The 71,138-nt window shown below is 46.7% G+C and overlaps 1 protein-coding gene across 4 annotated transcripts; it reads left to right on the forward strand.

Annotated features, from left to right (window-relative positions):
- Nucleotides 1–4,875: 4,875 nt before the first annotated feature.
- On the forward strand, nucleotides 4,876–38,843 carry srrm2 (serine/arginine repetitive matrix 2). 4 transcript variants are annotated; one of them, XM_072271879.1, is made up of 17 exons: nucleotides 4,876–5,059; nucleotides 11,856–11,966; nucleotides 19,584–19,849; nucleotides 20,441–20,542; nucleotides 21,163–21,330; nucleotides 21,917–21,994; nucleotides 23,401–23,463; nucleotides 24,124–24,180; nucleotides 26,757–26,792; nucleotides 27,290–27,340; nucleotides 28,041–28,142; nucleotides 28,760–28,943; nucleotides 29,309–31,815; nucleotides 36,707–36,937; nucleotides 37,039–37,152; nucleotides 37,764–37,862; nucleotides 38,751–38,843. In XM_072271879.1, exons 3-17 carry the CDS (start codon nucleotides 19,611–19,613, stop codon nucleotides 38,758–38,760), a joined length of 4,041 nt encoding a protein of 1,346 aa, XP_072127980.1. In that variant the 5' UTR covers nucleotides 4,876–5,059; nucleotides 11,856–11,966; nucleotides 19,584–19,610; the 3' UTR covers nucleotides 38,761–38,843. The 4 variants fall into 4 exon arrangements, with proteins under 4 accessions (XP_072127980.1, XP_072127979.1, XP_072127981.1 ...); XM_072271878.1 differs by lacking the exon at nucleotides 11,856–11,966; XM_072271880.1 differs by lacking the exons at nucleotides 11,856–11,966; nucleotides 24,124–24,180.
- The last annotated feature ends 32,295 nt before the right edge of the window (nucleotides 38,844–71,138 follow it).

A 71,138-nucleotide genomic window follows, 5' to 3' on the forward strand; every position in this document is an offset into this window, starting at 1 on the left:
TCCTGCTTTCTTCCTGTAACTGTTCATGCCCTTACTAATCTAGCAGCTATCAACCTCTGCTTTAAATATACCCAAAGATTTGCCCTCCACAACCTCCTGTGGCAATGAATTCCACATATTCACCACCCTCTGGCTGAAGATCTCTGTTCTAAAGAAATGTCTGAGGCTCTGCCTTCTGGTCCTAGATTCACTCACTATTGGAAAAATCCTCCTCACATCAACTCTATCTAGTCCTTTCAATATTCAATAGATTTCAATGAGATCTCCCCTCATTCTTCTAAACTCTAGTGAGTACAGGCCCAGAGCTATCAAATGCTCCTCATAAATCAATCGTTTTATTTCTGGGATCATTCTTGTAAACCTCTGGACCATCTTCAATGCCAGCCCATCTTTTCTTAGATATGTGATCATTGAATACTAACAAATTTCTACAGATGTAGTTCTGGAAGTATCCTCACTGGTTGGCTCATGGTCTGGTATGGCAACTCAAATGCACAGGAGCTTAAAAAGCTTCAGATTGCAGTGGACTCATCCCAGTACATCATTGGCACATCCCTCCCCACCATCAGTAGTTTCTACAGGAGTCACCGGCCACCGAAGATCCCACCATCCATGCCATGCCATCTTCTCATAATTCCATCAGGCGTAAGAGAAGCCTCCTACATCACCAGGTTCAGGAACAATGAATTCCCTTCAGCCAACCTACACAACCCTAATCACCATAGTTTAACAAGCTATGAGCGCTCTTGACCACATTGCCCTCGAGCGGATATTTTATTTGTTCTAATAATTGTCTTTCTTGTAAAAATCCTGAATAATTAGTTTTTCTTGTGAATGCTGCTGCAAGCAGGTTTTTCAGTGCTTCTGTGCATACATGTACCCGTGTATATGACAATAAGCCACTTTGACCATGATAGTGATTAGGATTGTAAAGGTTGTTTCAAGAATCGAATGGTTGAAGGAAGTAGCTGTTCCTGAACCTGGTGGTGTGGGACTTCGGGCTGCTGTACCTTTTACCTCGGGGAGCTGAGAGAAGGTGGCATGGTTCAGATGGTGGGTACCACATACAATCAAAGTCCCCATATATTAACTTGATATTTGCTTGTAGACATTTACAGGATAAAGGAAATACAATAAAATTTTGTGGAAAAACTATACATAAAGAGATACAGACTGACAAAAGAAGGCAAACTAAATAAAAATAATGAGAACAGGAATTGTAAAGAGTCATTGTAAGTCTGTAGATCAGATTCAAGTTTATTATCACTGATGTATGTGAAATTTGTTTGCGGCAGTAGTACCGTGCAATACATAAAGTATAAGAAATATGAGATTTATATAAAAATTAGTGAAAAAAGAGAGCAGGAGTAGTGATTTACCTGCTCAGGTAGCTGATGACGGAGGAGAAGAAGCCTTTCCTAAAATGTTGAGCGTATGTCTTCAGGCTCCTGAGAAGGGGACATGTCCTGAGTGGTGGGGTGGGGGTGGTGGTCTTTGTTGATGGATGCTGCCTTTTTGAGGCACTGCCTTTTGCAGATGTCCTTGATGGTGGGAGACTGGTGCCCATGATGGAGCTGGCTGAGTTTACAACACTGCAACTTTTTCTGATCCTGTGCAGTGGCTCTTCCATACCAAACAGTGATGAAGCCAATTACAATGCCCTCCGCAGTATATCTGTAGAAATTTACTAGAGTCTACTACCAAATCTCCGCAAACTAATGAAATGCAGCTACTGACTTGTTCCCTTTGTAATTGTATCAATATGTTGGGCCCAGTTTCGATCTTCAGAGATGCTGATACCAAGAAACTTGAAACTGCTCCACCCTCTCCACTGCTGATCTCTCAGTGAGGACTGGTGTGTGTTTCATCGACTTTGCCTTCATGAAGTCCACAATCAATTCCTCAGTCTTACTGACATCGAGTACAAAGTTGTTGTTGTGATACCACTCAACCAGCTGATCTCTCTCGCTCCTGTATGCCTCACCACCAACTGAGATTCTGCTGACAACAATTGTGTCATCAGCAAATTTATAGAAGGCATTTGTGCAGTGCCTTGCGGCACAGTCATGGATATAGAGAGAATAGAGCAGTGGGCTAAGCATGCATTCTTGAGGTGCACTGGTGTTGATGTCAGTGAGGAGAAGATGTTATTTTTGTCATGGAGCCAGTTCAGAGTAGTGATGAATGAAGTTATCCACATAAGTTCAGGAGCCTGTGTAATAACTGTTTACTGAACCTGGTGGTATGGGATCTCCTTCCGGATGATAGTGAGAAGAGGGCTTGACATGAATGATGGGGATCTTTGATGGTAGGTGCTGCTTTCAGATCATGGGGAGGGTTTTCCCTGTGTTGAACTGGACTGTATCCACCACCTTTCCATTCCTAGACATTGGTGTTTCCAAACCAGACCATGATGCAACCAGATAGGATACTCGCCAATGTGCATCTATAGAAGTTGTCAAAAAATTTTGATGACATGCCAAATCTATGCAAACACTTAAGAAAGTAGAGGCACTGTTGTGCTACCTTTGTAATGACACATATGTGTCATGACTGTGATGAAAGGTGGTGTCCTTTTGAGTCACTGCTGCCGATGGTGGGCAGGGGGAATATGCCTGTATTATATTGGGCTGAGTCCACTACCCTCTGCAGCTTGTTACATTCCTGCAGTTTCAATTTGCTGTACCAGGCTGATGCACTTCAGCCATACATCTGTAAAAGTTAGGGTTCAGTAATATGCTGGAACCTCTTCTATGTCCTATGAAAGTAAAGATATTGGTGTGTCTTCCTTGGGATTACATCCATGTGCTAGGAATCTAATGTGTTAACGCCCTTCCAGTTCTAGACATCGACAGCCTAGGGTGAAGGGGGAAAGTGGAGACGTTGTTCTGGCGGGACTGGAGGGCTTGAGTTACAAGGAGAGACCGTAGAGGGCTGCGACATTTTCTCTGAAGTGAAAGCGGGTGAGGGGTGATCTGTCAGAGGCCACAATGGACATAGATAACGTTGGTTGTCACTGTCTTTCTCCCCAGGGGAGGGGTATTTAAAAACTAGTGGCCACAGGTTTAAGGTGAGAGCAAGGGAGTTTTACAGTTTATTTATTTATTTAAAGATATCACACCAACAATTTACAATGACCAATTAACCTACTACACAGCATGTCTTTGGGCTGTGGGAGAAAATCAGAGCACCCAGTGGAAACCCACGTGTACAATGTACAAACACCATGCCAGGATTGAATTTGATTCTGACGTCACACTAACTGCTGCACTACTGTGGCGCCAAGGGACTGAGTTTTTTTATACTGAGTGTGGTTGATATCTCGAACAAACGGCCAGAGGATAGAAACATAGAAAGCCTACAGCACAATACAAGCCCTTCAGCCCACAATGCTGTGCTGAAACATGTACTTACTTTAGAAATTACCAAGGGTTACCCAATAGCCCTCTATTTATCTAAGCTCCATGTACCTATCCAAGAGTCTCTTAAAAGACCCTACCGTATCCACCTCCGCCACCGTCACCAACAGCCCATTCCACGCACTCACCACTCTCTGCGTAAAAGACTTATCCCTGACATCTCCTTCTGTACCTACTTCCAAGCACCTAAAAACTGTGCCCTCTTCTGTTAGCCATTTCAGCCCTGGGGAAAAAGAATGTGGCAGAATCAGATACAATTCCTGTATTTAAATGCCACTCAAGCAGGCAAGGCATAGAAGGATGGAACTTTAATCCAGGTAAATGGGATTGGTAGAATACTATAGTGTGGATGTCGTGCCATACAGCTGTGACATTGCTTTCCTCGAGACTAGAACTAGCAAATGGGTTAAGGGTGAAAGGTGAAATATTTCAGGGGAACCTGATGGGCAATTTCTTTACTCATAGGGTGGTGCAAGTGTGGAACGAGATCTGCAAAAGTGGTGGACACAGGTTCAATTGTAACATTTAAGAGAAGTTTGGATGGGAGGAATATGGTTCAGGTGCAGGTAGATAGAAGACCAGGTTACTATAAATTAGATGGGCTGAAGAGCCCCTTTCTGTGGTGTAGTACTCTATGACTCTAATAGAGATGGTTGAATGCCCTCCCTGCGGGGAAGCCCACAGGATCCAGGGAGAACATACAAAACACACACACAGTGCCAGAGGTCAGATTGGACCCCATTCATAGACCTGAAGTAACAGTTCTTCATACTGAGTCACACCTGTCGCCCTTGACTGTGTTTCGACTGTGTGACAGCTCTCTGTAAGATGGAAGTCTGGACAACTACCCAATTCAATTGCCCTTAACTCAGGCTCCAGCTCGTCAACTCGAGGGCAAAATTAATCATGTCCCGTGCACTATATTTGCATTCGTCCAATGCTGTATCCGTCTTATTTTATGTACGTTTGATAACACCACTAAGACAAGACGCATTTTTCGCTCAGTTTTTTTTTCGGGGTGGGGGGGATTGCCAACTGCCGCCGGGATTCGAAATAAGCGTGGAACTACATTTTCCGTCAGCATGCTCTAGCCGCTACACCATGCCTTCGGGAGTTGTAGTATCAATCGAAGTGGAAGATTCCTTATGATGATTGGAAAGAGTGGACTACATTTCCCGGCAGGCCTTGCAGGTCCGTTTTCGACGAACGACGATGCGCAAGCGCCACCGGCGGTCCTCCTGAGCTGCCGTTGACCATCCTATTAGCATCTAGATGTCTGACGGGAAATGTAGTTCAGTACGCCATCTCACCATTCCGGTCAAGTGGCAGGCCGCGCAGGCGTCTCCACCAACATAGCCCCGCAGTGGCTGATGGGAGTTGTAGTCTCTTTTTTCGCCGTCGAAACGTGGTAGAAGAGGCGGACGGGATGTTTTAACTACAATTCCCGGCAGGCCGCGAAGCTCAGGCCAGAGAATCGAGGGAGAAGGAAGGGGGGCGGGTGGGCGTCCTCCATGTTGGTGTCGCAGTGAGGAGCTGGGAGCGGGAGGAAAAAGAAGCGGTGCCGACCTGCTCCCCCCCTTCCAGCACCACCTCTTAGACCCCCGTCCCTCACCACCTGCCGAACGGGCAACGGCGAGCAGGTTAGTGCCGAGCGGAAGCCGCGGCGGTGCTGGTGTCCCCGGCCGCTAGGCCGCGGGCAGAACCTCGGCCTCGATTTAGGAAGGGGCTGTGGGGAGTCGTGGAGGCTAGTGGCCCTCTGGAATGAACGGGTTTTATTAAATTAGCAGCTTCATACGCAAGGACACTGGAGCTGAAGCTTTGGGCATATTGATTCAAACAGTAAAGTTGTTTTACTTAACACTCGAAACATCCATGGGAATAGTCAGACATTATTAAAGCTATATTCCTGAATTTTAACCTCGGATTTATTAGATCTGCGATTAATAATTCAAACAGTGAAGTTAAAATTCTTAACCATTTCTCAATCAAGTGCATACTGTACATCTAATCTTTGGGAATAATCATATATTCTTAAAGGACTGCACTTTTATAGCCCAGCGGCGGCGGTTGGTGCAGTATGGGCAAGACAAGACAAAGTTCTGGATTTATACAGAGGTAGCAAACTTTTAGTCTCAGATTTATTGAATCAGGAGTTTAATAATTGAAATAAAAAAGTTGAAATACATAGCACTCAACTACCTTCTGAGCACCGAAACACCTGGTATTACTGACCACATACAAAGAAATACCAGAATTTTGGCAGTATGTGTATTAAATCAGGGGTTTATTGTCTTAGTGATCATTTGCATTGGACCCTGGAAAGGTTGATGTGGGGAAAGGATGGTAGGGTGAAAGTCTGTGATTGATAAAGAGAGGTGGAACATTTAGTCAAGAGGAATAAGGAACACTTAAGGTTAGGAAGCGGAAAGGCAGAGCTCTGGAAGGTAGCCAGGAAGAAACTTAAGAATAGGCTTAGGAGAGCTAGAAGAGGAGGTGAAAAGGGCACACATTGGTGAAGAACAGGAGGATAACTAGAATAGGGATAAAGGAGGAAGCAAGGCTGCAGACTGAGGAGGTCCTTTATGTCAGTATTCATTAATGAAAGGGGCCTTGAATGTAACAACAGCGTAAAACAGACTGATATGCTAAAACATATCAATGTTAGGAACGGGGTTGTGCGGGGACGTTTGAAAAATAGTAGGATAGTTAAGTTCTTGGGGCCAGACGGGACACATCCCAGGTTACTGCAGGAAGCGAGGGAAGAGACTACTGCAGCTTTAGTGATGTTCTTTATGTCCGCATTGGCCACAGGAGTAGTACTCAGGTGGGTGGCAAATGTTATTCCTTTGTTCAAGGAAAGTAATAGAGATAGCCCTGGGAATTATACACCAGTGAGTTGTATGCCAGTAGTGAGCAAACTATTGGAGAGGACTATTGGACTATTTTGAAACAGGATTTGAGCATTTGGAGAATATATTCTGATTAAGGATAGCCAATGTGGCTTTGTGAGGAGCAGGTCATGCCTCATGAGCCTGACTGAATTATTTGAGGAAGAGAAAAAAAAAGTATTGATGAAGGCAAAGCAGTAGATGTGCTGCATATGGATTTTAGTGAGATATTTGACAAGGTTCCCCATGATAGGCTCATTCAGAAAGTCAGGAGGCATGGGAACTGACTGTGTGGATTCAGAATTGGCTTGCTCACAGAAGGCAGGGATTGAGTGTATTCAGCCTGGAGTCGGTGACCAGTGGAGTTCCGCAGGAATTTATTCTGGGACCTCTACTCTTTGTGATTTTTTTTAACATAAATGACCATTGAGGAGGTGGAAAGGTGGTGGTGTTGTGGATAATGTAGAATGTTGTTAAAGTTCGGAGTGCATCATTGATAGGATGCAGAGCTGGTCTGAGGAGTGTCGTGGCAAAGTGTGAAGGGCAAACTTGAAGGCAAAGTACAGGGTTGATGGCAGGATTCAACAATATGGAGGAAGAGCGGATCTTGGGATCCATGTCCAAAGATCTCACAACATTGCCACGCTTTTAAAGGGTTGTTAAGGCATATGTGTGTTGGCTTTTATTAGTCAGGGGATTGAGATCAAGAGCCGTGAAGTAATGTTGCAGTTCTGGAAAACCCTGGTTAGACCACAGTTGTGTTCAGTTCTAATCCCCCCCACTACAGGAAGGACGTGGAAGCTTTAGAAAGGTTTCAGAGGAGATGTACCAGGATGCTGCCTGGATTAGAAAGCATGTCTTGTGAGGAATGATTGAGCAAGCTTCTCTCTTTGGAGCAAAGGAATAAGAGAGCTAACTTAATAGAGGTGCGTAAGAGGCAGAGACTTTTCTCAGAGCGGAAATGGCTAATATGAGGGGCATAACTTTAATGAAACACCCCAGTTTCCTTGGCTGCATAAGTCCAGGGAAGACAGCCTCCGGTCCCACCAAACTTTAGAGATTGAGGCGCACTGGATCCCACCCCAAAGCTCAGTTTGTATGGATGCTGTGTCATTTGCTACATTGTTACAAATTAATGCCACGAAATAAGTCAGTACACTGCATACAATTAAATTAATTACATTTATAAAGAATAACAGAAAGAAATGGGTCCATTCTAATTAAACAAGTCAATTGTGCACAAGTTGGAGCTCATCTCAAACTTCTCTGTCACTCACGCGCTGGGTCCTAGGTCAACGTGAAAGCACACACCACCTTCCGAACGTTGCTTGCAATCCATCGCGAACAAACGGGTCTCCCACTAGATCGTATGCTACAACCGGTTCTCCCCAGCGTCTTCTCTCTTCATCTCCTCTCGAACAAAAGCCCAAGATCAACCTTATTGTTCCTCACCAAGAAAACCTCCTGCTAATTGGATGACACACATTCCACATCATCCCTTATCCAAACAATAACCCAAACAGGCTGAAAGCAGAACAAACAGCTCTTACAGAGCTGCACAAAATGAAATATATACAGCGTAAGAGTAAAAAATATGAACCAGTTCATTACATAAGGTGATTGGAGGATAGTATAGGGGGAAAGTTGGAGGTAGGTTTTTTTTTAAAGAGAGTGGTGGGTGCATCGAACACACTGACAGGAATAGTGGTTGAGGCAGATGCACTAGGTACATTTAAGAAACTCTTAGATAGGCACGTGGATGATAGAAAAATAGAAGACTGTGGGAGAGAAGGGTTAGATTGATCTAATGTAGGTTAAAAGGTCGATACAAGATCATGGGCAAAAGGGTCTGTAGTGTGCTGTAATGTTCTACGTTCTATCAAGTCTTTGTGAGTTTATTAAAGCTCTTAGTTTATACAAGGAAATATTGGATGTTTAACTCTCAGTTATAGTAAAACAGGTTTGACGATTCAAAGAATGAAGTTAAAATATTCAAAACTCAAATGCATGAGAAATATCAAATGTTGCTTGCTGATGCAATCTCACTGGCTGTCCACTCGGCCTTGGATCACCTGGAAAACAGCAATACCTACATCAGGCTGCTGTTTATTAATTACAGCGCAGCATTCAATACCATCATCCCTTCAGTTCTAATCAATAAGCTTCAAAACCTGGGCCTCTGTACCTCCCTCTACAGCTAGACCTTTGTCTCCCTCATCGGCAGATGGCAATCAGTGCAAATCGGAAATAACCTCCCCTCTTCGCTGACGATCAACACCAGTGCCCCTCAAGGATGTGTGCTTATTCCCCTGCCCTGCTCTACTCTCTCTAAATCAGAGGTTCCCAACCTTTTTTATGCCATAGGCCCCAGGTTGGGAAACGCTTCTCTAAACCTATGTCTGTGTGGTTAGGCACTGCTTAGATACCATCTATAAATTTGCAAATGGTGAAAGGGAGGCATACGGGACTCACCTTGTACTCAAAGTCAATAAGACCAAGGAATTGATTGAGGACTTAAGGAAGGAAAAGTCGAGGGAACGTACACCAGTCCTCATTGAGAGATCTGCAGTGGAAAATGTGGCAGTTTCAAATTCCTGGGTGTCAAACATCTCCGAAGATCTATCCTGACCCCAGTATATTGATGCAATATCAAAGAAGGCATGACAGCAGCTATATTTCACAAGGAATCTGAGATGTCACCAAAGACTAGCAGATTTCTACAGATGTTCTGTGGAGAGCATTCCAACTGGTTGCATCTCCATCTGGTATGGAGGGGCCACTGTGCAGGATTGGAGAAAGTTGAAAACTCAGCCAACTCCCATCAAGGGCACTAGACTCCCCAGCATTGAGGACATCTTCAAAAGGAGATGCCTCAAAAAGGTGGCATTCTCCATTAAGGACACCCTCCTCCATCACCCAGGACATGCCCTCTTCTCATTGCTACCAGTAGAGAGGAGGCACAGGAACCTGAAGGTACACACACTCAACACCTTCTTCCCCTCCATCATCAGAGTTCACACAATGATCCAACCTATTTACCCTTCTTATTTTTTTTACTGTTTTTAATGGAGGTCGGGATTGAGGACGTGATTTTAAGTTTTTTAACTCTGGTTTCAAGTTAGCCCATTGCTTTGCTTTGCTTTTAGTTAGTTGCACGGTGGGGTTTTTTTTGGGGTTTTTTTTTCCTTTTCTCTATTGATATATATATAAAAATTAGTATACTATTATGTTATCTTGGTACATTATGTTTAAATTACATTGTTTGTATCATTTTTTTTGTATTAATATCTCCTGTAATTTTATTATATTCTAACAGTGTATTAGTGTCTATATGGCTTACCTTTTTGTATACTTATTCAATAAAAAGATTTAAAAAGAAAAAAGAACCAACCTATGAGCACTACATCACCATTTTTTGCACTCCTTTCGATGACTTCAGACCAGTTGCACCCATCTCCTTAGCCACCAAATGCCTGGCAAGACTGGTGATGTCCCACATTAGGAACACTGTCCCTCTATCCTTAGACCAGCACCAGTTTGCCTACAAGGCAAACAGATCAACCGAGGATGCCACCTCCGCTCTCCACTTCATACTAGAGCATAAGGATACTTACGCCAGAGTGCTTTCTGTCGACTGCAGTTCAGCCTTCAACACCATACTTCCCAACAAGTTGACCATTAAACCTGAAACGTATCAATTTGGAACTGGATTCTGGACTTCCTTAACAATCGCACCCAGACAGACCAGGCTCCGTGACCCTGAACCCCGCAGGGATGGGTACTGAGCTCACTCCTTTACACTCTCTTCACCCATGACTGTGCCCCTGCCTATGCCACCAACCCCAGCATCGAATTTGCAGAAGACAACACAGTGACTGGATTAATTAACAATGGAACACCATGCAGAGAGGAGATGGAGAAACTGTCTGAATGGTGCAATGGCCATTCAAGATCAAAAAGACCAAAGAAATGATTATCAATGTCAGAGGAAATCAAAAAGTTATGAACAAGCTCCACTGCTTATAAACGGTGAAGCAGTGGAAAAGGTCTCCAGCTTTAAGTTATTGGGAGTGAATATCACAAGGCGAGCTCTCTTGGACCACCTATACCTCCTTGATAGTAGGGAAGGCTCAGCTTTCTTAGTTTAGAGAGAGCAAATCTGTTCTAAAAGCTGCTAGCAAACCTTTCTCGATGTGTAATTGGGAGCATTCTGACGTCCTGCATGACAGTATGGTACTCTAGTTACAACAAGGTCGACCAAAAAGCACTTCCACAAGTGATCAGGACAACACCAACATCATTGGGACACAACTACCAGATATGGAAACCATCTCCAACTCTCAACGTCTGCAGCAGGTTCTCAAAATTGTGATGGACTCATCTCACCCCAGTTAAAAAAAAATTCAGACATTATTTTAAATGTAGTCATTGTGTTTTTAGTAATTGAATTGGCAGTAGGCTATTTTGCATGGAATTATGATGATTATGAAGACACGCAGTCCTCTTTTATTGTCATTTAGTAATGCATGCATTAAGAAATGATACATTACTTCCTCCGGTGTGATATCATAAAACACAGGACAAACCAAGACTGAAAAAACTGACAAAACCACATAATTATAACATATAGTTACAAACTGTGTAACAATACCATAACTTGATGAAGTCCGTGAGCACAGTAAAGTTCAAAGTTTCTCAAATGTCCCACATCTCACGCAGACGGGAGAAGGAAGAAAAACTCTCCCTGCCATGCCGACCACAATCGGACTCTGAGTCATCCGAAAACTTCGAGCTCTGATCAGCTGTCCGACGCCGAGAACTGAGCACCATCTCTGTCCGAGCAATTCGACCTCCTTCTCGGTCGCCAAAAGCAGGCAAGGCCGGGGATTTTGAGGCCTACCCGCCGAAAGATTTGCGACCACACAGTAACAACAGCAGCGAACGGGCGTTTCAAAAATTTCTGCAGATTTTCCTCTGTGCTTTCACGTCCATTCTCCACCAAATCAGAATTGTCCACGGCCCCTATTTAACAGATACGATATCATTTTAGCACTGCAATCTCATTGTCCACAGTAATGACAATAAAGTTTTAACGAATTAACTAACTCGTTATTTTATTTATGTGTGTGTATATCACACACACATAATGGATTTCAGTTAATTGGGCTGTCGGTTAATCGGGGCAGCTGCTTTTTTGGGACAATTCTTAAGAACAAGAACAAATCGAGAACATAGTTGGGATTAGTTTCGTTTATTTGGGGCACTGTGCCAGTTAATTGGGACAGGAGATGGTCAGTCATGTGTACTGGAGTGTCCATTGGATGCTAGAGCAAACAGTTGTGTTCGTTGTTTGCTTGTGTTACGTTGTCCATTTTGGCTGACGACGATTCAAAAAGGCGTGAGTTTTGATAAATTTTGTTTTTTTTTTATTTTGACTTTAAAAAAAAATTTTGAGACCCTTGCCACGAAAAGATTTGATGCTAACCGAAAAAAAATTAGCCTACTGGACCAAATTAAAAGCTATCCGCCTAACATCACTCATCATCAGCTGCAGAGATAACTGGCATGCCGAAATCTACAATTGCACATTTGATACATCAGCAAGAATGGGCATTATGCGAGGGACAACAGGGAACATCCCAAACACATAAGCGTGAAGGTAAGGATCCAGATGTTGAAGAGGCCCTCAATCAGTTGTTTTCCATTGTAACTGCACAAGATGTATGTGTGTGTGTGTGGGAGTGGACCACTGTTAACAAACAAATCAAAGGAGCTAGCGAAGAAGGTGGGACATGAAGGTTTTAAAGCAAAATATGATTGGTTGTCTTGGGAAATGTAGGCACTTTAAAATTCAAGAAAGCACACAGCGAGAAAGGTAGTGCTGATGCTTTAAGTGCAGAGACTTGAAGATCTAGAAAACTGCCCGACTTGTTTCAAAATTTTTGTGCAGATTACATCTACAATGCCAATGAAACAGGCCTTTTTTTATCATGTCAAGCCAAATGGTTTCCTTTGCTGTGAATATGTAAGACTATCAGGTTCAAAGGAAGCAATGGATCACATAACTGTTGTGTTAAAAAATGTCAGGAACTGATAAAAAGAAACTGTTGGTTAATGAGAAAAGCATTAAACCTACATGTTTTAAGGGGCTAAGAATGGATATTTTACCAGTTGAGTCCTATGCCAGTACACTTGATTAATTTCTCCGTTGGTAACCATTTAGAACTAATACAGAGCTTTATAGTACTATAGTAATATTGGTAGTGTTTTTTGTTCTGTAGTTTGTCCTTTTTATACTTTTTTAACTATTTCCATGAAACTTCAGATAATTGAGGCAGCCTCTTAATTAGGCCAAAACAGGCTTGTCCCAATGTGTCCCAATTAACCAGAATTCACTCTGTGTGTGTGTGGACACATACATAAACACGCACACGCACACGCACGCGCACACACACACACACACACACACTCTCACACATTTTATATATATTTATATATAGTATATCGTGTAATTTAAGGTTTTTATAATGTATTATAATGTACCGCTGCCACAAAATAATAACGAATTTCACGACATATATCAGTGGTATTAAACCTGATTCTTCTAATTCTGATTATTGATGCTTTGGATATATACAGGGAACTATCTAACCTTTAACCTTAGATATAAATAATTAGGGTTTTATGATTCAAATAATGAAGTTAAAATATGTTAACAGCCAGTTCCCAATCTTCAAATATCTGGGAATGATCAGATTTGATGAAAGGACTGGTTTTACACAGTAAATTACCAAATGTACTGAATCAGATGTTGAATGGTTCAGATAGTTAAGTTAAAAAATTTAACACCCAGTTCTTCTTCAAATGTATTCCGAACATCGAATCACCAAGATTGATCAGATATTATTGAAGCCCTGGGAGATTTTAAAAAACATTCAACAGCTGATGTATTAAGTTTTCAAACTTATAAATGCACCAGATAAACCATGCAATATTTCACATCGATTCCCAATTAAGTGCTTTCTAAGTATCTAATTTAACAGCAGCTTTATCATGATGTTTAAAGTGTGAACTTCCCAAAGTTTTATCTTTAATATCAATCATGCTTCGTGTTTTAAATGGCATTTCTTCAAGAGCAGGATATAATCACATCTGCAGTGTCAAATTAAAAATCCACTTATTAGTACTGAAGTTTATAATGTTGAAGCATTAAAGTCCAGTTTATAATATCAGCATGTTGCAGTTGGTTTTATAGGGTTAATTCAGCTTGTCAGGGTTTAAAGCTGGGTCCAAGGTGTGGGTTAAAGTTGGGTTTGGGACATTGAGGATTAAAGTTAGGTTTTACGATATTGGAGGTTAAAAGTTTGCATATGGCCATATACGTGCAGGTGCAATGAAAATTTTCCAGCATCCTCAAAGGCACAGAGCATCACAAAAACAGCATTCACAATAAAAGAATAAAAATGAATTATATACAATGTTCAAAATCAGGTTTATTATCACTCAGATATATCACAAAATTTGTTCTGTAGGAGTAGTACAGTGTAAGTTGTAAAATTAGCATGAGTAGCAAAATTTAATAAGGAAATAAATGTAAGAGCTAGTGTAGGTGAGTGCTTCAAATCTAATGGTGCAGGAGGGGAGCATTAAAGTCAGGTTTACAATATCGGAGCATTAAAGCTGGGTTCACAATCTCAGAGTGTTAAAGTTGCATTCACAATATTGCAATAACGTTATAACTTCAACAAGCTTTTATAGATATGTAAAAAGGAAAAGACTGGTAAAGACAAATGTAGGTCCCCTACAGACAGAAACAGGTGAATTGATTATGGGGAGCAAGGACATGGCAGACCAATTGAATAATTACTTTGGTTCTGTCTTCACTAAGGAGGACATAAATAATCTTCCAGAAATAGTAGGGGACAGAGGGTCCAGTGAGATGGAGGAACTGAGCGAAATAAATGTTAGTAGGGAAGTGGTGTTAAGTAAATTGAAGGGATTGAAGGCAGATAAATCCCCAGGGCCAGATGGTCTGCATCCTAGAGTGCTTAAGGAAGTAGCCCAAGAAATAGTGGATGCATTAGTGATAATTTTTCAAAACTCGTTAGATTCTGGACTAGTTCCTGAGGATTGGAGGGTGGCTAATGTAACCCCACTTTTTAAAAAAGGAGGGAGAGAGAAACCGAGGAATTATAGACCGGTTAGCCTAACGTCGGTGGTGGGGAAACTGCTGGAGTCAGTTATCAAAGATGTGATAATAGCACATTTGGAAAGTGGTGAAATCATCGGACAAAGTCAGCATGGATTTGTGAAAGGAAAATCATGTCTGACGAATCTCATAGAATTTTTTGAGGATGTAACTAGTAGAGTGGATAAGGGAGAACCAGTGGATGTGGTATATTTGGATTTTCAAAAGGCTTTTGACAAGGTCCCACACAGGAGATTAGTGTGCAAACTTAAAGCACACGGTATTGGGGGTAAGGTATTGATGTGGATGGAGAATTGGTTAGCAGACAGGAAGCAAAGAGTGGGAATAAACAGGACCTTTTCAGAATGGCAGGCGGTGACTAGTGGGGTACCGCAAGGCTCAGTGCTGGGACCCCAGTTGTTTACAATATATACTAATGACTTGGATGAGGGAATTAAATGCAGCATCTCCAAGTTTGCGGATGACATGAAGCTGGGTGGCAGTGTTAGCTGTGAGGAGGATGCTAAAAGGATGCAGAGTGACTTGGATAGGTTGGGTGAGTGGGCAAATTCATGGCAGATGCAATTTAATGTGGATAAATGTGAAGTTATCCACTTTGGTGGCAAAAATAGGAAAACAGATTATTATCTGAATGGTGGCCGATTAGGAAAAGGGGAGGTGCAACGAGACCTGGGTGTCATTATACACCAGTCATTGAAAGTGGGCATGCAGGTACAGCAGGCGGTGAAAAAGGCGAATGGTATGCTGGCATTTATAGCGAGAGGATTCGAGTACAGGAGCAAGGAGGTACTACTGCAGTTGTACAAGGCCTTGGTGAGACCACACCTGGAGTATTGTGTGCAGTTTTGGTCCCCTAATCTGAGGAAAGACATCCTTGCCATAGAGGGAGTACAAAGAAGGTTCACCAGATTGATTCCTGGGATGGCAGGACTTTCATATGAAGAAAGACTGGATGAACTAGGCTTGTACTCGTTGGAATTTAGAAGATTGAGGGGGGATCTTATTGAAACGTATAAAATCCTAAAGGGATTGGACAGGCTAGATGCAAGAAGATTGTTCCCGCTGTTGGGGATGTCCAGAACAAGGGGTCACAGTTTGAGGATAAAGGGGAAGCCTTTTAGGACCGAGATTAGGAAAAACTTCTTCACACAGAGAGTGGTGAATCTGTGGAATTCTCTGCCACAGGAAACAGTTGAGGCCAGTTCATTGGCTATATTTAAGAGGGAGTTAGATATGGCCCTTGTGGCTACGGGGATCAGGGGGTATGGAGGGAGGGCTGGGGCGGGGTTCTGAGTTGGATGATCAGCCATGATCATAATAAATGGCGGTGCAGGCTCGAAGGGCCGAATGGCCTACTCCTGCACCTATTTTCTATGTTTCTATGTAACACTGTAATTATTAGGCCATAATGACTTTAACCATGGCAGTTATATCTGTATAGTTGGGCAAATAGTGGTCACGACCCCGGAGACAGTGATTTAGGGTGAACGAAACAAAAGGGAGGAAGAACCAGCAAATGGTTTGGAAAAGGACTGTGCTCCTGGAGACAATTGACACATTTTCAGATACTCCAATGAGAAAAGAGCTTACTGCAGCTCTCAAAGGGGAAAACAGAGGAGTATATGACTTTTCAACAGATCTAGCACAGATTTGACTGGTGGAATGGCCTCCTTACCTGCTGTAGTTTCTCTGTGAATGGTTTTCAGGGAAACAATCAATGATCTCGAGTTACAGAAAGTTGTGTTGTTCCTCGAAAACAGCAAACTTGGGTTGCTGTCTCTAGAGCATTGGAGGGTGAGGGGAGACCTGATAGAGGTTTATAAGATTTCAAGAGGTACAGATAGAGTAGACGGTCGGTATCTTTCTTCCCCAGGGTTCTGATGTCTAATGTTAGAGAATATGCAGTTAAGCTGAGAGGGATCTTCTTCAAAGGAGATGTGTGAGGCAAATTTTTTCACACGAAGTGGTGGGTGACTGAAATGCATTGTGACGGGTGGTGATAGGGTCAAATATGATAGACGTCTTTAAGAGACTCTCAGACAGGCACAGGGAATGGAGGGGTATGGACACTGTAGAAGGAATTAGTTTTGTTAAGCATTTAATCTCTAATTTGTTTGACATGATACATGGGCTGAAGGGCCTGTTCCTGCCTTGTAATGTTCTGTTTTCTTTAAAATTATCATCTTTAAAGTTTTAGTTCCATTTATAAATAGATATCCCAAGAAAGATTACCTGCAAAAGGATTGTATTGTTGGTGAAAGGGGGATGGTTTTGCTTAGGCTGTGAAGTTCTCTGTAATTTCAGTGATTCGGAATGAAACTCGCTGATGGAAATCTCTCTGTTTCCCTTTATTTCCAACTATCAAATACTACTTGGGATCAAATACCCATTTTAGCCCGGGGACTGCAAGTATTGAAGCCAGGAAGTCATGCTGCATCTCCCTGACAGATGTTAGCATGGTACCCAGGGTGCACAGAAGACATGCTAGTCTTCTTCATTGGTCGAGGCATTGAGCATAAACGTTAGGAAGTCATATGGAGCTGTATAAAACTTTGGTCGTGCCACACTTGGAGTATTGTGTGCAGTTCTGGTCCCCCTCCACAGGAAGGGTGTGGAGCAGCTTTAGAGAGGGTGCAGAAGAGGTTTACCGAGATGCTGCCTGGATTGGAGAGCATGTGCTACAAGGAGAAGTTGGGGAAACTTGGGTTGTTTTCTGTGGAGCGGCAAAGGCTGAGGGGAGATCTGATAGAGGTTTACAACGTTAATCTTCCTTGACAAACCTATTACAATTTTTTGAGGAAATTACCAGTAGGCTAGACAAGGGAGATGCAGTGGATGTTATATATTTGGATTTTCAGAAGGCCTTTGACAAGGTGCCACACATGAGGCTACTTAACAAGATAAGAGCCCATGGAATTAGGAGAAAGTTACATACGTGGATAGAGAGTTGGCTGATTGGCAGGAAACAGAGAGTGGGAATAAAGGGATCCTATTCTGGTTGGCTGCCGGTTACCAGTGGTGTTCCGCAGTGATCAGTGTTGGGGCCGCTTCTTTTTACATTGTACATCAACGATTTAGATTATGGAATAGATAGCTTTGTGGCTAAGTTTGCTGACGATACGAAGATAGCTGGAGGGGCCGGTAGTGCTGAGGAAATGGAGAGTCTGCAGAGAGACTTGGATAGATTGGAAGAATGGGCAGAGAAGTGGCAAATGAAGTACAATGTTGGAAAGTGTATGGTTATGCACTTTGGCAGAAAAAATAAACGGGCAGACTATTATTTAAATAGGGAAAGAATTCAAAGTTCTGAGATGCAACGGGACTTGGGAGCCGTCGTACAGGATACCCTTAAAGTTAACCTCCAGGTTGAGTCAGTAGTGAAGAAGGCGAATGTAATGTTGGCATTCATTTCTAGAGGAATAGAGTATAGGAGCAGGGATGTGATGTTGAGGCTGTATAAGGTGCTGGTGAGACTTCACTTGGAGTACTGTGGGCAGTTTTGGTCTCCTTATTTAAGAAAGGATGTGCTGACGTTGGAGAGTGTACAGAGAAGATTCACTAGAATGATTCCGGGAATTAGAGGGTTAACATATGAGGAACGTTTGTCCGCTCTTGGACTGTATTCCTTGGAATTTAGAAGAATGAGGGGAGACCTCGAAGAAACATTTCGAATGTTAAAAGGCATGGACAGAGTGGATGTGGCAAAGTTGTTTCCCATGATGGGGGAGTCTAGTACGAGAAGGCATGACTTAAGGATTGAAGGGCGCCCTTTCAGAACAGAAATACGAAGAAATTTTTTTAGTCAGAGGGTGGTGAATCTATGGAATTTGTTGCCACGGGCAGCAGTGGAGGCCAAGGCATTGGGTGTATTTAAGGCAGAGATTGATAGGTATCTGAGTAGCCAGGGCATCAAAGGTTATGGTGAGAAGGCAGGGGAGTGGGACTAAATAGGAGAAAATGGATCAGCTCATGATAAAATGGCGGAGCAGACTCGATGGGCCGAATGAACTACTTCTGTTACTTTGTCTTATGGTCTTATGGTTATGAGAGACATGGAACACGGGTACAGGCGCTTCAGCCCCAAAATGTCTGCTGAGCTGGTAATCTCTTCTGCCTACACATGTCCACATCCCTCTGCTCCCTGTGCATATGCATGTGCCTATTTAAGACCCACTTAAACACCTCTATCACACGTGCTTCCATCATCACCCTGGTGGCACATTCCAGGCATCCATTGCCCTCTGGGGAAAAAAACTTGTTCTGTATGTCTCGGGTGAACTTACCCCCTCTCACTTTAAATACATGTCCTCTGGGAGAAGACAGTTAAACCCTGGATGGTGGGTGAGGGGGGGGGGAGAGAAGACAGTTAAACCCTGGGGTAGGTGGAGAGATACCGGCTGTCTACTCTATCTGTGCCTCTCATGATCTTATACCCCTCTATCAGGCCTATCACAATTCAGCCTCTACACTCCAGAGAAAATAATGCATGTTTGTCCAGCCTCTCCCTATAGCTCATGCCCTCTAATCCAGGCGGCATCCCGGTGAATTTCTTCTGCACCCTCTCCAAAGCCCTCCACGACCTTCCTGTAACAGGGTGACGAGATGCAGTACTTTAGATTCAGCCCAAGCGTGGTCTTATAAACATGGATGTGAGAGCATGTAGAGTGAATAGTCCTTTTCCCCGGGGTAGAAAGTTTAAATTGAACTAGGAAAATATTCGGAGGAGATGTGCGGGGCAAGATTTTTTATATAGCGAGTGCTAGGTGCCTGAAATGTGTAGCCAGGGATGGTGGTAGAGGCAGATACAGTAGAGGCACTTAAGAGACTGTGAGAAAGCAACGGGCAGGGATTGGAGGAATATGGATCACGTACAGGGAGATAGGTTGAGCTGAATTGGCATTGTAGTTGGCTCAGACAAGATGGGCTGAAGGGGCAGTAAGACTGCTGAAATGATTAACTGAGCTCTCTTACCCCCTTTGCGCTCTCTCTCCTCTTTCTCCCCCTTCTCTCTCCCCCTCCCCCTTCCTCATCCTGCTCTCCCTCCTTCCCTCCCCATGGCTGGAACAGTGACTGGCAAAACCCCCAGCAGCCACCATGTACAACGGGATCGGACTGCCCACCCCGCGGGGCAGTGGCACCAATGGCTATGTGCAGCGGAACCTGTCGGCGGTGCGTCAGCGGCGGGAGAAGGCGGACCACCGCTCACCGGAGGAGCTGCAGCGACTGGAGAACAGCCTTGTCCGCAAGCCCAACCAGGACATCCTCGACCATGAGCGCAAGCGCCGTGTGGAGCTCCGCTGTATAGAGCTCGAGGACATGATGGAGGAGCAGGGGTAGGAATCTGACAGGATTCCTGGGCTGTGGGAGGCAACAGGGAGAGGTGGGGCCCCAATGGAGTGTGGAGAGTGGGAGTGAGTGGGAAAGGAAGGGGTCCCTTTGGGATTGTGGACAGTTGAGTGAATGGGAAAGGAAGGGGTCCCTTTGGAAGTGTGGATGTTGGGTGTGAATGGGAAAGGAAGGGGTCCCATAGGAAGTGTGGACTGTTGAGTGAATGGGAAAGGAAGGGGTCCCATTGGGAGTGTGGACAGTTGAGTGAATGGGAAAGGAAGGGGTCCCATTGGAAGTGTGGATGTTGGATGTGAATGGGAAAGGAAGGGGTCCCATTGGAAGTGTAGATGTTGGGTGTGAATGGGAAAGGAAGGGGTCCCTTTGGGAGTGTGGATGGTGGGAGTGAATGGCAAAGGAAGGGGTCGCATTGGAAATGTGGATGGTGGGTGTGAATGGGAAGGGGTGGTGTCATTAGGAATGAATGAGAAAGGGTGGTGTCCGTCATGAATGAACAGAAGGGCGTGGAGTTCATCAGGAATGAACGGGAATGGGTAATCATCTCTCCTCACAACTCTCCCTGTGCTGTGCTGTTTCAGGTATTCCCTTGAGGAAATCCAGCAAAAAGTGGCCACGTTTCGGCAGATGCTGGTAGAGAAAGATTGTGGTCAGGGGAAGGAGGACCCGAAACAGCGGACAACGTGAGTGGGTTTTCCTGTCCTGTACCTACCCTCCTTGCTGAGATCCCCCACCTTCCTCGTGCTCCTCCACTCCATCGCACCCCCTGTCACTTACCGAGCTACCTTGTTGTCCCACAGACAGGCCAGTCATGGAGCAGTACAGCACAGGAATGGGCCCGTCTGATCTTCTGCCTTGTCCCATTTACCTGCACAAAGGCCATAGCGTTTCTCAACACTGGAACATATCCCTCAAAACATTCGTGTCTTACACTGAACCAGACTTCTCAAATGTTATCAAGCCAACATTCACCACTTGCACCGGCAACTGGTTCCACACTTGCACCACCCTCTGAATGCAAAAGTTCCCCCTCAAATTCCACTTAAATATGTCAGCATTCATCTTCTTTATACCCCTCAGTTTTGTATACCCTTCTCCCTGCCCCCCACCCCACAGAATGAGCAACCCACCATCAAATTCCCCCCCCCCCGCCTCCACCCACAGAGCAAGTGACCTACCACCTGATCCCCCTCTTCCCCACCCACAGGGTGAGTGTCCTACATCTGATCCCGCTCTCCCCACGCCCACAGGGTGAGTGACCCACCAGCTGATACCTCTCTCCCTCCCTGACCCCCACTCACAGGGTGAATGAAACACACCAGCTGGCCGAGGCAAACGAGAAGAAGAATGAGAGGCTCCGGGCCGCCTTTGGCATCAGCGACGCCTACGTAGATGGAAGCTCCTTTGACCCCCGGCGTCGAGGCCAGGGTACCGAGGCTCCCCCTGACTCTCAGCAACAGAAGCAACATGGGTAGGTGAGGTTGAGATTGGGTGGGTGGGAGGATTGGGACCTCCGACTCTGGTCAGTCCCTCTCCTCTCAGCCACGGGCTTTGGGTTGTTGGCTTCAGGCAACTCTGAGTTAAGTTCTTGTTGACTGCAACCTCAAGGGTGTGTCTAGGAGCTGGGTATGGCTGTAAACCCCAAGCACAGCCAGGGCTCTGGGTAGGGCTCGCCTGAGGGACCAGGCCCAGTGACAGATCCTGAAAACTCTTCGTCCCACTTCCCTAGGCTCTGTGCCCAGGAAAGAGCTCGAACCTCTGGATCTGGCTTCTCCTGCCCCCCCCCACCACCACCACCTGAGGTCCCATCCAGCAATGTGATGGTGCAGGCAGGATGCCCTCCTTAGCTTACAGTTCTGGTGACGATGAGGTCCTGGAACAACTCCCCCCACCCCCCCAATCCATCTCACCAACCTAAGGGAGGCTACACACTGCATGGGTTGTAATCCAGAGTTTGCCCTGTTTACTGTGACTGTTTTTTCCCTTTTATCCCTCACCCTCTCTCCCCCCATTCTCCCTCCCCCTCCCTCTCTCACTGTCTCCCCCATCCTCTGCAGCTTCATCCGGGACCCCAGCCGGTCCCGTTCCCCCTCCCCCAAGCGGAAAAAGCGAAAGAAGGGAGGAAGCCGTGGACGGTGAGTCTGAACCAGCGCGGTCGCACCCATCCCCCCATCCCTTCCTTCATCCCATGCCGCCAGCCCTTCGTCCCGTGATCGAAGCCCCCACCACTTGTGTCCGCCAGCCCATCCGTCACTCCATTTGCCATTCCTCAGCCCCCCTTATCCCTTGTGGGCAAAAGGAATAGGTGGTATTAGCTATGTTATGTTATGTTGTACCAGTCTGTGTTAATCCAGGCATCATCCTGGTGAACCACATCTGTACCGTCTCCAAAGCCTACACACCCATTCTGTAATGCAGTGGTCCCCAACCACTGGGCCACAAGGAAACGATATTATTTGGCGATATGAAACGATATGAGTCAGCTGCACCTTTCTTCATTCCCTGTCATGCACTGTTGAACTTGAAATAACCTACCAAATCATACCAAATAACACATAAAACCTAAAATAACACTAACACATAGTGAAAGCAGGAAAGATATGATAAATACAGAGCCTATATAAAGTAGAAATAATGTATGTACAGTGTAGTTTCATTTAATAGAATCAGGAAGATTAAGCCAAAACCAATTTGTAGGAAAAAAATCGGCACGTACACGCATGCGCACACAGGTGCCCGCGCAAAGCTTTATGGTCATGGTAGTCTTTCTCGGGGGTAAACACAAGTGTCCCGTTTTTGACTGCTACTTTTGTCCCTTATTTGGGAGTGAGAAAGCTGGCAATCCTACTTGAACCCCCCCCGCCGGTCGGCTGGTCCGCAAGAATGTTGTCAATATTAAACTGGTACGCAGTGCAGTAAAGGTTGGGGACCCCTGCTGTAATGGGGTGACCAGAATAGAATGCAGTACCTCAGTTTTATGGAGTTGCAATGTGTCTTCCTGACATTACTGTCTCTCTCTATCTCTCTCTTTCTCTTTCAGACATCCCGCATTCTTTGTTTTAAAAAAACTTGTCCTGCACATCTCCTTTGAACTTACACCCTCTCACCTTGAATGCTTGCTTTCTTGCATTTGACATTTCAACCCTGAAGGGAAAATATACCGCCTGTCTACTCTATCTGTGCCTGTCATAATCTTATAAACCTTTATCAGATCTCCCCTCAGCTTCCGCCACTCCAGGGAAAGCAACCCAAGTTTGTCCAACCTCTCTGTATAGCTCATGCCCTCTAATCCAGGCAGCATCCTGTTGAATCTCTTCTGCACCCTCTCCAAAACCCCTACACCCTTCCTGTGACAGGATGACCAGAACTGCACATGATACTCCCCAGTGCAGTCTGACCAAATCAGGGATTCTCTCCCCATTGTTTCCCAACCAAATTCGATCCCCATCCACCCTCTCCCATGCTGATCCCACTCCCTGCATGCGAGGGTTCACGGGGGTCTGCTGATGTAACCAGGTTGATGTATGTTTTTGGGGCCCAGGTCTTCCAGCGTGACCACACGGTCCAAGGAAAAGAAGAAGAAAAGCTCAAAGAAGAAGAGCAGGTATATCAGAATCTGTTGCCCCCACACACGCACACCGCACTCCCCTCAGCACAACCCCCAACCCATCCCCACATCAGGCATCCCCCTCAGTCTGCAGGATATTGCAGCGTGGCTGGGGGGGGATGAGGAGAGTGTGACGGACATCACAGTGTGTACTGGGGAAGTATTCCTGCTCCTTTTTCCTTGGTTTCTGTCACCCCATCCCACTGGGCAGATGGGCAAACAGGGAAGCTGCTGAGGAATGCAGCTGCACAGAGAAACCCCATGAGTTATGTCCCAGGGCTGCTGCTCAGTGCTGAATCCTCCTTGGAGACACATGATAAAATAGACTGAAATTGACATGGTTTCCTAAAGGGGAAATCTTGCCTGACAGATCTGTTGGCATTCTTTAAGTAAATAACAGGCAGGATAGACAAAGGAGAGTCAGTGGATGTTGTTTATTTGGATTTTCAGAAGGCCTTTGATAAGGGCCTGCTTAGCAAGATAAAAGCCCATGTTACAGTGGCATGCAAAAGTTTGGGCACCCCGGTCAAAATTTTTGTTACTGTGAATAGCTAAGCGAGTAAAAGATGAACTGATTTCCAAAAGGCATAAAGTTAAAGATGATACATTTCTTTAATATTTTAAGCAAGATTACTTTTTTATTTCCATCTTTTACAGTTTCAAAATAACAAAAAAAGAAAAGGGTCCGAAGCAAAAGTTTGGGCACCCTGCATGGTCAGTACTTAGTAACACCCCCTTTGGCAAGTATCACAGCTTGTAAATGCTTTCTGTAGCCAGCTAAGAGTCTTTCAATTTTTGTTTGGGGGATTTTTGCCCATTTTTCCTTGCAAAAGGCTTCTAGTTCTGTGAGATTCTTGGGCTGTTTTGCATGCACTGCTTTTTTGAGGTCTATCCACAGATTTTCAATGATGTTTAGGTTGGGGGGCTGTGAGGGCCATGGCAAAACCTTCAGCTTGCGCCCCTTCAGGTAGTCCATTGTGGATTTTGAGGTGTGTTTAGGATCATTATCCTATTGTAGAAGCCATCCTCTTTTCATCTTCAGCTTTTTTACAGACGGCATGATGTTTGCTTCCAGAATTTGCTGGTATTTAATTGAATGTATTCTTCCCTCTACCAGTGAAATGTTCCCTGTGCCACTGGCTGCAACACAAACCCAAAGCATGATCGATCCACCCCTGTGCTTAACAGTCGGAGAGGAGTTCTTTTCATGAAATTCTGCGCCTTTTTTTCTCCAAACATACCTTTGCTCATTGCAGCCAAAAAGTTCTATTTTAACTTCCATCAGTCCACAGGACTTGTTTTCAGAAGGCATCAGGCTTGTTTAGATGTTCCTTTGCAAACTTCTGATGCTGAAATTTGTGGTGAGGATGCAGGAAAAGTTTTCTTCTGATGACTCTTCCATGAAGATCATATTTGTTTAGTGTCGCTGCACAGTAGGACAGTACACCACCACTCCAGAGTCTGCTAAATCTTCCTGAAGGTCTTTTGCAGTCAAACGGGGGTTTTGATTTTCCTTTCTAGCAATCCTACGAGCAGTTCTCTTGGAAGGTTTTCTTGGTCTTCCAGACCTCAACTTGACCTCCACCATTCTTGTTAACTGCCATTTCGTAGTTACATTATGAACTGAGGAAACGGCTACCTGAAAACGGTTTGCTATCTTCTTATAGCCTTCTCCTGCTTTGTGGGCATCATTTATCTTAATTTTCAGAGTGCTCAGCAGCTGCTTAGAGGAGCCCATGGCAGCTTATTGTTGGGACGAGGTTTGAGGAGTCAGGGTATTTATAGAGCTTTGAAATTTGCATCACTTGACCTTTCCTAACGATGACTGTGAACAAGCCATAGCCCTAACAAGCTAATTAAGGTCTGAGACCTTGGTAAAAGTTATCTGAGAGTTCAAATCTCTTGGGGTGGCCAAACTTTTGCATGGTGCTCTTTTCCTTTTTTTCCACTCTAAAATTGTACGAAACAAAAATAATACACTAATCTTGCTTAAAATGTTGAAAAGAATGTTTCATCTTTAACTTTATGACTTTTGCAGATCAGTTCATCTTCTACTCACTTAACTATTCACAGTAACAGAAATTTTGACCAGTGGTGTATTACTGGAAAGATACATGGGTTGAAGATTGGCTGACTGGCAGGAGGGAAAGAGTGGGAACAAAGGAGCCTTTTTTGGTTGTCTACCAGTGACTAATGGTGTTCTGCAAGGTGTTGGGACTACTTCTTTTCACCTTGTATGTCAGTGATTTGGATGATAGGTGGAGGAGGAAGCAGGGAGTCTGCAGAAGGAATTGGACATACTGTTAGGAGAGTGGACAAAGAAGTGGCAGATGGAATACATTGTACGAAAGCCTGTGGCTATGCACTTTGGTAGAAGGAATAAAGACATAAACCATTTTCTAAACAGGGAGCAAATTCAAAAATCAGAGGTGCAAAGGGACTTGGTTTTCTTGCTGGATTCCCTAAAGGTTAACTTGCAAGTTGAGCCGGGGTATGGAAGGCAGTTTTGAGAGGACTACAACAGTGGTCCTCAACCTCCGGGCTGCGGACTAATACTGATCCGCGAAGAATGCAGCGTTACAGCAGTAGCCGGGACGCACCCAGCACATCTTTAAGGAAAAAGCCGAAATAAACAAGCTAATTAATTAGGTGCCACCCGGCGCGTAAATGTCGGCCCAGATCAGGGGCGACGCAATCAGCAACCTGGAGGTTGGGGACCACTGGACTACAATATAAAAACAAGGATGGAATATTGAGATTTTAGTCAGACCGCATGGAGTATTGTGAGCAATATTGTGAGTATTGTTAGCCCCTTACCTAAGAAAGGATATGCTGGCATTAGAGAGGGTCCAGAGAAGGTTCACAAAAATTATCCTGGGAATGAAAAGGGTTAAGTTATGAGGAGCGTTTGATGGTCTGGGACTGTATTCACTAGGGTTTAGAAGGAGAAGGAGGTGATCTCACAGAAACCTGTCAAATATAGAGTGGAGAGAGAGAGAATGTTTCTTACAGTGGGGGAGTCTGGGACCGGGGGAACACCTCAGAATACAAGGATGTCCCTTTAGAACAGAGATGAGGAGGAATTTCTTCAGCCAGAGGGTGGTGAATCTGTGGAATTCTTTGTCACAGACAGCTGGAGGCCAAGTCATTGGGTATATTTAAAGCAGAGTTTGATAGACTAGCAAGCGTGCCAAAGGTTATGGGGAGAAGCAGGAGAATGGGGTTGAGAGGGTCAGTAAACCAGCCATGATTTCTACTCCTATGTCTTACGGTCTTTCTTCTCTCCCCAGGTCACAGTCGAAGTCGAAAAGTAAGAAGAAGCACAGGTGAGAGTTGCCTCTCAGAGGGACATGGCAAGGGAGCTCAGCTGTCTGTCCCTGTGTGTGTGTGTGCCTGTGTCGCTACATCCATGAGTCTGTGTGTGTCTCTGTTTGCGTGTGTGTTTGTGTGTCCCTTCACACATGTCTCTGTATACCTACGTGGAGTTTGCACATTCTGCCTGTGACCCTGTGGGATTCCTCTGGGTGCTCCGCAGTTCCCTCCTGCATCCCAGGTTCAGTGTGGGGCAGGGGAGGGAGGTGAGTGGGAAGGAGTGGATCATTGAGCTAGAACAGCCTGAGATGGGCCGGATGGCTAAGTGAGAAACAGAGGAAAAAGAGCCTACCAGCCTCAAATTTTCTCTGTGTGAGTGTGAACCTGCTGGGAATATTCTTGGGAATTCCTGAAATACTTGACAGTGAAGATGGAGTCAGGGTGAAGAGCAATAGATCACCCTGCTCTTACCCTGCCTCACTGCTCGAAACCCTCTCCTTCTGCTCCACAGGTCCAGCAGCCCCAAGAGCAAGCGAGGGGCAAAGGAGAAGAGGAGAAAGAGGTGAGGTCCCAGCACCTCACACCCTTGTCCCGCACAGATATTGCAGACCAAGATTACAACCCCACTCAGCCTCCATCCCAGCCCGAAGTTGCACACCCCTTACCTTCTGTCCCAGACCAACAATACAACCATGTACCCCTACCCCATCCCAAACCGACGTTACACCCCCACACCCTCCGTCACCGACCGATGTTACACACCCCTCACCCTCCGTCACGGACCGACGTTACACCCCCACACTGACCAATGTTACACCCCCACACCCTCCGTCACAGATGGATGTTACACACCCCTCACCCTCCATCCCAGACCAGCCACCCTCCACCCTTGGTCCCAGACCAGCGTTGCACCCTACCTCACCCTCTGACTCAAGCCAGTGTTACACACCCTCACCCTCCGTCCCAGACTGATGTTATACACTCTAAGTTGCAGACCAACGTTACACCACCTAACTCCCATCCCAGACCGACATTACACCCCTTACCCTCTCCCCAGACTGACTTTTCATCTCCCTTCGTACTCCATCCCAGACCAGATTACAACCACTCACCCTCTGTTCCAGACTGAAGTTACCCACCCTACACCCCTATTCATCTCTGTTTCGGTCTTTCATGCTCCCTCTTGCCGTGTTTGAACTCAGTGCCTGCCCCTGTCGGCTCCCCATCAGCGTTCTCCTGTCTTCTCCCCCACACCTCCACAGGAGCAAGCCTCGTTCCCCACCCCGCAAGCAGCCCAGAGCAGGAAGCCGCTCCTCCTCACGTGGCTCTTCGTCGTCTCGGAGCTCCTCTCTGTCAGTGAGCAGGTAAGCAAGTCTCTACTCCTTCCCATATCTCCTCAGCATCCTCATGTCCCTCTCCTCCCTCCCACACCCACTCTTCTGCTCTCCCTCCCCCTGTTTCTCCTCCATCTGCCCTGCTCCATGTTCTCACTCTGAGGAGACAGGCTGAAGGGTTATGGAGGATTTCACTCAAGACCTGCCAAGTGTTTCTCCACTGAGTGGGTATGCTCCTACGGGCTTTCAACAATCCACTAAGCTGGTTGGGGGCGGGGGGGGGGTTGCTGGAGCAAAATGCAGGAAAAGTTCCAGTGAAATGTTCAGTGTCATGCATTCTTTTGACCTGTTTCCTGACTGCTCGCTCGTTCTCCCCGCTTAGCAGACTGCCCAAACTCCTCAGGATCATACTGTCTCCCAGTTTCCCTAACTGCTTCACCCCCAGGGCACACCTTGTATGTGACCTTCTCTGCAGAGTTGGAGTATCCTTCATTCCTTCCCTGGGATGGGGTGCAATGTTCCACCTGGGCTTGGGGGAGTGGGGGTGGGTGGGATGGGAAGTGAGACTAGGCATGCTGAAAGGATATTCCCCCTAACAGTGTTCTGACTTGTGTTCCTTTTTATTGAACCCCCCCCCCCCCTTCCAGGTCCCGAAGCCCCCGAAAGGAAGCCAGAGCTGCTGGGGGCAGCTCCTCACCCTGGGCAGCCCCCGGACCAGGTGGGGACTCACGGGGAGCCGAAACAGCAAGGAGGGGAGAGCGGGAGGCCACAATGAGAGGGAGAAGGAACGGGAGCCGCAGCCCCAGTAACCGGACAGCCAGGGGCAAGCAGGTGGGTACCATGGAACTGGGGTGTAGGGAGAGTCGGTGAGGGAAAGTGGATGGTGGGAAGGCAGAGTCGGTGCTGTGGGAAGGGGTTAGGGAACTTAGTCAGGGGACAGTTGGTGATGGTGCGAGTGTCCATGGGCTGTGGCATGGGGTTCTGTGGGGGGGTAGAGGAAGGTTTCCAGGGAGTTTCACGGGAAGTTTCTGTGAGGGGATTCAGTACGAGGATAGAGTCGGTGATGGGTGAGAGTGTCTGTGAGGGGTAGGAGAGGATTCAGTTGATCACAGATGTGACGGCGTAGGGCTGAGAGGAGGTGATTTGGGGGTTCAGTGACGTACCCTTCAAACTCCCTACCCCATTCTGTCTTCCAGAAGCCAGCAGACCTCTCGCCTGCCAGGAGATCACAGCCCCCATCCCCCTCTCCCTCTCCCTCCCCGGCTAGGAGAGGGGATGTTTCCTCCTCCCGTTGGGCTGACTCCCGGGGCTCCCCCTCCCCCGTGAGGGGCCGGAGGAGCTGCCCCCCACGCGGGGCACACTCCTCCCCTACGGCTGACGGGGTGGCGACCAGCCGGGAGAGGTCATCGCCGAGCGCTGCCGGGTCGCTTGCCAGGGTTCCTGCCCAGAGGAGCCAGTCACCACGACGGCACAGCCCCAGCCCGGCCCCCAGGAGCAACGGGTCGTCGCGGCGGCGGGAGAGGTCATCGCCGAGGAGGAGCATCTCACCGCCCCTGCGCAGGAGATCGTCATCAAGGCTAACTAGCAGGTCGCCACGGCGACTGAGGTCATCACCAAGGAAGTCTCGGGTGTCACCAAGGAGGGAGAGATCATCACCACGACGCAAAAACTTGTCACCGAGGCGCAGACGGTCATCATCCAGGCCAACTAAAGCGTCTCCAAGACGTGAGAGATCATCGCCGAGACGTGAAAATTCATCGCCAAGGCGGTCTAAAGCATCACCAAGGCGCAAGAGGTCATCACCAAGGCCCGAGAGGTCACCACCAAGGCAGTCTAAGGAATCACCAAGGCGACTAAAGTCATCGCCAAGGCACAATAAGTCATCACCAAGACGTGAGAAGTCATCTCCAAGACAATCTAAAGCATCACCAAGGCACGAGAGGTCATCGTCAAGGCAGTCCAAGGCATCACCAAGGCGAGTAAGGTCATCGCCAAGGCGCGAGAGGTTGTCGCCAAGACAATCTAAGGCATCACCAAAACGAGTGAAGTCATCACCGAGGCGTGAGAGGTCGTTGCCAAGACAGAGCAAGTCGCCAAGGCGTGAGAGGTCATCACCACGGCAATCTAAAGCCTCACTGAGACATAGTGAGTCCCCGAGGAGCAGGAGCCCCTCTCTGAGGCGAGAGAGCAAGTCCCCAAGACGCAAGAGCCCATCTCCCAGACGCCAGGGCCCCTGCCCCAGACACAGTCTATCTCCCAGACGCAAGAAGTCTCCCAGGCAGAGCATAGATGCCAGACGCAAGAGGCCACCTAGGCGCAAGAGCTCATCTCCCAGACGCAAGAACCTATCTCCCAGACGCAGCAGATCCCCCAGATGCAGCAGCCCATCACCTAGACGTCAGTGCCTGTCTTCCAGACGGAGCAAGTCCCCAACACATCGGAGCCCATCTCCCAGATTCCAGGGCCACTCTCCCAGGCAGAGCAGATCTCCACGATGCTGGGTCCCCTCTCCCCGGCGCCGGAGTCTTTCACCCAGACCGAACAGATCCCCAAGACACTGGGTCCCTTCTTCCAGACGCCAGAGCCCTTCTCCCAGGCGCCAAAGCCCTTCTCCCAGGCGCCGTAGCCCTTCTCCCAGGCGCCGTAGCCCTTCTCCCAGACGCCGTAGCCCTTCTCCCAGACGCCGTAGCCCTTCTCTCAGGCGCAGGAGCCCTTCTCCCAGATGCCAGAGCCCTTCTCCCAGACGCCATAGCCCTTCTCCCAGACGCCAGAGCCCTTCTCCCAGACGCCAGAGCCCCTCTCCCAGACGCCAGACTCCTTCTCCCAGACGCCAGACTCCTTCTCCCAGACGCCAGACCCCTTCTCCCAGACACCAGAGCCCCTCTCCCAGGCGCCGGACCCCTTCTCCCAGGTGCCAGAGCCCCTCTCCCAGGCGCCAGAGCCCCTCTCCCAGGCGCCGAACCCCTTCTCCCAGGCGCCGAACCCCTTCTCCCAGGCGCCACAGCCCCTCTCCCAGGCGCCAGAGCCCCTCTCCCAGAAGCCACAGCCCCTCTCCCGGGCGCCAGAGCCCCTCTCCTGGGCGCCAGACCCCTTCTCCCGGGCGTCAAGACCCCTCTCCCGGGCGTCAGGGCCCCTCTCCCAGGCGTCAAAGCCCCTCCCCCAAGCACCAGACCCCCTCCCCCAGGCAAAGCAGGTCCCCGAGACGATGGGTCCCATCTCCCAGACGACAGACCACTTCTCCCAGACAACCCAGAGAGCTGGGGGGCTGGAGCCAGCCGGCAGACATTCCCTGGTCTCTGACAGTTTGTCCAGACTCCCGGAGGGAGAGTCCAGCTGTCAGAAGCCCCCCTCCTGTATTGCCGGGGACAGTTGGAGGAAGGGACCCATCCCCGTCCGCTCCCCATGGCCCTCCACCTGCTGTCTCCCCAACAGGGCGGGGAAGAGGGCAGGAAGGCACCCCAAGCAGAGAGAGCCCCTCCCAGGGTCTGCCTTCCTCACCTCCAAACTCCAGACCTCAGGTGACTGCCTCCAAAAGGAAGCGCCGAGGATCTTCCTCCTCGTCCTCGACCACCTCCTCTACTTCCTCCTCATCCTCCTCCTCTTCTTCCTCCTCTTCCTCCTCCTCCAGCTCCCCTGCCTCGGGGAGCAGCCGCTCACCTTCAGCTGCCAGGAGGGACCGAGATCACAACAGACACAGGAAGCGGTAAGTTGGGTGGACGGGGGAGTTCATGGGGCAGGGGAAAAGAGGGCGTGTCATTCAGCCCAATTCATTCCTCAATTAGGTGCGAGCTTGCCAGCATTTATCATCTATCCCTAATTATCAAGAGTTAGGGTATCCTGGAAGATTTCTTAAATCTATATGTGAGCCGTATAATGAGAGGAGGGTCCATCCATGAACCTGGCCTGGTGACTGACCTTTCAGTGAGTGAACTGTTAGGGAACACTGACCATAACTGTTTGCCTTTTAAGATAGATGTAGATGGGGATAGGTATGGTCCTTGTGGAAGAGTTTTAAATTGGAGTAGAGCGAATTACAAGGGCATTAGGCAGGTACTTAAAAGTTGTGATAGCCGGGGGTGATAAAGGGGACAAGCTCCCACTACCAGTTAAATGCTCCCAATGGTGTGCACCTCAAATAACCTCTGACAACCCAAGTCCAGCTCCTGGTCTTCACATGTAGCTTAGCCACTAAGCCCAGCAGAACCGTTTCTACTGACAGGAGAAGGAGCAAAGGCGGGTTACTGGCACCTTAAAACTAGTCACCTCGGGCAGATGGGGCTTGTCAGCCATGGTTGGTTGCTCACTTAGGAGAAGGAAAACTCTGATCTCAAACCTCCGCTGCCTTGCAGCTATACCCACTCACGGGGAAGGCTTTGGGAGTAAACCCCAAGGGAAAATTCCAGAGCTGGAGTCCCTAAGGCAGTCCAACATTGAGTTTGATGCTGACTGGCAACTCCTGTGATGCTGCTGGTACCAAACTGTATCGGCCTCTGCCGTTTCTTTGGGTTCGTCAGATGTGTGGAGAGGGGGAGCCTGCCACACGGGCAGCAGCTTGCTCTCCATATCGTACTGCCCAGTCTTGCGTATCTAGACAGCTAGGATGCGATATCCATGGTCAACTTTGACTGACAGAGGTCTCAGACCAAAGGCAGGAACTAAGAAGCGTGAATTGGGAACACCTTTTCTCTGGCAAGTCCACATCAGATATGTGGAGGGTGTTTAAAGATCAATTGCACAGAGTGCAGAAAAGGTATGTTCCTGTTAGAAGGAAAGACAGGGATGGAAAAATAAGAGAACCTTGGATGTCCAGAGAGGTGATGAATTTCGTCAGGAGAAAAAGGAATAGTGTCTAAAGCTTCGGAAGGTAGGATCAGACGAGCCACGTGAGTATAAAGAAGCCAGAAAAGAACTAAAGAAAGGAATTAGAAAAACCAGGAGGGGCCATGAAAAGTCCTTGGCAAGTAGAATTAAGGTGAATCCCAAGGCATTCTATACATACATCAAGAGCAAGAGGCTAACTAGGGAGATGGTGGGACCACTCAAGGATAAAGGGAGAAACAGTTGCTTGGATGCAGAGAATGTGAGTGAGGTACTTAAAGAGTACTTTGCCTCAGTATTTAACAAGGAAAAGTTATGGAGGAGGTTTACAAGATTATAAGAAGCGTAGATAGGGTGGATAAAAGAGTATCTGTTTCCCAGGGTTGAAATGTCAGAGGGCATGCATTGAAGGTGAGAGGGGGTAGGTTCAGGGGGGGTGTGAGGGGTGTTTTTTTACTCAGAGAGTTGTGGTTTCCTGAAATGCACTGCCTGGTATGGTGGTAGAGGCAAAATACATTAGGCTTTTAAGAGATGTTTGGATAGGCACATGGATGCAAAGAAGATGGAGGGATATGGACATTGTGTAGGTAGGAGGAATTAGTGTCTGCATGTTTTAGATTTATCTTTGAGCTGGTTCAGCACAACATTGTGGGCCAAATGGCCTGTTCCTATGCTGTACTTTTCTGTGTCATCGCCCATCTCTAATCACCCTAGAGAAGGTGGGGAACTTCCCAGCATTTATTACCCATCCCTAATTGCCCCTTCAAGAAGGCAGGAGGTCTTGCCGGCATTTATCATCCACTCCCAACCTCCCCTTGAGAAAATGGGAAACTTGCCAGCATTTTTCACACATCCCTTGTCGCCCTTCGAGAAGGTGGAAATGAGCCCCCTCCTCAAATCTATCCCTTCTGGTGTTGGGCTCCCATGGCACCATTGAGGGGGGAATTACCTGCATGAGGCCATTCAGCATTTCACAACCAGTGCCAGCTCCCAGTACTGCAATCTCATCACTCCCAGTTCCCCACTGCACTTCTCTTCTGGGCTGACAGTGATATTTAGGGCAAGCAATCAGGCCCTTGTCCCTGTGCCTGTGCCAACCTCAACATCGATGTATCTGAACCCGTCTCCCTACACAATGTCCCCATCCTGCATTCTCTGCACATCCACGTGCCTATCTAACCCTCTTAAACACCTCTATCGTAGCTCATTCTGCCACCACCATCACTGGCAACACTTTTCAGCACCCAGTCTATGTAAAAACAAACACTACTGGCCCCGCACATCTCCTTTACCTTCTCTTATCATTAATGTGAGGAAAAGATCTATGCCTCTCATAAACTTAAAAACTTCTATCAGATTCTCTCTGAGCCTTGGCCACTCCTGAGAAAACAGACTGCTGCCAACCTCTCCTTGTAGCTCATAAACACTAATCCAGGCAGCAACCTGGTGAACCTCTCATGTACCCTCTTCAAAGCCCCCACAGCATCCTGTAATGGGACCACCAGACTATGTACAGAGTGACTTAAGGTTTTATACAGCTGCAGCTTGACTTCCAGACCCATGGTCAACGTACTGACTGATGAAAGCAAGCATTTTTCACACCTTCTTCACCACTCTTACCTACTTGTGCAGGAAGCTGTGGACTTGCACCCCAAGATCCTTCTGTACATCAATGCTGTTAAGAGTCCTTCTGTAGATTGTATACTTTCTCCTTGCATTCAACCTCCCATTTCCACCAATTAAACGTCATCTGCCATTCCTGTACCCTGATTTACAACTGTTCCATGTTCTGCTGTATCCTCTTGACGGCCTTCCTCACAATCCACAACTCCACCAATCTTGGTGTTGCCAACTTCCTAATCAGTCTACCAGCATTTTCATCCAAATCATTTCCATATGGGACGTCCCGTTAGAAGTGGGTGGGATTGCACTTGGAGTACTGTCTACAGTTCTGGATTCCCAACTATGGAAACATGGGATTAAGTTGGAACGATTCACAGCAATGTTAGCATGCAGATCATTTCACTCTATCAGTACATTGAGGTAGTACAGGGGAAAAGCAATGATAAAATGCAGAATAATGTGTCACATTTACACAGAAAATGCAATGCAGGCAGACAAGATGCATGGGCTATGACGAGGTAAATAGTAAGGTCAGGAGTCTGTCTTATTGCACTAGGGAAATAGAAGTTGTCCTTCAACCTGATAGAATGTTCTTTCGGGCTTCTGTATGTTCTGCCTTTCCAAGAGGGGAAAACAGAAAATATCTAGGGTGGATGGGGTCTTTGATTATGTTGGCTGCATTTGGTGAGACAGTGTAGACAGATCTACCACTCCAGAGAAAACAACCCAACTTTGTCCGACCTCACCTCTGATCCAGGAAGCATCTTCTGTACCCTCTCCAAAGCCCCCACATTTTTCCTGTAATGGGCGGCCAGGTGAAGCCTGCTCAGAGTGTCATAGTAGGCTTACCGAATGTTGGGCTCAGTGCCTTGACGGATGAAGGCAAGCGTGCCAGATGCACGCTGAGCAAAGTTTTATAAACCTGCAACATTCTAACTCTTGAACTCAGTTCCTCAACTAATAAAGGCAAGGCCTTCTTTACTACCCTATTGACCTGTGCAGCCACTTTCAGGGGCTTGCGGTCTTGAACCCCAAGATCCCACTATACACACTGTTAAGGGTCCTGCCATTAATGGTGTACTGTCCCTTTAAACTTCACCCCCCAAAGTGCAGAACTGCATACTTGCCCAGATTAAAATGTCTGCCATTTCTCCTCCCATATCTACTGTACGTGTGATCTATATCCCGCTGTGTCCTTAGGCAATCTTCCGCACTACCCACAACACCACCAATCTTTGTATTGTCTGCAAACTTACTAACCCCCCCCCCCATCCACATCTTCATCTGGGTCGTTTATATATAACACTGTTATAACTACTCTGTGTTCATCTTGTTAACCACTTCAGGGCCCTTTCCAGAGCCTCAAAGGTCTAATATAGATAAAGCTCCAAAACAGAAAGGTGTCATTTTGGTGGGGTTATTACCATCGATTTCCTAATAACTAGTGAGAGAAGAGAGGAACAGTTATGCAGACAGATTATGGGAAAGTATACAAGTTACAGAGTTGTCCTTGTGGGTGATCTTAACTTCCTCAATATTGAACCAGGCCTTCTTAGTGCAAGAGACTTGGGCAGTGTGGAATTTCATGGATTCAAGCGAGTTTCTTGCAACAGTAATGTATGTTGTCCAACCCAGAGGAGGGAACAAACCTGGCCTGGCTTAGTGGGGAAATGAGCCCGGAAGATTTACTGCCTTTTCAATAGGGGGAGCATTCTGGGAATAGCAGTCACAACTCAAGTCAATTCATGGACTATGTTTTCAGGAGGGAAGGTAGCTATGATGGGCTTCCCTGCAGTCTAACAGCAGGTTTCTATCTCCCTCACCCTTCCCCACCCCACCCATAGGTGTCTGGCCTTCAATATGGGAGGGGCATTTGGGAATTGCAGTCATAACCCAAGATAACTCATGAGCTGGGTGCAGCGGTCAACTCCACTATAGGCTGGCAGTAGGTCTCTGTCTACACCCTCCGTTCCCACCCACAGACGACTGGTCTGTCAGTGGGGGGATATTTTGGGAATGGTGATCACAGTTCAAGTTAACTCGAGTTCCGGCAGGGGTGGGGGGGGGGGGGAGGCACTTGGCAGTTGACTTCCCCGTGATCTTCACAATGTGTTTCTCTCCCTCCCCCCCCCCCCCCACCACCACATCCACAGGGGACCCAGCTCGCCGCAGGACAGAGGGAGGCAAAGATCAAGCAGCGGGACCAGGAGAGGGGGAGCGGCTGGCACGGCCCAGGGTCGGGCTGGATCCCGGCACTCCCGCAGCAGGAACCCCAGGCAACACCGCACTGGCAGCACATCCTCCTCCAGCTCCTCCTCCCTCTCGCGGACGCGGCGGAGGCGCAGGGAGCGGCCCAGGAGAACGCCCTCCCCTCCTCGAGGACGGTGAGTGGTAGGGAGAGAGGGAAGGAGTGGATGGGTCTGCCCCTAGGACATGCTCACATCCATACTGATTTAAATGGAAACATATTCTCTCCCCACCACAGGCGGTCACGCAGCCCGAGGAAGCCCATCGACTCACTGAGGGACTCCCGGTCGCTCAGTTACTCACCAGTGGAGCGGAGGCGAGCCCAGGCATCCAGGGAATCCCATCGGCAGCGGTATGGTTCCCTGGTGGGAGCTGGGATTGGGTGGGATATTGGACAGCATAATATGTTCGGATTGGGTGGAATAGCAGAGGTGCACGTCGGGTGTGGATGTTGGAAAGTGCAGGGTGGAATATTGGGTGTGGGATATCAGAGGGTGTAGGATATCTGGGGTGTGGGATATTGGGTGCAGGGAATTCCTTATTTGAGGGTCTAAGTGTGTGGAGATGGGATATCGGAGGGTGTGGGTGGGATATTGGAGGATGTAGGATATCTGGGGTGTGGGATATTTGGAGTGGAGATGGGAATCAGACTGGATAGGGTAGTGGAGGACATGGGATTTTGGAGGTGTATTGTATGCTGTATTATATTGGACGGTGTTAGGAGTGGGTTATCGAATGATGCGGGGAAGGGATGATCAGACTAAATGGGGTATCGAAGCTGGAGGCAGAATGCAGAAGGTAAGGGTGGGGATTGAGGGCAGGATGGGAGCCGAGGGTCAAGGTTGTGAGGGTAGGGCGTTTGAGAGTTGGGGGGGGGGTTCTGAGGGCTGAGGATGGGACAGTTAAGTTCATAGGTAGCTGTGGGTGCCCCTCTAGATTGCACCTTTCCCTCTCCCCCCACAGGGAGCGGGAGCGTCGCCACAGGCGGTCGGGCAGCCAGTCACCAGCCAGGAAGAGGCATCACGATTTCCCGAGTCCTCGGGATCGGCGGAGGTACCGGAGGTAAGTAATGGTCTGGGTCCCAGCAAGTCCCCACCCTCCCCTCTCCACTCACTCCCAGTGGTATCCTGCCCCTTCCCATTGTCTCCCACCATCTACATCCCCAGTGGGATCCCACTGTCCACACTCGCCATACAGCCAACCATCTATTACTGAAGGGTCAGAGATTCCCCAGCCGTTCTCACTGACCTCCAGAGTGTGCCATAGAGGGGCGGACTGCCCTGGTTACTCCCCCTACGCAAATTCAAAATCAGCCATGGACGCCTTTTTCTGAATGTATTTCACAAATAATGAATTAATAATGTTATGAATGCAGCACCTAGACACTCAGCACCCCTCCTGATTAAGGGCTACACATTTTCCACTTGTGTAGCCACCTGGACCCCATGTTTCCTCTGTACCTTGATGCTTATAAGGGGCCTTCCATTGTTTGTGTACTTTCTCCTTTCATTTGAGCTCCGTGCCCGGTACCAAGGGAACCTAATACCGTGGTCCTTTGCCCAGCCCCAGCACATCCCACAGCGTGCTCTCGTTAGCCTGGAATATGCATCAGTCAGCAGCGTTCCTTAATGGCCACCTTGCTGTGTGCAGAGACCCACAAGAGAGGTGTCTCTCTGAGTTGATTTCTTGCAAGCAGCTTCTGAAGCTTGCCTCGGTGTGTTTGAGTGTGCATCTGTGTACAAGATTGTATTCACCACACAAAGACACGGCAAGAGAATATCACAGAGAGAAAGCATCACAGTGAACGAGAGTGTGTGTGAGTGGCCACCCATAGAACAGAGATTCTTCCATTAACAAAGCTGCCGGGGATGCATGGAGACGGGACCCGCTTCCCCACACGCCCTCCAATCATATCACCCTTCTGATTCCTCTCCCTGTCATCTCTCCCAGGTCTCCTTAGACCAGGAAATGGCTCCAGTCGCTCCTCTGTGTTTTCAGCAATGGAGATCGTCGCCCCGAGGTGCTGGCGGACTGCTGAAAGACTATTTGCCCTTCCAGACTGTGAAAAGTAAATCCTGTATCGTTAACTTCTTTCCCCCGTTGTTTATTTTTTATAAGATATCCTTTTCCTGTCTTCTTAAATGCCGGCCTCTATGCAGGGAGACCCTGAGAAATTCAAGAGGTTCTGTGGACAATGACAGGCCTGGCCAGGTGGTGTGGAGGGAATAGTCAAGACTCAACCATCCCCCTCCCCAAACATGGTGGGTACTGGAGGGCAGGATTTCAACAGACACCACTGGCCTCACAGGGAGCTTCAATAACCAAGCTCCAGTCTTGCTTAGATTTTGTATGATCCACAGTTTGTTGTTTACCCCTTCCTGTTACACTGAAACACCCCCTTCACCACACAAAGACAAATAAAAGTTAAAGGTTGAACAATGCTTTCATAAACAAGTGTCTGTTGGTGGTGTCAAGTCATTGAATTATTGTCTGTGTGTTTCATTCCTCTCCTCCTCTCTCCTCCTCTCTCCTCCCCTCTCTTAATATCTGTACAGTGACCATTGTCTCTCAGGGAAGATCTGTACACTTACCAAGTGTCTCTCGGGGGGGATCTGTACAGTGACCGGTGTCTCTCAGGGGAGATCTGTACACTGACCTAGTGTTTCTCGGGGAGAATCTGTACAATGATCGGTGCCTCTCGGGGAAGATCTGTACACTTACCAAGTGTCTCTCGGGGGAAATCTGTACAGTGACCGGTCTCTCTCGGGGGAATCTGTACAATGATCGTCTGTGGGGCAGATCTGTACAGTGACCGGTGTCTCCCGGCGGAGATCTGTACACTAACCTAGTGTCCCTTGGGGGAGATCTGTACAGTGACCAGTGTCTCTCGGCGGAGATCTGTACACTAACCTAGTGTCCCTTGGGGGAGATCTGTACAGTGACCAGTGTCTCTCGGCTGAGATCTGTACACTTGACCTAGTGTCTCTCGGGGGAGATCTGTACACTTGACCTAGTGTCTCTCGGGGGAGATCTGTGCACTGACCTGTGTCTCTCGGAGCAGCGCACACTAAATGCTGGAGGAGCACAGCAGGTCAGGTTACATCTATGGAGAGGAATGCACAGATAATGTTGGTTCTGGACTGGAACGGAAGAGGGGAAAAAGTCACAAGCAAGATGAAGCAATCACTGCCTGTCAGTGTTACCAAGTAGCTTCAGGAATCTATAATCAGCCAGCGGATATCAAGATGTACCAGAGCCTTGCCCCTCACGAACTGTTAAAATGGAAATATTTTAAAATTAATTCCTTGTTCTTCTCTGATTTAGCAGCAAGACGTACCCACAAACAAACTCTGTACATGCGCTAAAGGTTACAGGGACTACTTTATTAGAGTTATTTTAAAGAGTAAATACAGAAGGATGCAAAATAATTCTCATCCAATTAATGGGCCAATGTATTTAATGAACAGAGGGAACTTCAGGTTTCCGAGAGCCTTTCCCGCCATCTTCTCTCTGTCTCAGCACCAGTCACGGCCCACTCTAAGGGATGATGCCTGTTTGCACCAATATGATGCGCTTTTATATCCTTCAAAAGCTACTCTTAGCCCGTGCTTTTCCGTCCCCTTAGTGGTACCAGAAGTCCTGGTTATCCAACCACTGACGCCAAACAGACGATCTCTGAAGGGTATTTACAATGGCTGGGGTCGCCCGTCTTGTAAAGACACTGCCCAGAAGAAGGCAATGGCAAACCACTTCTGTAGAAAAGTTTGCCAAAAACAATCACGGCCATGGAAAGACCAGAATCACCCACGTCATACAACAGTGCACATAACCACGACGAGTGGTACCAGCCAGTATGAACTTCCCTCTCCCCACCTTCGACCTCGGCAGGTAGCTTAGAAACGGAGACAATAGGTCTGGCAGGAGGGAAACATTCTGCACTGCAAAAATCGTAAGCTCAGATATTGTATATATAGCAAGAGTGTTCAGACTTTTGCACGGTACCGTATTTGTCAGCATGGAGCGGAGACCGAGTATGTAAATCTGGCGGGAGCAATGGTGAGGGTGGAGCGCCGCGGAGGGGTGTGGGACAGGTGGCAGAGAAGGAGTGCCAGGGGCAGGGAGTGTAGTGGGTGCAGACACACCCAGCCCTGAGACACCAGGTAAGGTCATTTGATTCCAAACAATTGGTTTATTGATCATTACAGAATGTCTCTGGTACTTCCCCTTTTCCCAACCGTGATTCCCCTCTCCCTGCCGAAGACTTTTGTAATTTACTATGTATAGCTTTATTGCATAAGACTGCTGTACAGTACTGTGGTAATTTTATGTACTATACTATACAGCGGCCACAAAAATAAAAATCATGACGTGAGTGCTGATAAATCTGATTCTGTTATGGGTCTCTATTGTGGACTGAGAGTGGGAAAGGGGCCGGGAGAGTTTGTTTGGAATCAAATGACCTTGCCTGGTGTCTCAGGGCTGGGTGTGTCTGCACCCGCGCCAACCCCCAACCCTGGCACTCCTCTGCCGCCCGTCTCACACCCCTCCGATGACGCTCCACCCTCGCCATTTCCAAATCCTTTGCTCCAGTCGGATTTATAAACTCGCTCTCCGCTCCACGTTGACAAATACTGTACCGTGCTGACCCCAAATCAACTTGGTGAAACACCTCCGAAGCCTCTCTCCTCAAGCAAGGGGACCAGAACTGCACACAGTGCTCCTGGTGTGACCTCACCAGGACCCTGCGCAGTTGTAGCCTAACCCCCGCTGCTCTTAAATTCAATCCCACTAGCAAGGAAGGCCAGCACTGCATTTGCCACACGTACAAAAGGTTGGAGGAATTCAGGCAGCATCCATGGAGGGGAATGAACAGATCCTCCCATACTTGCTGAGTTCCTCAAACATTTTGTGTGCTGCCCACCATGGCTCTGGGCATTACTCACTGGAATCTAAGAGAATGAGGGGGGATCTCATTGAAAATGTTGAAAGGCCTAGATAAGGTGGATTCGGAGAGGGTGTTTCCTATGATGGGGAAGTCTAGGACCAGAGAGCACAGCTTTAGGATAGAGGGGCATCCATTTAGAACGGAGAAGGGGAGGAATTCCCCTAGGATAGTGAATCTGTGGAATTTGATGGCATAGGTGGCTGTGAAGCCAAGTCATTGAATATTTTTAAGGCTGATTAATCAGGCCATGAAAGGTTTCGGGAAGAAGACAGGAGAATGGGTTTGAGAGGGAAGCAGATCTGTCATGATGAAACGGCGGAGCAGACTCAAAAGGCAGAAAAGCCTAATTCTGCTCCTATGTCTTACACTCTTATGGCTCCCAGCATCTGCAGAATCTCTCTTGCTAACGATTCCCTTTGCCGCTCACAGTCCCAGCGCAGTGCTTCGACCACTCCTTTCCCCCTCCAGTAGCACCGCTGGGTTCCTCCAGCTCCCGGCGGCTGAGGTCTCTGGTCCCTCCAGCCTTACGCCTGGGGCCTGGGGGACAGGCGAACGGGGAGGTGAGGAAGTGACGGCCAGAGCAAGTGGAACCGTGACCCAGTCTCGCCGGTTGTAAATGAGGCCACATCAGGAGAACCGAGCGCAGTAAATGGTTAAATTGCAATCTGTTGCTGCGTTTCCCCTTTGTCTTCAGTATTTTTTTATTTGTACAGTTTGGCTTGCTTTGCACATTGGCTGTTTGTTTATGTATAACTTTTCGTAAAATTTAAGTTTAAGCTTAATTGTCATTCAATCATACCAAAGTCTTAGACACACACTCACATCTAAATAGGGTACCCAAGACTTTTACACAGCTGTATTTGTTAACGTGGAGCGGAGAGTGAGCTTGTAAATGTGGTGGGAGTAAACGATGTTGGGAATGGCGAGGGTGGAGTGCCGTGGGAGGGGTGTGGGACTGGTGGCAGAGAAGGAGTGCCAGTGCAGGAGGTGGCGTGGGTGCAGACACGCCCAGCCCTCGGACACCGGGCAGGGTCAATTGATTCCAAACAATCGGTTTATTGATCATTACAGAATGTCTCTCTGGTGCTTCCTGCTCCCTCCCCTCTCCCTTCCCCTTTTCCCAACCATAATTCCCCTCTCCCTGCCCCCTTCCCACTCTCAGTCTAGATAGAAACCCATATCAGAATCAGGTTTATCATCACTCACATATATCATGAAATCTGTTATTTCTGTGGCAGTGGTGCAATGCAATACATAGAATTATTACAGTACTGTGCAAAGTCCCTAGCTATATATATATAATACTTTTGTGCAATACTGTATATAGCTAAATGAAGCCAGATGCAAAACACAGTACAGTACACATAGTCACACACAGCACACACAGTTACGATTCAGCACAGACAGACAAAATAGTCCCTGATTGTTATGGGCTGAAGGCTGGTGGTGCGTGGGATGTTGTCCCGGAGCCACAGTTCTACAAAAACCAGTGTCTATTGTACTTCTCTTTCTTCCCCTTGCAAATACCTAAACTAATTCCACTTGTCGGATTTCCGAGCCAACCTCCCAGCTCGCTTCAGCTTGCGTCCCGTCCTTTTCCCTCAGGGCAATCCCTTCTGTTGCATACAGATCATACAGATTAGATCATTACACAGTGAGACCAATCTTACAGAGTGAACAGTACGGCACTGAGGAGTGTGGTAGAACAAAGGGATCTGGGAATACAGGTCCATAATTCATTGAAAGTGGCGTCACAGGTAGGTAGGGTTGTAAAGAAAGCTTCTGGCCCATTGGCCTTCATAAATCGATGGACTGAGTACAGGAGATGGGATGTTAGGTTGAAGTTGTTGAAGATGTTGGTGAGGCGTAATTTGGAGTATTCTGTGCAGTTTTGGTCACCTACCTACAGGAAAGTTGCAAATAAGATTGAAATACTGCAGAGAAAATGTACAAGGATGTTGCTGGGTCTAGAGGACCTGAGTTACAAGGAAAGATTGAATATGTTAGGATTTTATTCCTTGGAACGTAGAAGATTGAGAAGAGGTTTGATAGGGGTATACAAAATTATGAGGGGTATAGATAATGGGGTAAATGTATTCGTGCAAGCACTGAGGTTGGGTGGGACACAGCTAGAGGTCATAAGTTAAGGGTGAAAGGTGAAAAGTTTGAGAGGAAATATCTTTACTCAGAGGGTGGTGCGAGTGTGTGGTGAGCTGTCAGTGCAAGGGGTGCATGCAAGCTCAATTTCAAAGTTTAAGAGAAGTTTGGACAGGTACATGGATGCTAGGGGCATGGGGGGTTATGGTCCCAGTGCAGGTCGATGACAGTAGGCAGTTTAAATGGTTTGGCATGGACTAGATGGGCCGAAGGGCCTGTTTCTGCTGTTTTTTTCTATGTCTCTATGACAGCATATTGAGATAGTGCAAAGTAAATCAATAACAGAATGCAGAATTAAGTTCCAAGTAAATTTATTATCAAAGTACATACACGGTATGTCAGCATATACAACCCTCAGATTCATTTTCTTGCGGGCATACTCAATACATCCATAGAATAATCACCATAACAGAATCAATGAAAGATCGCCCAACTTGGGCGTTCAACCAGTGTGCAAAAAGACAGCAAACTGTGCAAGTACTAAAAGAAAATAATAGATAAATAAGCAATAAATATTAAGAACACGAGATGAAGAGCCCTTGAAAGTGTGTCCATAGGTTGTGGGAACAGTTCAGTGATGGGGCAAGTGAAGTTATCCCCTCTGATTCAAGAGCCTGATGGTTGAGGGGTAATAACTGTTCCTGAACCTGGTGGTGTGGGTCCTGAGGCTCATGTACCTTCTTCCTGATGACAGCAGTGAGAAGAGAGCTTGTTCTAGGTGGTGGGGGTCCCCGATGATGGATGCTACTTTCTTCAATAACACTCTGTGTAGATGTGCTCAATAGTGAAAAGGGCTTTACCCGTAATGGACCGGGCCATATCCACTACATTTTTAGGGGCATTGGTGATTCCATACCAGACTGAGATGCAGCTAGTCAATATACTCTCCATTACACATCTATACCTCCAAGAAAACCACAACCTTGTCGTAGGGTTTGGAGGCTTGCATACCTCATTGATCCGGAGAGCTACGTTGGCTGGAGTCAGGACTTTATTGCTTTGGCTCTTGGTAGGGTCACTCATGCCAAACAGGTCAAAGGGTAGAGGCCAGACTAAGAGTGGTCCACCGGTCCTCCAGGTTCTGGGGGTTCAGCTCGGGGTTAACAACCCTGACTGATAAAACAAAATTGTTACGGAAACAGCAATGAAGTGTGATGGTAATCCTGAGTCTCCACCGGGACTTACATGACTGACAGTAGTGAAAACTGAGAAGTTACTGACACGACGAAGGAAGCCCTGATCACCACCAGAGATGGAGGACCTTCATTGCTGCCCCAAACGCCAGCGGCGTAACAGACAGTAAAGACACATCTATAGAAGTTAGTCAAAGTTTTAGATGTCATTCCGAACCTTCGCATACCCCTAGGGAAGGAAAAGCCCTGCCGTGCTCTCTTTGTAATTACACTTACCTGCTGGCCCAGGACAGTCCTCTGAATTGATTGCACTGAGGAATTTAAAATTGCTGTTGTTTAAAAGCAGTGTCACGGCTACAGAGGAAGTACAGTACAGGCACTTTTAGTCAAACTTTGTCCTTTCTTGTATAAGATTTCATAATGTAGGTGAATTTCCGATTTCTACCCCGCTGTTATCAGACTATTGAATGGTTCCCTAGTACAATCAGATGGACTCCTGACCTCTCAATCAATCTCGCCGTGACCCTTACACCTTACACCTTATTGTCTGCCTGAACTCTTCAACAACGACATCAGCTGCCTGGAATTGAGAGACCTGGCTTCGGAGATCAGCTGAGGTCACGTCTTTAAGGCTTGCCAAGTTCTGGTTTGAAAACTGCAAGTGCGGCCCTGTCGTTCGAGATGGACAAACTGCGGGGACTTTGGTTTATTATTGTCACAGGTACCGAAGTGCAATGCAAAGCTTGTCTTTCTGTACTACCACATTTCAGTTATCAGTGCACCGAGGTTGTACAAGGGAAAAGCAATAGCAAAATGCAGAGTAGTGTTATTGTTACAGAGAAAGTGCAGCACAGGCAAACAGCAAGGTGCAGGGGCCACAACGATATAGATTGTGAGGTTAAGAGTTCGTCTGATCATTACTAGGGAACCATTCAATAGTCTGATAACAGTGAAGTAGGAGGACAATGTTTAGAAGAAAAAAAAACATAGAACATGCAACATTATACAAGAAAGAACAAAATTGGAACAACAGTCCATTGTAGTACAAAGAATTAGCAGTGTTGCTGTACTGAGGATCTCTGGTGACGGACTTTGACTCCTTGACGCAGCACCTCCTGTAGACACCGTGATGGTGGGGAGGGATGTGTCTGTGATGTATTGTAAAGGGAGCTGGGGACTGAGAGCAGGTTCCCTTGCCTTGAACTGCCGGCCCCAGTGGAGAAGGGAGCCGAGTGTGAGTAACAGCCTGGCACTCAGCGTCAGTAAGACCAAAGAGCTGATTGTGGACCAGAAAGGGTAAGACGAGGGAACACAAACCAATCCCCATAGAGGGATCAGGAGTGGGCGATTTCAAGTTCCTGGGTGTCACGATCTCAGAGGATCTAATCTGGTCCCAACACATTGGTGCAGCTATAAAGAAGGCAAGACAGCGGCTATATTTCATTAGGAGTTTGAGGAGATTTGGTTTGTCACCAAAGACACTTGAAAACTTCTACAGATGTACTGTGGAGAGCATTCTGACTGGCAGCCTCACTGTCTGGTATGGGGGGGGGGTGGTTACAGACTGTTGTAAAATTAGTCAGCTCCATGTTGGGTATTAGCCTCCGTAGTATCCAAAACATCTTCAAGGAGCGATGCCTCAGAAAGGTGGCATCCATTGTTAAGGAAACCCATCACCCAGGACATGCCCTCTTCTCATTGTTACCATCAGGTAGGAGGTACAGAAGCCTGAAGGCACAAACTCAGTGATTCAGGAACAGCTTTTTCCCCGATGCCATCCGATTCCTAAATGGACATTAAACCTATGAACACTACCTCACTTTTATTATTTCTGTTTTGCACTATATTTAATTTAACAATTTAATATTTTTAATGTGATTTAATTATTTTTTTTTTCCCTCTATTATCAGGTATTGCATTGTACCGCTGCCGCTAAGTTAACAAATTTCACGGGACTTGCCGGTGATATTAAACCCGATTCACAAAAAAATGCTGGGGACGTTCAGCAGGTTGAGCAGCTGCTGGAAAACGCTGCCCTCTAGTGGTCATATAGAGTTACTACATCGTGTGGCTCCAAGCGTGTGGAAGAGTGAATGAGAAAGAGAGAGACTGTCATTGCCGTGTGAAAGGTATTTCTATGTGTATGATTTTATCACCGAACACTAACAAACCTTTACAGATGCACTGTTGGAAGTGTCGTAACTGGTTGCATCATGGCAATTCAAATACTCATGAACGCAAGAAGCCGCAGAGAGTAGTGGACCAGGTCATTACATCGTGGGCACATCCCCTCCTCTCCATCGGTAGCATCTACAGAAAAGGCAGCGTCCATCATGAAAGATCCGCACTATCCGGACCATGCCATCTTCTCGCAGCTACCACCGGGCAGGAGATACAGAGGCCTGAAGTCCCAAACCACCAGGTTCAAGAACAGCAACTTCCCTTCAACCACTTAGTTCTTGGACCAACCGGCACATCCCTCATCTCTGCAACACTGGTGGCCACGTTGCCACTTCCTGCTAACCTGAACCGGTACGTCTTTGTAATGTGGGAGGAAACCGACGCGGCCGTGGGGAGAACGCACGAACTCCTTACGGACGGCGGCCGGAGTTGAAATGCCATGTGTAACTCTAACCGCTGTGCTGCCGCGAGTTTTTCATTGCCCGTGTGAGCGTACACTATACCCGTGCGTGTAACAATTAACTCGACGTGGTGATTTGGTGACCAAGTATGTGGTTGGAGAGTGTTTTTGAGATTGTGCGTGACACTCCTTCGGCGTGACTGTATGAGATTGTGTGAGTGTATGTTTCAATGTGATAGCTTTTGGTATTTTGTCTGTATGAGATTTTGAGCGTTCGTGTTTGGACAGGGATGACCTGATCATCGATTTATCTAATTTCCGGTAATTTCTCTCCCCTCCCCTTCTCTCTTTTCCCATTCCCCGTTCCGGTTTCCCTCTCATTCCTTTTCTCCTCGCTTGCCCTTCACCTCCCGCTGGATCCTCTCCCTCCTTCCCTTTCCCCCATGATCCGCTCTCCGCTCCAATTCCTTCTTGTACGTATCACCTAACAGAGTCTCACATCAACCACCCCCCCACACCTCACCTCACCCCCTCACCCTTCATCTGGTCTCGCCTATCACCTGCCAGCTTGTACACACCAACCTCTCCCCTCACTTTCTTCTCCCTCCCCCCCACCTTCCTTTCCCGTCCCGATGAAGGATCCCGGCCCGAAACATCGACGGTTCATTTACTCCCCTTCCTTGGCGCTGCCTGACCTGCTGAGTTCCTCCTGCATTTTGTGTTCTTGTTTGGAGAGATTGTGTACGCGTGTGACGGCGTGTGCAAGTCTCTGAGCTTTAAAACGTGTGTGCAAGCGTGTCAAGGTCTGAGGCTGTGCAAAACAGAGTCTGCGGTTGTAAACGTGTTTGTAAGTGTGAGTAAGACTTAATTGTCTGAATATCTGTGTGTGTCTGTGCATCTGTGTGTTATGTGTGTGCGTATCTGTGACTAGTTGTGTCTCTGTATCACGTGTGTGTGTCTGTGAGTACTTGTGTGTGTGTTGTGTGTCCGCATCTGTGTCGATGTGTTTGGGTGAATGCACGAGACTGTGTGTATCTGCATGGTGGTGTGAGTGTGTGTGTGTCTGTGTGTGAGAGGGAGGGAGAGTGTGTGTGAGAGAGATGGAGTGTGACAACAGCCCAAGCTCCAGAACACGGCGAGACAGCCAGGTTTCGCGTTACTGACCTTTATTTAAATCGTGACCACCGCGGGTGACAAGCGGAGAGCGAGGGCAATCGCAGGCGGGGAGACGGTGGGCGAGCGTCCCCGCTGTGGTCGGGTCGGGCAGACGCGTGGATCTGAAGTTCACAGTACACTCATCCATAAAGTAGGAAACACTACAACGGCAGAGGCACTGAGTAATGCTCGCTACTTTATGGGAGAGTGCACTGTTGGTTCCTCGCCGGTCTTCTGTCCGTTCGCTCCAGTCCGCTCCTTCCTCCCCTTCCCGTCTGCACCCCCCACCGTCCTGTCCATTCCCCACCCCACTGTCCCAACCCGTACGTTCCCCACTCTTCCGGTTGCCTGCTGGTCTCCGGTCTCCGGCCCACCATCACGTCGGTTCCCAGGAGTTGCTCGCCACCATCCTCAAATCTCAACAACCCTCTCCCTCCCGTTCACACCCGAGCCTCCGGTACACTCCATGCCATCCGTTCCCCACCCTCCCATCTCCACCCCACCGTCACTGTCGCTGGTCTCCGCCCGACCCTCCGTCGCTCGACGGATCGCACAGACCCGTTTATTCGCAGCTCTCACGCTCTCTCTCTCTCACTCATAATCCCTCTCTCGCACACTCTTTCTTTCACTCTCTCTCTCACACACACTCACTCTCTTTCAAACACATACTCTCTCACACACACACTAACACATACACACACTCACACTCTCACACATGCACTTTGTCTCACACACACACAGACTCTCACACACACACTCCCTGTCACACAATCTCTCTTTGTCTCACACATTCTCTCTCTCTTCTCATATGGACTTTCACACACAGATGGGGTGAGAAGGTGGAGAGATTCATGGAGAGGGGGAGGGAGAGGGAAGGGGAGAGGAGAGAGAGACTGGAGAGAGAATTGGGGCAGAGAGAGAGGAATAGAAAGACAAGAGGCCCAAGGCACGGATCCTTGTTCCCCATCCAGACAATACTCACCTCTGCCCCCTCACCTCAGAAGCCTCCACCCTTCGCAATGGCTCCCCTCAGTATAAAGGAAACTTATGGAAGCAACTGCCGTGTCTACACCAAGGAATGTCCAAGTCTGTGCCTCTCCTCGGGGGACTGAAAAGAATGGAGAATGGTTGTCAGGTAGCCATCTTGGAAGCAGGCCTGTTCTACACCTGTAGGCCTTGCTGGCGTCCCCGGAAACACTGGGGCCTTCCGAGCTCTGATCCCATCTCTGTGTGGACCTGGGGCATCAGTGAAGAGATCCTGGCGGACAGGAGAGACGGAGGGGTGAGGGCTAGATAATCCAGAGTCACAAAACATCTCTTGGAAGAAGGGGGGAGGGGTGGCAGCCATTTTGTTAGTGAAATGGGATTAATTCACCTCACTTGGAGAGGGAGGGAGGGAGAGAGAAAGTGAAAGGGGTAGGGAGAGGGAGAGTGGGGAGGGAAGGAGAGAGGGGTTGGGGAGGGGAGTGAAAGAGGAAAAGACAGTGGGGGGCAGAAAGGGGGAGAAATGTGGGGAAGAGGGGGAAGGAGATAGAGGGAGAAAGAGAGAGAGGGAGATGGGGGAGTGAGTTAGGGGAGGGGAGAGAGAGGGAGAGACACACAGGGGGAGTGAGTTAGGGAGCAGGATAGGGGAGGGGAGAGAGAGGGAGAGAAGGAAGGGAAGTTGGGGGGAGCCAGGAAAGGAGAGAGTATTGGGGAGGAGGAGTAGAGAGGGAAGGATACATACAGTCAGGGTGGGGGAAAGGGAGATCGAGGAAGAGGGGGGGAGAGAGACAGAAGGTTAAACAAAGCCTAAGTAAACAAAACCATGGCAGAAGGCAGAGAGGAGGGCAACAGCGGGAGGAGGCATGCGTCAGCCCGGGGAATTTACCACTTTGTGCCCTCCTTTGCAGTCTAGGCCTCAGACTAGGACTAGGCCTCATCTTCCCTCTGTCATCCCAACCTCCCACTGATCAGGAAAATTACACCAACCTCCTAACCACTCCCTTCAGCAAGGGAGGGGAGTCCTGAAATGGGATTCGTTGTAAGGATTGAAGTCGGGGTGGGGCGGGGGAAAGGGTGAGATGATCGTGGAGGGTGGAACAAGGCCAGGTCTCTGGATTTAGGCCCCAGAGGCCTGGATGTTGCCGGGAGCCTGGGGCTGGGTCTTCAAGGTTTGGGAGGGATGGAGGCTATCCCAGAACTGGATGGAGGCCATGGTCCCAGGAGTAGGTTTTCGGAGGGGGTGGTAGGCCAGTTCTGCGGGTCCAGAGACCAAGGCGACGCGGCTGCACTCAGACAAGGCCCCAGGCCTGGCCCGGCTGGGTTTCCCCGAGGCAAGAGGTGGCAGAGAAGGGCTGGGCAGCTTTTAAAGGAAGTTCCCCACCCCCCCACCAAACTGATCCAACACGTGGGGCAGGAACAGGTCCGCCCCCAAACCACAGAACACGAGTTTCCGCCCCGAGAACAGTGCTGGAGGCCTTAGAGAGAGAAGGGCGGGAGGCGGGGGGAGAGAAATAATGGGAAAGAGTGAGAGGGAGTGAGAGGCAGGTGGAAGGGGAGGGGGGAGAAGGGAGGGGAGAAGGGGAGGGAGAGGGGGGAAAGGCGAAAGATGTGGAAGGGAGGAGGGGTTAAGGAAGGCGGTAGAGAGGGGAGGTTAGAGTCGGGGAGACAGCTGTGAGAGAAAGAGAGGAACTGAAAAGGGGGAGAGATAGTATAGGGACAGAGAGAGGTTTGAGAGTGAGGCGGAGAAGGGAAGAGTGGGATAGAGGTGGAGAGAGGGTGGGGGAGAAAGGGGAAGGGGCGAGAGAGGGTTTGGGGAGAGGCGAAAGGTGTGGGAGAGGCCAAGAGAGGCAGTGAGAGAGGGGGTGGAGGGGATAGAGGTGGGAGAGAGAGCGGAAAAGGGGAGAGTGGGTGGGTAAAGAGTGGAAGAGGGAGCCAGAGAGGAGTAAGACCAGAAAGAGAGAGACGATGGGGTGGCCAATGCCCATCCCAGAGTAAGAAGTGACAGAGCACGCACAAAATGCTGGAGGTTCTCAGCAGGCCAGGCAGCATCTATGGAAAAAAAGCAGACAGTCGATGTTTCAGGCCGAAACTCTTCACAGGGAACCTTCTCCAAGAAGTGACGGATATAAGTGAGAAAATATCAAAAGATTTGTTAGCCCCAACGTCACTGAGAGGGATGTTCCTACCCTGATAAACTGCTCTTTGTTCCCCTGACCTGCCCTTTACCGATATCATCTTGGAAATAGGGAAATGAGTGTGCATATGCAAAACTTCACCCTCATCACACACACACACACACACACACACACACACACACACACACACACACACACACACACACATTAAACAGGAACACACACCCCTCCCTCTGTCCCACAACACGCTCCACCATTCACAATGTGTGTCTTTCTCTTGTATACCAAGGCCCTATCGAGAGTCTATGCTCCTCGGTACCCCCAACTATTCATAGAGCATAAAGGAGTACAGCACAGGAACAATGTTGTGCTGAACCAGCTAAAAAGTAAATTTTTTAAATAACAAAATTAATCCCTCCTACCTACATCATGTCCAAATCCCTCCGTCCTCTTTACATCCATGTGTCTATCCAAACATTTCTTAAAAGCCTCTAACATATTTGCCTCTACCACCATACCAGGCATCCGTCACTCTCTGAGTAAAACACTTAACCCTCACATCCCCTTTGAACCTACCCCCTCTCATCTTCAATGCATGCTCCCTGGTATTAGACATTTCAACCCTGGGAAGCAGATACTGTCTCTCTACTCTATCTACGCCTCTCGTAATCTTGTAAACCTCTGTCAGATCTCCCCTCAGTCTCCACCGCTCCAAACTGAGGTTAGCATAACTTTACCGTACAGGTGGCCTGGGTTCCATTTCTACGATTGCCTGTAAGGAGCTCGTACGCTCTCCCTGTGGCCGCGTGGGTTTCCTCTGGGTGCTCTGGTTTCCTCCCGCAGTCCAAAGACGTACCGGTTGGTAGGTTAATTGGTCATTGTAAATTGTCCCGTGATTAGACCAGGATTAAATCAGGAGTTTCTGGGTGGTGTGGCTTGGAAGGCCAGAATGCCTATTCTGTGCTGTATCTCAGTGAACAAACGAACAAATAAACAAATAACACACATCAAAGTTGCTGGTGAACACAGCAGGCCAGGCAGCATCTCTAGGAAGAGGTACAGTCGACGTTTCAGGCCGAGACCCTTTGTCAGGACTAACTGAAAGAAGAGTTAGTAAGAGATTTGAAAGTGGGAGGGGGAGGGGGAGATCCGAAATGATAGGAGAAGACAGGAGGGGGAGGGATGGAGCCAAGAGCTGGACAGGTGATTGGCAAAGGGGATATGAGAGGATCATGGGACAGGAGGTCCGGGGAGAAGGAAAAGGGGGAGGGGGGAAAAGCCCAGAGGATGGGCAGAGAGTGTAGTGAGAGGGACAGAAGGAGAAAAAGGACAGAGAGAAAAAGAATGTGTGTATATAAATAAATAAATAATGGATAGGGTACGAGGGGGAGGTGGGGCATTAGCGGAAGTTTGAGAAGCCAATGTTCATGCCATTAGGTTAGAGGCTACCCAGACGGAATATAAGGTGTTGTTCCTCTCCTGTCTTCTCCTATCATTTTGGATCTCCCACTTTCTCTTACTAGCTCTTCTTTCAGTTAGTCCTGACGAAGGGTCTTGGCCCGAAATGTCACTCACAACACGCTGGAGGAACTCAGCAGGTCGGGCAGCATCCGTGGAAAAGATCGGTCGACATTTCGGGCCGGAACGTCGACTGTACTTCTTCCTAGAGATGCTGCCTGGCCTGCTGCGTTCACCAGCAACTTTTATGTGTGTTGCTTGAAATTCCAGCATCTGCATATTTCCTCATGCTTGCATTTTTAAATAAACAAATAACTAAGTTCATCCAGCTTCTCGTGATAGCACAAGCCTCTTAACCAGGCAGCATCCTGGTGAACCTCTTCTGCACCCTCTCCTAAGCCTCAATACCCTTCCTACACTGGGGTGACCAGAACTGTATCAATACTCCAGATGTGGCCTAACCAGAGTTTTATAAAGTTGCAACATAACCTCTTGACTTTTGACCTCAGTGCCTCGATTAATAAAAACAAGCATTCAATAAGCCTTGTTAACCAATTTATCGACCCGTGTGGCCACTTTGAAGGAGCTGTGAACCTGAATCCCAAGATCTCTCTACTCAGCAACACAGTTAAGGATTATTTGCCCTACCAAGGTGCAACACCTCAGATTCATCTGGGTTAAACTCCATCTGCCATTTCTCAGCCCATATCTGCAACTGATTTATATTGTGTTATATTCTTTGCCAGTCTTCTACACTATGCACAACTCCACCAATCTTGGTCTCATCCACAAATTTACTAACCCACAGATCTACATTTTCACTCAGATCATTTATATACGTCACAAACAGCAGAGGTCCCAGCACAGATCCCTGTGAAACACCACTAACTACAGACCTCCAGCTCGAATAAGTCCCTTCAACCACTACCCTCTGTCTTCTGTGTGCAAGCCAATTCTGACCCCAAACATCCAATTCGCTGCAGACCCCAGGCATCTTAATCTTCTGGATTAGCCTCCCATGAGGGACTTCGTCAAACGCCTTACCAAAATCCATGTAGACAACATCCACTGCCCTACCTTCACCAACCTCTCTTGTCACCTTGTCAAAAAACTCAATCAATTTGGTAAGGCACAACCTGCCACGCGCAAAGCCGTGCTGGCATGGGTTTCCAAAAGCTCATACAGCCCATCCCCTAAGAATTTTCTCCAGCAATTTCCTTACAACTGACGTGACACTCACCAGTCTATAGTTCCCAGGATTTTCCCTTCTTAAATAGAGGTTTGGCATTCGCCACTCAGGAACCTCGCCTGTGGCTAGAGAGGACATGAAGTACACTGAGGTCCCTCTGTTCCCTGATACTCCTCACCATGCACAGAGTGTCCTACCATTGAACATCGAAGTCCCTCTTTGCTTTGACACTCCCAACCATTCACAGTGTGTGCCCTACCCTTGCACATGGAGGTCCTCCTGTTCCTCAGTACTCACTCTGGGTTTAAAAAGATGCCTCATATTCCTATTAAATCTCATTTCTCCCCTTAAACCTGTGCCCTCTGGTTCTTAGTTCCCCGGCCCTGGGGAAAATACCGCGTGCATTCACCCCATCTCTGCCCCTCATGATTTTATACACCTCAGTAGGGTTACCCTGTCTCCTAAGGAATAGTGTCCCAACCTGCCCAAACTCTCTAATAACTCAGTCTCTCGAGTCCCAGCAACATCCTTGTAAATCTCCTCGGCACTCTCCCCTACAGCAGGGCAAGTAAAACTGAGCAAGTCCTCCAGTGAGGTCTCACCAACGCAACATAACATCCCCCTCCAGGAGGACCACAACCTCGTCGTGGGGTTTGGAGGCTTGCGTGCCTCAATGACTCCGAGAGCTACATTGGCTGGAGTCAGGACTTTATTGCTTTGGCTCTTGGTAGGGTCACCCATGCCAAACAGGTCAAAGGGTAGAGGCCAGACTAAGGGTGGTCCACCGGTCCTCCAGGTTCGGAGGTTCAGCTCAGGCTGGTAAAACAAAACTGTTACAGAAACAGCAATGAGGAATCCTTCTAAACAGACAGAGATGGAGGCCCTTCATTGCTGCCCTAAACAGGCAGTAATAATATGATAACATAATATCCCAGCATGTGACTCTGCTTTCGGGGTAACATGTAATTGTACCTCTGGGTTTCTCTGTTCCATTTGAATTCTCCAGGGATTTTATTTATTAAGTCAAGGATCTAGGTGTCTGAGGTTGAACCAACATTTAACTGAACCCCTTCCCTCGTTGCCCCTGAGAAGGTGACAGTGAGCTGCCTTCTTAAACCACTGAAGTGGGAACATTCAGACCCAGTGACAGTGAAGGAGCAGAGATACTCATTTTCTAATATTGACTGGCACCTCCTTAGCTCAAAAGGTTTAGACGGGGTGGAATTTGTTAGGTGTCTCCAGGAAGGATTCTTGGCACAATACGTGGACAGGCCAACTGGAGCGGAGGCCATCTTGCATTTGGTATGAGATATGGACCCTTTTATTTTCCAATTAGCTGATAAAGTTGGAAATAGGTAAATATACTTTTTTGTAACTTTGTGCTAATTCGGGAGGAGAAGATGGTGGCACAACGCAACTCGCAGCGGTCACTCTGGTGAATGATATCTGTTATCTGTCAAGTAGGATGCCGTGCACAATCCTGATTTGATGGAGGCAGACGTGAGAGCACGGAGGAACATCTGGTGAAACTTCTAAAATGCCTGATTCGCTGCTGCTGCTACTGTGTGATCCGAAATCTCCGGAGGAGAGGCCCTGAGTTGTCGGCTTTGCTTGTTGCTCGGCAGCCAGGGCGGGGTCAAAGTGCTCGGCAGAGGATGGTGCTCAGAGAGGCTGTGTCGGAGGGGCTGGTCAGAGGCTCGAAGTTTTCGGTCGGACTCAGAGTCCGCTGCGGTCGGGTGCTTCCAATGGTGCTGCATCGGCAAGTTGGTGGCGCTTGGAGGTTCATGGCGGGGAGAGTTCCTCCCTTCTGCCACCTGCGTGAGATGATGAGGCTATCGGGACTGAGACTTTTTTTTACCGTGCCCATGGTCTGCTCTTTATCAAATTACGGTATTGCTTTGCACTGTTGTAACTATATGTTATAATTATGTGGTTTTGTCAGTTTTAGTCTTGGTTTGTCCTGTGTTTCTTGTGATATCATTATGGAGGAACATTATATCATTTTTTAATGCGTGCATTTCTAAATGACAATAAACAAGGACTGAGTGTCCTCATAATCTAATCTAATTTTTTGTGATTTTTCACTACTTTTTTCTCTTTTGCATTATTTATTTAATTTAACAAACACACACACACACACACACACAAACACACACACACACACACACACACACACACACACACACACACACACACACACACACACACACACATTATATATATTTATAATAGATGACTTCAATCTACATGTAGATTGGGTGAACCAAATTGGTAAAGGTGCTGAGGAAGAGGATTTCTTGGAATGTATGCGGGATGGTTTTTTGAACCAACATGTCGAGGAACCAACTAGAGAGCAGGCTATTCTGGACTGGGTTTTGAGCAATGAGGAAGGGTTAATTAGCAATCTTGTCGTGAGAGGCCCCTTGGGTAAGAGTGACCATAATATGGTGGAATTCTTCATTAAGATGCAGAGTGACATAGTTAATTCAGAAACAAAGGTTCTGAACTTAAAGAGGGGTAACTTTGAAGGTATGAGACGTGAATTAGCTAAGATAGACTGGCAAATGACACTTAAAGGATTGATGGTGGATATGCAATGGCAAGCATTTAAAGATCGCATGGATGAACTACAACAATTGTTCATCCCAGTTTGGCAAAAGAATAAATCAAGGAAGGTAGTGCACCCGTGGCTGACAAGAGAAATTAGGGATAGTATCAATTCCAAAGAAGAAGCATACAAATTAGCCAGAAAAAGTGGCTCACCTGAGGACTGGGAGAAATTCAGAGTTCAGCAGAGGAGGACAAAGGGCTTAATTAGGAAGGGGAAAAAAGATTATGAGAGAAAACTGGCAGGGAACATAAAAACTGACTGTAAAAGCTTTTATAGGTATGTAAAAAGGAAAAGACTGGTAAAGACAAATGTAGGTCCCCTACAGACAGAAACAGGTGAATTGATTATGGGGAGCAAGGACATGGCAGACCAATTGAATAATTACTTTGGTTCTGTCTTCACTAAGGAGGACATAAATAATCTTCCAGAAATAGTAGGGGACAGAGCGTCCAGTGAGATGGAGGAACTGAGCAAAATACATGTTAGTAGGGAAGTGGTGTTAGGTAAATTGAAGGGATTGAAGGCAGATAAATCCCCGGGGCCAGATGGTCTGCATCCTAGAGTGCTTAAGGAAGTAGCCCAAGAAATAGTGGATGCATTAGTGATAATTTTTCAAAACTCGTTAGATTCTGGACTAGTTCCTGAGGATTGGAGGGTGGCTAATGTAACTCCACTTTTTAAAAAAGGAGGGAGAGAGAAACCGGGGAATTATAGACCGGTTAGCCTAATGTCGGTGGTGGGGAAACTGCTGGAGTCAGTTATCAAGGATGTGATAACAGCACATTTGGAAAGTGGTGAAATGATCGGACAAAGTCAGCATGGATTTGTGAAAGGAAAATCATGTCTGACGAATCTCATAGAATTTTTTGAGGATGTAACTAGTAGAGTGGATGGGGAGAACCAGTGGATGTGGTATATTTGGATGTGGTATATTTGGATTTTCAAAAGGCTTTTGACAAGGTCCCACACAGGAGATTAGTGTGCAAACTTAAAGCACACGGTATTGGGGGTAAGGTATTGGTGTGGGTGGAGAATTGGTTAGCAGACAGGAAGCAAAGTGTGGGAATAAACGGGACCTTTTCAGAATGGCAGGCGGTGACTAGTGGGGTACCGCAAAGCGCAGTGCTGGGACCCCAGTTGTTTACAATATATATTAATGACTTGGATGAGGGAATTAAATGCAGCATCTCCAAGTTTGTGGATGACACAAAGCTGGGTGGCAGTGTTAGCTGTGAGGAGGATGCTAAGAGGATGCAGGGTGACTTGGATAGGTTGGGTGAGTGGGCAAATTCATGGCAGATGCAATTTAATGTGGATAAATGTGAAGTTATCCACTTTGGTGGCAAAAATAGGAAAACAGATTATTATCTGAATGGTGGCTGATTAGGAAAAGGGGAGGTGCAACGAGACCTGGGTGTCATTATACACCAGTCATTGAAAGTGGGCATGCAGGTACAGCAGGCGGTGAAAAAGGCGAATGGTATGCTGGCATTTATAGCGAGAGGATTCGAATACAGGAGCAGGGAGGTACTACTGCAGTTGTACAAGGCCTTGGTGAGACCACACCTGGAGTATTGTGTGCAGTTTTGGTCCCCTAATCTGAGGAAAGACATCCTTGCCATAGAGGGAGTACAAAGAAGGTTCACCAGATTGATTCCTGGGATGGCAGGACTTTCATATGAAGAAAGACTGGATGAACTGGGCTTGTACTCGTTGGAATTTAGAAGATTGAGGGGGGATCTGATTGAAACGTATAAGATCCTAAAGGGATTGGACAGGCTAGATGCAGGAAGATTGTTCCCGATGTTGGGGAAGTCCAGAATGAGGGGCCACAGTTTGAGGATAGAGGGGAAGCCTTTTAGGACCGAGATTAGGAAAAACTTCTTCACACAGAGAGTGGTGAATCTGTGGAATTCTCTGCCACAGGAAACAGTTGAGGCCAGTTCACTGGCTATATTTAAGAGGGAGTTAGATATGGCCCTTGTGGCTACGGGGATCAGGGGGTATGGAGGGAAGGCTGGGGCGGAGTTCTGAGTTGGATGATCAGCCATGATCATAATAAATGGCTGTGCAGGCTCAAAGGGCCGAATGGCCTACTCCTGCACCTATTTTCTATGTTTCTATGTTTCTATATGCATATATTTAGTCAGGACATTTTGCTTTGGCTCTTGGTAGGGTCACCCATGCCAAACAGGTCAAAGGGTAGAGGCCAGACTAAGAGTGGTCCACCGGTCCTCCAGGTTCGGGGATTCAGCTCAGGGCTAACAACCTTGACTGGTAAAATAAAATTCTTATGGAAACAGCAATGAAGAATCCTTCTACATCTGAGTGCGACAGTATTCCTGAGTCTCCACCCGGGACTTACATGACTGACAGTAGTGAAAACTGAGAGGAAGCTACCGACACGATGAAGGAAGCCCTGAACACGGCCAGAATTGGAGGACCTTCATTGCTGCCCGAAACGCCAGCGGCGTAAGAGGCATTTACAGATTCTGATTCTGATTCACAATACTCCAATGCTTTATAAAGCCTCAGCATTACATCCTTGCTTTTATATTCTAGTCCTCTTGAAATGAATGCTAACATTGCATTTGCCTTCCTCACCACAGACTCAACCTGCAAGTTAGCCTTCAGGAAATCCTGCACGGGGACTCCTAAGTCTCCTTTTAACCTCTGCTTTTGAATTTTCTCCCCATTTGGAAAATAGTCCACATATTTATTCCTTCTACCAAAGTGCATGACCACATACTTTCCAGCACTATATTCCATCTACTACTTCTTTGCCCATTCTCCCAATCTATCTAAATCCTTCTGCAGACACCCTGCTTCCTTAACACTACCTGCCCCTCCAGCTACCTTTGTATCATCTGCAAACCTGGCCACAAAGCCATCAATTCCTTCATCCAAATCATCAACATATAATGTGAAAAAGAAATGGTCCCAATACCAACCCCTGCAGGTCACCACTCATCAACAGCAAATGACCAAAAAAGACCCCTTTATTTCCACTCTTTGCCTCCTGCTAGTCTGCCAATCTCCAGTCCCATGCTAGTATCCTTCCTGTAACACCACAGGCTCATACCTTGTTAAGCAACCTCATGTGTGGCCCTTGTGAAGGCTTTTATAAAGTCCAAGTAAGCAACATCCATCGACCCTCCTTTGTCTATCCTGTCTGTTATTTTCTCAAACAATTCCAAAAGATTTGTCAGGCAAGATTTCTCCTCAAGGAAACTATGCTGACTTCAACTGGCCTATTTTATCACTTGCCTCCAAATATTCAGAAATCATATTGTTAATAATGGACTCCAACATCTTCCCAACCACTGAAGTCAGGCTAACTGGCCTATAATTTCCTTTCATCTGCCTCCCTCCCTTGTTACATTTTCAACTTTCTAGTTCTCAGGAACCTTTCCAGAATCTAGTGTTTCTAGAAAGATCATTACTAATGCCTCCACAATCTCTTCAGCTGCATCTTTCAGAACCCTGAAGTGTAGTCCATCTGGTAAGTGTGACTTAAATACTTTCAGAACTTTCATCTTCCTAAGCACCTACTCCTTGGTAATAGCAACTACACACATTTCTTCCCCCTGACACTCTCAAATTTCTGACGTACTGCTGGTGTTTTTCACAGTGAAGACTGATGCAAAATAGGGGTGCCCACGGTAACGTAGCAGTTAGTGCAATGCTATTACAGCTCGGGAGTTTGAAGTTCAGGGTTCATTTCTTGCATCCTTTGTAAGCAAGTTTGTATGTTCCTTCCTGTGTGTGCGTAGGTTTCCTCTGGGTGCTCTGGTTTCCTCCCACAGTCCAAAGACAGTTCGTAGGTTAATTGGTCATTGTAAATTGACCCGTGATTAGGCTAGGGTTAAATTGGTTGGTTGATAGCTGGCACGGCTCAGAGGGCCACGCTATAAATCTGAGTAAATAAATACTTAATAAATTCATTCGCTATTTCTTAGTGCCCCATTACTACCTTTCATGCACTATTTTCCAACGGTCCAATATCCACTCTTGCCTCTCTTTTACTCTTTATATATCTGAAAAAGCTCTTGGTTATCCTTTATTGGTTAACTTACCTTCATATTTCATCTTTTCTCTTCTTATGGCTTTTATTGTTGCCTTCTGTTGGTTTTTAAAAGCTTCCCAATCCTTTAACTTTTCATGATTTTTTTGTTATATCATATACCCTCACTTTTGCTTTAATGCTGTCACTAACTTCCCTTGTCAGCTATGTTTGCATCATTCTGCCTTTAGGATACTTCTTCTTTGGGATGTATCTTTTCTGCATCTTCCAGCTGCCCCCAGAAACTCTAGCCACTGCTGTTCTGCCATCATCCCTGCCAGTGTCCCCTTCCAGTCAACTTTGGCCAGATCCTCTCTCATGCCTCTGTAATTCTCCTTACTGCACTGAAATACTGATACAGTTGACTTTAGCTTCTCCCTCTCAAATTGCAGTGTGAATTCTATCATATTATGATCACTGTCTCCTAAGGTTTCCTTTATCCTAAGCTCCCTAATCAAATTGGTTCATTACACAACAGCCAATCCAGAATTACCTACCTCCTAGTGGATTCAACCACAAGCTGCTCTAAAAAAAATCTCGTAAGCAGTCTTCAAATTCCCTCTCTTGAGATCCAGCACCAACCTGATTTTCCCAATCTACATGCTTATTGAAATTCCCCATGGATAGGTTCTGGATAGGTTTGTTCCACTGAGGCAGGAAAAGTTTGGTAGAGCAAAGGAACCATGGTTGACAAGAGATGTGGAACATCTCAGGAGGATCAAAGAGGTTTGCTTAAGATTTAGAAAGCAAAGATCAGACAGGACTCTGGACAGTTACAAGGTTGCCAGAAAGGAGCCTAAGAAGAGATTTTGGAGAGTTAGAAGGGGACATGAGAAGGCCTTGGTGAGTAGGATTAGCGGAAAAGCCCAAGGAGTTTTGCACATATGTGAAGAGTAGGAAGATAATCAGAGTGAGGCAAGGACAGATCAGGGAAAAAAGAGGAAATTTGCCTGAATCAGAGGAGTTAGGAGGAGTCATTAATGAATACTTTGCTTCAGTTTTCACCAGTGAGAGGGACCTTGATGAATGTGAGGTCAACATGGATCAGGCTTATATGCTCGAATACGTCGGTGTTAAAGAGAGAGGCCAGACAGGATATACCTCAGGTTACTATGGGAAGATGATCTTTACAGGAGTTGTACCAGAGTACTGATGGGTGGCAAATGTTACTCCTCTGTTCAAGGAAAGCAATAGGGATAATCCTGGGGATGATAGACCAGTGAGTTTTATGTCATTTTGGAATTTTGGAATTAATTTTGGAAGAAGATAGGTCTGGTCCTTGGCTTGAGATTCTAAATTGGAGAAAGGCCAATTTTGGTAGTATGAGAAAGGATCTGACAAGTTTGGACTGGGGCAGGTGGTTTTCTGGCAAAGGTGTACTGGTATGTGGGAGGCTTTCAAAAGTGAAATTTTGAGAGTACAGAGCTTATATGTTCCTGTCAGAATAAAAGGCAAGGATGACAGGCTTAGGGAACCTTGGACTTTAAGAGATCTTGAGGCCCTGGTTTAAGTAAAAGGAGGTGCATAGCAGGTATTGGCAGGTAGAAACAAATGAGGTGCTTATGAAGTATAAGAAATGCAAGAGAACACTTAAGAAAGAAATCGGGAGGGCTAAAAGAAAGCATAAGGTTGCTCTGGCAGAGAAGGCAAAGGAGAATTCTAAGGGCTTCTACAGATATGTTAAGAGCAAAAGGGTTGCAAGGACCAAGGCTGCCCAGGCACTCAGTGTTACATGGATGACATCATCGTAACCAGTGAGGATGAGAAAGAATATTTCCAGAGTCTCAAGATAATATTAAAACCATTAGAAGATAATAGGCTCAGAATACAACACAGGAAGTGTGAGTTCTTTAAATCAATACATCACTTACTGTGGTAACACCATTGACACACAAGATTTACACAAGTGTGCCAACAAAAATCAAGCAGTGATGGATGGTCCATAGCTTGACTGGGTGCTCTTTGTATGTGGCCTACTTTGTTGTATTTTCCGCAAGTTTCACCTATAACCTGTATTTGTTTGGTGAATGTGAGCCCCTGCCACAACAGTAACACAATCAAAACAACGATTTCAACTGCTCTTTTAAATGTGAGCCATGCTTCAGTTTGCAGCCATTTCTTAATGCTCTCTTGTAAGATTCCACAAACTAAACGATTTTTCAGTGCATCGTTGAACTGACAATGCTCAATCTCGTTGATTCAGCCATGAACTGAACTGCCCTTCTTTTTGATTCTGCTTATGAAACCTAAAGCATTCTGTAATCAACAATGGTTTCAGTTCTAATTGTTCCTGCATTACTTTTACATGATTAGCAATGCCCATTTCTGCTGCTTTGATTGGAGTAGTTAAACTTCGAAGCAAACTATATGCATTTAAACCCAATGCACTTAGTAGAATTGATACTTGTTTCTTATTGGCTATTTCATTTGCTTCAAAATACTGTTGAGTTAGCTCAGCATACACGTTCCAGTTATCTTTTGTGTAATCAAACATGTCAAAACATGTCAGAATCCAGTCCAGTAACGTACCAACCACTATCATCAGACTCAATAGCCTGTGGTTCCTTAGCTTGTCTTTGCTGATCTTCTTAAATAAGTGTACAATTTTAGCCACACTCCGATTTTCCAGAACTTCATCTTTGGCAGAGATGCATCTATCTCTGTAAGAACATCTTTAGTTTCTGCCATATCTTCCTACTAGTTTCTTGAGGCAAATTAGGGTGGACAAATTTCTAGGACCTGGCAAGATATTCCCTTGGACCCTGTAGGAGGCAAATGCAGAAATTACAGGAGTTCTAGCAGAGATATTTAAATCATCCTTTGTGACAGATGAAGTACCAGAGGATTGGAGGATAGCCAATGTTGCTCCACTGATTAAGAAAGGCTTTAAGAATAACCTGGAAATTATAGGCTGACAAGCCTGATATCAGTAGTGGGGAAGTTACTGTAAGGTATTCTGAGGGACTGGATATATGAGTATTTGGATAAATGGGGACTGATTAAGGATAGTCAGCAATGCTTTGTGTGTGGTAGGTTGTGTTTAACCAATCTTATAGTTTTTCGAGGAAAGTTGATGAAGGTAAGGCAGTGGGTGTTGTCTACATGGACGTCAACAATGTATATGACAAATCCCCCATTGGAGGTTGGTCAAGAAGGTTCAATTGTTTGGCATTCAGATGAGATTGTAAATTGGATTAGACATTGGCCTTGTGGGAGAAGCCAGAGTGGTGACCTCTCTGACTGGAGGCCAGTGACTAGTGGAGTGCTGCTGGGCCCATTGTTGTTTATCATCTATATCAATGATCTGGATGATAATGTGGTTAGCTGGATCAGCACATTTGCAAATGACATCCAGATTGGTTGTGGAAACATAGAAACATAGAAAATAGGTGCAGGAGTAGGCCATTCGGCCCTTCGAGCCTGCACCACCATTCTGTATGATCATGGCTGATCATCCAACTCAGAACACTGTACCAGCCTTCTCTCCATATCCCCTGATCCCTTCAGCCACAAGGGCCATATCTAACTCCCTCTTAAATATAGCCAATGAACTGGCCTCAACTGTTTCCTGTGGCAGAGAATTCCACAGATTCACCACTCTCTGTGTGAAGAAGTTTTTCCTAATCTCAGTCCTAAAAGGCTTCCTCTTTATCCTCAAACTGTGACCCCTCATTCTGGACTTCCCCAACATCGGGAACAATCTTCCTGCATCTAGTCTGTCCAATCCCTTTAGGATTTTATACGTTTCAAATCCAGAATTCCTTGAAAGTGGCATCACAGTTGCAGTGGTGCTAGAAAGTTTGCGAACCCTGCAGAATTTTCTCTATTTCTGCATAAATATGACCTAAAATGTGATCAGATCTTCATGCAAGTTCTGAAATTCGATAAAGAGAACACAATTAAATAAATAACACAAAGCAGCATTATACTTGTTCATTTATTTATTGAGAAAAACGATCCAATATTACATGTATTTGTTGGAAAAATTATGTGAACCTTTGATTTCAGTAACTGGTGTAACCCCTTGTACAGCAATAACTTCAACCAAACATTTCTGGTAACTGTTTATTAGCCCTGCATGTTGGCTTGGAGAAATTCTAAGCTATTCCTCCTTACAAAACTGCTTCAGCTCTGAGATGTTGGTGGACTTCCTTGTATGAACTGCTTGCTTTAGGTCCTTCCAAAACATTTCTATAGGATTAAGGTCAGGATTTTCAATCTGCCATTCCAAAACATGAATTTTCTTCTTTTTAAACCATTCTGTTGTTGATTTACTCTTGTCTTTCAGATCATTGTCTTGTTGCATTATCCAACTTTATTAAACTTCAGGTGACAGACAACTACCCTGATATTTCCCTGCAAGGGAGTTAGATATGGCCCTTGTGGCTACGGGGGTCAGGGGGTATGGAGGGAAGGCTGGGGCATGGTTCTGAGTTGGATGATCAGCCATGATCATAATAAATGGCGGTGCAGGCTCGAAGGGCCGAATGGCCTACTCCTGCACCTATTTTCTATGTTTCTATGTAAAATGTCTTGATACAATTTTGAATTCATTGTTCCCTCAACGATTGCAATCTGTCCAGACCCTGAGGCAGCAAAGCAGCCCCAAACCATGATGCTCCTTCCACCATGCTTCACACTTGGGATGGAATTTTGGTGTTGGTGTGCAGTGCCCTTTTTCCTCCAAACGTAGCAATGTGCACTTTGGCCAAAAAGTTCAACTGTCCACAGACCATTGTCTCAGAACATCCAGGAGGTCTTTTGCAAACTTGAGACGTGCAGTAATTGTTTTTTTTTTTGGAGAGCAGTGGTTTCCTCCATGGTGTCCTTCCACAAACTCCATTCTTGTTCAGCATTTTTCTTATAGTGAGCATATGAACAGAGACTTTAGCAAGTTCTAGAGATTTCTGCAGGTCTTTTGTTGTTACCCTTGGGTTCTTTCTCAATTCCTTCAGCAGTGCACACTGTGCTCTTGGTGTGATCTTTGCAGGATGCCCACTCCTAGGGAGAGAAGCAACAGAACTGAATTTCCTCCATTTGCAGACAATTTCTCTTAATGTGGACTGATGATCACTCAGGGCTTTGGAAATGCTGTTGTAGCTTTTCCAGCTTCATGCATCTCCACAATTCTTCTTCTAGGGTCCTCTGAAAGTTGTTTTGATCGAGGCAAGGTACACATAAACAGATCTTCCTTGAGAAGAGCAGGCTCTGTCAGTAACCTGACTTAGTGTATCTTTTTTTATAGGGCAGGGCACCTCTACAACTCACATCTCCAATCTCATCTCACTGATTGGAACACCTAACTCTAAATAGCGTTTGTAGACGGCATTACCCCAGAGGTTCACATACTTTTCCCAACAAATACATGGAATATTCAATAATTTTTCTCAATAAATAAATGAACAAGTATAATGTTTTTATGTTATTTAATTGGATTATCTATCTAGTTTTAGGCTTTGCATGAAGATCTGATCACATTTTAGGTCACATTTATGCAGATGTAGCCCCCTGGTAAGCCTCAGGCTCGCTCAGCTCACTTTCGTCTGGGGGAGCAGCCTTTGGCCCCACCAAACTGGGTAATCAAGTTTGTGTGGATGCTGTGTGATGTACCCCACCATGCCAAATAATCAATACACCATATGCGATTAAATGATTACACTTTATAGACCTTACTGGAACTAAGTAATTAATACTGTAGAGATAAAATATAAAAGGAAAGTAAAAGGTGCTGAACTTATCAAAGTTCAACCACTTCATGCACAACCATTGGAGCTCAATGAATAGGGTCTTCTTTCCACAATGCGATCTCCTCCAACCCCCTCGACCCGCCGCCTGGGACCAACCACGGTTGTCGACCAGAGCGCGTCCAGCACGTCCTTCCTCTTCAGTTCTCCTCCCGAAAACCCTGGGCCTCAAACTCCCATTCGGGGTGCATTCCATCGCTCAGCTTACAGCGTCGCATCTCCTCTCTCTGTCCCCATTGTGCCTTCTGCCCCAAAGCCCGCAGAAACAATAGCTTACAGACACACAAGAAAGAATAACATCTATCCCAATTGGTTAGTAAATTAATACAATTCTCTCTATCAGTAATTATAAACCAAACAAGCTGCTATAGAGAAGCACTTTCTCGGCAGTTAACATAACAAAGAAGCCATTTTTATTAGCCTTAGCAGTAACATAAAAGAAGAAACTCCTTACACAGAAATAGCGAAAATTCTACAGGGTTCAAAAACTTTCTACCACCACTGTAAACTTGTAAAGAGAGCTTTTAGCATGTTGGCCTTCATAAATCAGGGTATTGAGTACAGGAGTTGGAATGTTATGTTGAAATTGTGTAAAGTGTTGATGAGGCTAAATCTGGAGTATTGTGTGCATTTCTGGTCACCTACCAACAGGAAAGAGATCAATAAGGTTGAAAGAGTACACAGAACATTTACAAGGATGTTGTCCAGACCTGAGTTATAGGGAAATGTTGAATAGCTTAGGACCTTACTCCCTGAAGGGCAGATTTGATTGAGGTGTACACAATTATGGTAAATGCAAGCAGTTTGAGGTTGGGTGAGACTGGAACTGGAGGTCATGGGTTTAGGGTGAAAGGTGAAATATTTAAAGAGAACATGTGCAGGAGCTTTCTTCACTCATGTCCCACCAGGTTCAAGGACAGCCTCTGCCCTACTGTTATAAGATTACTGAGCGTTTCCCTAGTACAGAGTGTGGAATGGGCTGCCAGCATAAATGGTGGATGTGTTCAACTGCAACATTTAAGGGAAGTTTCGATAATTACATGGCTGGGAGGGGTACGGAGGGCTAAGGGATAGGTGCAGTCAATGGGACTAGGCACAATAACAGTTTAGCATGAACCAGATGGACCGAAGGGCCTGTTTGTGTTGTAGTGTGCTATAATGCTACAACAGGGTGGCTGAAGGGCTGTGCTATACTGTTTCCTATGTTCTCAGAGATCTTCACGGACCTCCACTTTAAATAGCCAGCCCCTTAGTTTGTAACTGTGTTTCTTGTGATCGAAGCATCTCCACATCCAACCCTTCCAAGTTCCCTCAAGATCTTCCATGTTTAAATGTTACCAATAGCCCCTCATGGTCCAACTGTGTAGACACCACAACCAGGAAAGCACATCAGCGCCTCCATCTCCTCAGGAGGTTTAAGAAATTTGGCACGTCTCTGTCAACCCTCACCAACCCTATTCGGATGCATCGCTGCTTGGTATGGCAACTGCTCAGCCCAAGACAGAGAGTGTGGACACAGCACATCACAAAACCAGCCTCCCTTCTATGGAATCTGTCTCTACTTCTTGTTGCCTTGGTGAACCAGACAACATAATCAACTGCCACATCCATCTCAGACATTCTCTTTTCCCCTCACCCATCAGGCAAGAGATACAAAAGCCTGAAAACACGTACCACCAGGCTCAAGGACAGCTTCTACCCTGCCATTATAAGGGTACTGAGTTTCCCTAGTACAATCAGATGGACTCTTGACCTCATGATCTACCTTGTCATGGTCCCTGCACCATTGCCTGCCTGCACTGAACTTCGGTGGAGGACTTTGTCAAATGGTGCAAGATGAGGCCAGTTCATTGGCTATATTTAAGAGGGAGTTAGATATGGCCCTTGTGGCTACGGGGGTCAGGGGGTATGGAGGGAAGGCTGGGGCGGGGTTCTGAGTTGGATGATCAGCCATGATCATAATAAATGGTGGTGCAGGCTCGAAGAGCCGAATGGCCTACTCCTGCACCTGTTTTCTATGTTTCTATGAATCATCTGCAGCTCAACATCAGTAAGACAAAGGAGATGGTGATGGACTTTAGGAAGACTAAGCCTGCATTGCTCCCTGTTACTATTGATGGTGAAGACGTGGATGTGATGAGGACCTACAAGTACCTGGGGGTGCACCTGGATGACAGACTTGAGTGCAGCACCAACACAGAGGCTGTGTACAAGAAGGACCAGAGTCACCTCTACTTCCTGAGGAGACTGAGGTCCTTTGGAGTATGCAAGCCTCTCCTCACATATTCTACCAGTCTGTTGTTGCCAGTACAATCTTCTATGTGGTGGTGAGCTGGGGCAATGGCATCAACACAGGTGATGCCAACAGGCGCAATAAAATGATTAGAAAGGCTGGCACTGTTAAAGGAATCAAACTGGACACTGAGGCTGTGGCAGAACAAAGGACTCTACTCCTGGTAATTCTGGACCATGTCAATTAGTCAGTACTTCCTCCATACGTGCTAAACATACACTAATACAAGTTAAAGTAGTGCATAGGGCCCATATGTCTAAAGATAAATTAGCCCTATTTGTGACAGATGTCACTCTGAGGTGGCTTCTTTAACTCATATGTTTTGGTCCTGTCCTCTTTTGGAAAAATATTGGAAAGATATTTTTGATATTATCTCAACAGTTGTGTTTTGATTTACAACCCCATCCTATTATGGCAATTTTTGACTGCCAGTGGTAGAACATAGATTTTTATTTTCTTCAGCCTGTCAGATGATCGCATTTGTTACTTTAATGGCCGGAAGATCCATTTTATTGAACTGGAAGGAAACCAATCCTCCTACTACGTTTCAATGGTTTTCCCAAACTATATTATGTTTAAATTAAAAAAAACATTAGAACTGACATTTTTGATCCTTTGGTTAATTTTGAAGAGACTTGGAAACCATTTATTCAACATTTTCATATAATGTAATTTGACCTTTCCGAATCCTTCTTAACTTAAAATATATGAATAGAGGAGCGGAGTTGACGATATTATTGAACATGTTCGATTTAAGATAATGGTCTAACCTTGTTTTGTTCCGTTTGCTTTTTTGGGTTTAGTAGTTAGTTTTTTTTTTGTTTCTTTTTGGTGTTTTTCTTTGTATTTTTTTTATTTCTTTTTTCTCTATGATTAATTACATCATGACTTTGGAAGTCTATTATACCTGTATTATTTGAAATCTTTTCTGTATATGTTTATTAAGATTATTCCAATTTCTCTGTATCAACATTGTTATTTTGTTTATAACTTTGGAAAATTAATACAAAGATTTAAAAAAAGAATTCTGGACAATGTTTCTCACCCTCTGCATGCCACCTTGGCTGAACGGAGGAGCACTTTTAGTAATAAGCTAAGACAACTGTGCTGCTGCACAGAGGTCACTCTTACCCTTGGTCATTAGGCTCTATAATGAATCAACCTATAGCCGGGGAAGTGATAACTCCCTCCTGTTATACTGTGGTAACTTATTTTTTTATTTTCTACTTCTAATCTAATATTTATGTATCTGTGCGCTTGCTACTGTGACACTGTAGCTTCCTTTGGGATAATGAAGTACCTACCTTTGTATTACCTCACTGTATTTGTGTATGGAATGATTTGTATAAAATGCAAAACAAAATATTTTCATCATTTCAGTAAACGTGACAAAAAAGGCAAAAACTTTTCTCAGGTGCCCTTGTGATATTCTGTGCTGAAACAAAAATCTCCCTTCACTCTGACACACTCACTAAATTCTCTGTCAATCCCATTTCCTTTTGAACCTTTAAAAATTCCATCGTCACATCACTGCAGAGTGATCTCGACTACAGGACATTCCTTGGACATCAGGGTTCAGAATACCATTGCAGAGATTTACTAGGACGTTGCCTGGATTGGAGAGTATGCCTTATGAGAACAGGTTGAGTGAACTTGGCCTTTTCTCCTTGGAGTGACAGATGATGAGGTGACCTGATAAGAGGCATATAAGATGATGAGAGGCATTGATCGTGTGGACAGCCAGAGGCTTTTTCCCAGGGCTGAAATGGCTAACATGAAAGGGGCATAGTTTTAAGGTGCTTGGAAGTAGGTACAAGGGGGATGTCAGAGGTAAGTGTTTCACACAGAGAGTGGTGGGTGTGTGGAATGCACTGGCAGCGACGGTGGTAA

The sequence above is a fragment of the Mobula birostris genome, chromosome 11 (genome assembly GCF_030028105.1).
Source record: "Mobula birostris isolate sMobBir1 chromosome 11, sMobBir1.hap1, whole genome shotgun sequence".
NCBI lineage: Eukaryota > Metazoa > Chordata > Chondrichthyes > Myliobatiformes > Myliobatidae > Mobula > Mobula birostris.

Bases quoted from the DNA above. Each gene is read 5' to 3' on its own strand.
- srrm2 (XM_072271879.1), top strand. From the start codon at position 19,611: ATGTACAACGGGATCGGACTGCCCACCCCGCGGGGCAGTGGCACCAAT. The intron at 26,793-27,289 runs GTGAGAGTTGCC...TCTGCTCCACAG, and splicing joins AAAAGTAAGAAGAAGCACAG to GTCCAGCAGCCCCAAGAGCA. The intron at 28,944-29,308 runs GTGGGTACCATG...TCTGTCTTCCAG, and splicing joins GGACAGCCAGGGGCAAGCAG to AAGCCAGCAGACCTCTCGCC.